Source organism: Puma concolor, chromosome A3 (assembly GCF_028749965.1).
Source record: "Puma concolor isolate L17-30 chromosome A3, mPumCon1.1.hap2, whole genome shotgun sequence".
Lineage (NCBI taxonomy): Eukaryota > Metazoa > Chordata > Mammalia > Carnivora > Felidae > Puma > Puma concolor.
The window spans coordinates 88,694,173-88,766,261 of NC_141669.1; the positions used below are offsets into that span (position 1 = coordinate 88,694,173).

General features: G+C 41.2%; 1 protein-coding gene across 1 annotated transcript; it reads left to right on the forward strand.

The window, feature by feature from the left end:
- Nucleotides 1-12,621: 12,621 nt before the first annotated feature.
- On the forward strand, nucleotides 12,622-54,897 carry LOC112868851 (sulfotransferase 1C1-like). Its single transcript, XM_025931831.2, has 8 exons — nucleotides 12,622-12,831; nucleotides 27,736-27,920; nucleotides 30,133-30,261; nucleotides 47,629-47,726; nucleotides 50,586-50,712; nucleotides 51,657-51,751; nucleotides 52,946-53,126; nucleotides 53,361-54,897. Exons 2-8 carry the CDS (start codon nucleotides 27,749-27,751, stop codon nucleotides 53,471-53,473), a joined length of 915 nt encoding a protein of 304 aa, XP_025787616.2. The 5' UTR covers nucleotides 12,622-12,831; nucleotides 27,736-27,748; the 3' UTR covers nucleotides 53,474-54,897.
- Nucleotides 54,898-72,089: the final 17,192 nt, after the last annotated feature.

Consider the following 72,089-nt stretch of genomic DNA (forward strand, 5'->3'; position numbering starts at 1 on the left):
ATCATAGGATGTTATTCAGCCACTGAAAAGAATGAGTTTGGGCTGTTTTTAATCAACAAGGTTAGCAGTATTCACATGGCAATTAAACATAGAGTAATGCATAAAATGGGATCTCATTTAAAAAAGTAAACAATAAGCATGCAGAGGTACACATTATATAAAAGTGTTTAAGCATGAAGAAAAGACACATATCAGGTTTTTAATTCATTAAGAGGTATAGTATATAATAGAATAAAGCACACACACACACACACACACACACACACACACACACACAACTGCATTTTTAAGGGGCACCTGGGTGGCTCATTCGGTTAAGCATCCGATTTCAGCTCAGGTCATGATCTCAAGGTTCATGGGTTAAAGCCTTGCATCAGGCTCTGTGCTGACAGCCCAGAGCCTGGAGTCTGCTTCACAGTCTGTGTCTCCCTCTCTCTCTCTGCCTCTCCCCACTCACACTCTGTCTCTCCCTCTCAGAAAATAAACATTAAAAAAAATTTTTAACTGCATTTTTAAAAGGATGCCTATATAAAACTTTATATCATGTATATGTAAAGAAATATATATGCATATGTAAATATAAATATGGATAGATACATTATATATATGTAATTATAGATACAGAATACTTACATTTGATTGTACATAAGGATATGGAAATGTATGAAGGTGGTGTTATTTTGAGTGATTACCATTTCTTCCTTATGTCATAATATACTACAAATTTTTGAGACAACTACAAACATATATTATTTACTTGCTCAGAAAAACAATCTATTTTTCTCCTAAAAAAAAGTATTTTTTACTTTGAATGCCTTGAGATTGTATACAGACTCTGCACTTCACAACAGGCCCTACTATATCCATTCCCCTCCCCAAATAAATTTACCACCCTGTGCTTGAAGAGCCCAAGTTTATTCTTGCTATATACTTTTGTTTATTTTTATCTATGTGATTTCCCAAATTCAGAGAAAGATGTGATCAATTCTGCCATGAAACAGAAAATTTCTTAATTTTCACTTTGTAGAATTTAATGCAATGATTTTTAATATTATAAATATTCATGACTGATGTAATTTGTATTAAATATCTCTAGACATTAAATAAGATTGAAATAATGTCTAAAGCACACCATGCTCTTGGATAGAAAGACTCAATTTTGAAATCTGTCTGTCAATTCTCCATAAATTAACCAAAAGTTTGATGCAGTTTTACAATTTTAAATATTATCGCAATTTCTTTTGGGGGGGATTCCTTTTCCTTTACATTTCCTTTTTTTTCTGAGAATTTGACCAAAAAAATATTAATAAACCTGTAAGAATATCTTGCGAAATGCTAAAACATAAAAGTGATAAGAAAGAGCTAGGTCTAATGAAATAAAATATATCATGATAATATATAAAAAAGTTTCTTCTACAATAAAGAAGAAATATACCTTTAGAATAAAAGAGAAAATTCCAAATTCATGTTGAAATTTAGATAATGATAAAGGTAGCATTTTAAACCAGTGGAGAAAAGATACATTTTTCAATAACTATATTCAAATCAGGGGCTCACCCTTGAACCAAATAAAGCTAACATCCTACCACAGTCTTCTTATTAAAGTGAACCAATTCCTAATGATTCCTAATGAGTAAATGACTTAAACATTTTTAAAAAATCAAGGAATTGAAGAGTTAATCTATTTAGAATCTCAGAATAAAGAAGATCTTGCAAAGCATGGCACACAAAACCCAGAAGCCATAAAGGAAAATATTGACAAATTTAAATATGTAAATATTTATATATTTTACTTTCAGGAGAGAAATGTCACAGCTAAAAGACAAATGACAAACTGGGGAAACAATATTGAAATTTATGTGCAGGATATTTGTTCTTTCTTGGATATAAAAGGCTTCTATTCAAATGAGGTATGTTTCTCCTCACGGATTGATAAATATCACAAAGTTAGAGAACACCAAGTGCCAGAAGGGATATGGGGAAGGAGACACATGCTCATCCTAGTCCTGTTTTGGGAGGAAATTTGTGTCTATCAAAAATTTAAATGTACATTCCCCTGCCCTACAATTTGCAGTGCAGATCTGATCATGAAAATTTTCAAAACATATATCCAAAAAAGTCCTCTATAGCCTAGGGGACTGCTTAAATAAACTATGCATCTGTGCAATGGAATAAAGAGTATTTGTGCAAAATAATGGATGGGAATAAATATTTGTAAGCACTCATATCAAGATATATGAGCTGTATTAAGTTTTTAAAAGGCAAGGCACTAAGCAGTGTTTTTAAGATGATCTTTTCTGGATAAACCAAATAAAACAGAGAAATGATAGATCATATAGAGATGACAGATGATAGAGAGATAGATGTAGACAGACTTACAGACATACATGCATAACTTTTTAATGGACAGATGCACTAGAAACCATTGACAATTGTTTACCTTCTGAGAAAAGAGCTGAGAGTAGAAACAGAAGGGAGAAAGGCTACTTTCCATCCTATATTGCCTTTGTGCTTTTAAATTTTTTCTTCCTTTTTTTTTTTTTTTTTTTTTGAACTGCAGGGAAAAGTTTATTAGAGTATGAAATTAGAAAAGAAGTAGGACACCTGGGTGGCTCAGTGGGTCCAGTGTCCCACTTAGGCTCAGGTCATGATCTCACAATTCGTGAGTTTGATCCCCACATCTGACTCACTGCTGTCAGCCTGTCAGTGCAGAGCCTGCTTCAGATCCTCTGTCCCCATTCTCTGCCCTTCCCCCCTGCTTGCACTCTCCCAAAAATAAATATTAAAAAACCAAAAGTAAGAATGGTAGGAAATCTCTCTTTACAGAGAGGGAACATTCAAAAGTGAATGCCCATTTTTTTCTTGCTTTCAATTTTCAATTAATGTTAACAAATTTACCAATGTGCCAGCCACTGTTCCAGTGACTGACACAAAGTCAGCAAGTCACAATCCAGCTCTTGAGGAGCTTATCGTCCTATTGGTGAGGGAGAGATAGATGTTCATTAGGAGACTTACAGCATGCTTCATAGATGAAATCACAAAGTGTCATGGGGGCATGGAGGAGGGAGAGATGACCCCATATCTTCCATTTGCCCAGTAAATAACAAGTTTAAATCTACTTGTCCTCTGAGAGTTGCTAAAAGTAGCTCCTTTCACTCCATTAGGTGATAAATTATACAGTCACCTGAGGAGAGAGGCACAAAACAGACTAAATCAGGAAACACAGGTCAAGGAAGACTACCAAAGAAAGGGAAGCTTCAGCTGGGTCTTAAAGAATGTCTATAGCTTTCTAGGGCTGGCATACAAAATACCATAGACTGAGTGACTCAAACAACAGAAATTTATTGTCCCACAGTTCTAGAGCTTAGAAATTCAAGATCAAGTTGTCACCAGGTTTGGTTTCTCCTGAGGCCTCTCTCCTTGGCTTGCAGATGGCCTCCATCTTGCTGTGTCCTCACATGGTTTTTCCTCTGTGTGTGCCTCCACCCTAATCTCCTCTTCTTTAAGGACACAAGTCAGATTGGAGTAGAGTCTACCCTAATGACTTCATTTTAACTAAAGGCCCCATTTCCAAATACAGTCACATTCTGAAGTACTGAAAGTTAGGACTTCAACATGTGAATTTAGGGGGGCACAATTCAACCCATAACAAGATCCTGGCCAGAAACCAAGTTGGGGGTGGTCCGGACAGATGCAACAGTATCTTGCTAAAGATTGCAATAGAAGCATTGTTTTCTCTTCACCTTTAACAAATGTGTCTGAATTTATTTCTATACTCTCTTTTGAGCTGACTGGTTCTCAGATGCGCACACCAAGAGCTGAAGGCCAGGCACTTCTAAGCCACCCAGGAGAGACATTGAGCTCATTTGCCTGCCTGGTTAGGAGAGAGTCCTAACTATAGCATTCCTGGGAAATGTCTCCATGTTGCAACTATGAGTGTCTAACCAGCCAAGGCCATTTTGGTTCCAGTTCAACTCTGGAGCCATATCCAGGTGCTTTTGCCCAACCCAGCCTCTGAACTTGGCAATCATGAGTCCCCCCTTGAAGGGAAATGAACCTTTTCTAAAATCCCAAGTTTCCTTTAGAACACTTCTAGGATCCACCTCTGCTAACTCCCTCTCTTATACACTGTCCTATAACCTCCTCTCCAAACTAGAACAAATAATAGGTACTGGGGAAGTGTAGATGGGACATAGCCCTGATCTCAGAAGTTCAGTAATTACAGAAGAATCTATTTAGGAAATCCAAGTTGGGGTAACAAGTTTCCTGGGAATGCAACTCCATCTCTCAGAAAAGTTTACTTTTCTCCTCTAGAAAGTTTTTTGGTTTGTTTTGTTTTGTTTTCAAATACAAACTTACTAAAATTATAGTCCTCTCCCTTTCTGAGAGATGAGTTTTACTCAACTATGTTTTTCCTCTTTACCACTAAGGAAAAATAAAGTCAGCAGGCAGCCCCTGCAGCCCACTCCCTATAGCCTGTGTATCTGTTCACAGGCTCACTTCCACATGCCCTCTACTTCTTCATGATCAGGTAAACAATTTTTTAATCCTTTTGTGGTCGCACACAATTGAGTTTATTTTCACCAATGATGAAATCGTGTGAAGTCCCGCACGTGTAACCGAGTAGTGAGTCTGGCTTTCCTTGAAAATACTTCTATTGTGGAGAGAAAGAAATGATCCCTGCAGGTATCCAAATGGTAAGTCAATACTCCCAACAGGTGTATCCACTGAAAAGGGGCCAACAGGTAAGGCAGCTGGGATCTGTGACTGGTTCACTCCCCCATGGACAACACAGGTCTGTAACAGCATTAGCCAGAGTACATTGTTGAACCTTGGACTCTAGAACAAGTCTATAAAACTAATGCCTTTGTAGCATTACTCCAAGGCTGAACAAATTCCAGTAATTATTTGACTGCAGAACAGTTTCTGAGATGCTCTTGCTGTTGGCGTGCCTGTCCCCTACCAACTATTTTCCAACAGCAGCCAGGGTAAATCAAAGCCTGTCTGGTGTAAATCAGAGCCCTGATTTTAAGCAGGGGAGTCAAGCCCTTCAAAAGGCCATCTTAATTTAGAATAAAACCCATACTCACTTTAGGTCTCAAAGCCTTCTTAAGCTGATCCCACCTACCTTTCTGATCTTGCTCCTGGTCAACACACTTGGAGGCTCAGGCCTTCTATTGGCTCCAAGGGCAGATAAAGCCCTGAGTCTTAGAACCCACAGTTCTGTCTGTCTGGCATTCCCCTGTCAAGGTTTTTCACTGACTTGACCCCTTCAGGCCTGAATTCCAACTCAGAGAGCATCTGTTATAACTCTTGGCTTCTTGGCCATGACCTCTTTGCTTTCCATCACTAACTCTCCTTATTTCTTCATAGCATACCACCTGCTACAATTTTATTCATCATGTTGCTATTATGTGTCTCCCTGCACCAGATGAGAAGCTTCATCCCACCACACCAACACTCAGGAAGTGCCTGGCACACGGAAGGTGCTCCGTAACTATCTGCTGGACGATGGATGGATGCATGCATGGACAAATAAAGATCATCTATCTACCTATAGAGTTCAGAAAAAAAACTCCATAGTACCCCCCTCTCTCTCTGCCCCTCCCCTACTCACACTCTCTCTCTCAAAAATAAACATTAAAAAAAAGTTATGTTTACTACTCTAATTTCATAATCTAAAGTCATTCTTTCAAAATGTGGAGAATTGGGGTTGCCTGGGTGCATCATTCGGTTAAGCATTTGACTCTTAATTTTGGCTCAGTAATGATCATAGGGTAATGAGATCAAGCCCCAAGTTGGGCTCTGAGCTGGGTGTGGAGCCTGCTTGAGATTCTCTTTCCCTCTCCTTCTGCCCCACCCCCACTTGCTTGCTCACTCGTGTGCAGGTGTGTGCATGTGCACATTCTCTCTCTCTCTCTCTCTTTTTCTCTCTCTCTCTCCCTCAAAATAAAAATAAAAATAAAAACAAAAGTATGGGGAATCCAATAGATATAATATATCTGTTTCTGTCTATTCAAAGTGAGTATTCTGGCACTGAACTACATTAATCTCCTTTAGAGCTGCAACCTCTCTTTCCTCTGTGGAAAGAACGGTATTGTGGGGGCGCCTGGGTGGCGCAGTCGGTTAAGCGTCCGACTTCAGCCAGGTCACGATCTCGCGGTCCGTGAGTTCGAGCCCCGCGTCGGGCTCTGGGCTGATGGCTCGGAGCCTGGAGCCTGTTTCCGATTCTGTGTCTCCCTCTCTCTCTGCCCCTCCCCCGTTCATGCTCTGTCTCTCTCTGTCCCAAAAATAAATAAACGTTGAAAAAAAAAATTTTTTAAATAAAAATAAAAAAAAAAAAAAAAAAAGAACGGTATTGTGGTTAAGAGGCTTCCAACCTTGGCTGACAGGAAATCCCTGACCAACAATGTGACTTTGGGAGGTTATTTAAGCTGTCTAGGACTTAGATTCCTTGTGGGTTCAGCTTTTGTCTTTGACCAGCAAAGCTGAGGATGGCAGAAAGGATTACTCAAGACTCCATTCAAGACAAGAGAGGTGAGAGGGAGGCTAAGGGAAGTTTCCCCAAGCTTCTCTCAAGCTCCCATATTCATTAAGCATACATTTAGGGAAACAATAAGTCAGTGGTCTATGTGCAAATAAGAACATATTGAAAACGTGCAGAAAAAAAGTTAAAACAAGATAAAATATTCCATGTGATAACATGGTCTAAGGAATTTATGAGCATAGGCAGGACCTAAATCCTCAATATACATTAACTAGAGAAGTGAAGCATGGCCACTGTTTTCAGCAAGGCCAGAAAGCAGTGTTCTGCTTTGCAATGTGTTCCCTATAATCTCCTAACCCAGGACATAGCTCTTTGATTTCCCACATATCCCCCTTTTTTGGTTGAAGAATATTCTTGTTCATGGGAGCTGAGGAGGGCAATAAGTTGTTGTTGATGACATCTTAAGGAGGCCACTACAGTGTAGATCATTCAAAGGGCTATGAGAAATTTTAAAAAAGATTAACAAGCAGAGAGCTCCAAAAATCCAAATACATAAATTGAGGCCATGGAACCAGTTGGTTGGATTCAACCATTCCACATTTTCAGATAACTCCTGTTCAACTTGTATCTGTGCTTTCTGTTGAATATCTAATAGTTGTTGGTGCAGCTGGGAAGACAGAGCATTCATCTCAGACTGTAAATTGGTGGAAAAAGATCCTTGTAGGTGCTTTTTTTTTTTACTAAATCCCAGGAGTATAAGACGTATTATATTATAAGGAAGTGACACAAATTTTGTTGTGTTGCTGGTCACATTGTATATTTTGATCAACAAGTGTCTGTTGGTGGTCCCCCATCCGCTCGAGTGCTGTTCTTGCAGCTTGCAGTTTCTGCATGATACTGTTATCAATCTGTGTTTGAGTAATCATTGCTTTGGTGATATTAGTCATTAGTGATTGACTACTTTAGCAGTATGGATAGACTGTCAGGGAGACCACTGCAACAGAGGCTGTGGCTAAGATGACAACCAATGAGATAAGGAAGGCAATGAGCCATCCAACAAATCTTTTAGGTCTCCACTTAGAAATGGGTTGGGCTAATTCAGTGAAGCCATTGGAAACTTCCCGGGGCCTTGTTAAATTTACTGGCAGCCAAATTTGAGGATGTCTTATTAAGATACACATATGTGAGACAGGAAGTTTGGTATTATAATGGTTGATACAGGCTGTGTACCAAGCCAGAGGAGGTATTTCAAAAACATAATATGGGTTGGCAAATGTTATATTAACAAGCTTAGTGGAAATTATGAAAACATAGGGATGAGATATACAGATCATGACGCTGTCTGAGACATTCTGTGTGAAATTCATATAATAGGTACTGTTATTATTAGCATAATGCCTATGGGAGAGATTGTATTAAAAAAGCGGGGGGGGAGGCTAAGACACCATAAGTTGTCTTATGCATTGGGCTATGTGAAACTTTGTTTTCAATTCTTAATATTGGCCTTAAAGTCTGCCATCAGTCCAAAGGCTGGAAGATTTGCTAGGTTCTGAAAACCTAATAGGTTTGCCTGCTGAGGTTAAGTGTCCTTTAGGACCCCAGTTAATGAGAGTAAGATTTTGAAAAAATTCCTTTTTATTGGCAAGGGAGGTCTGGCAGGGGCTGCCAGATAAGTGAAGAACTACTAGGGGACCATATCTTGTTTATCTGGCAATGATCAATGGGGGGTGGGCAGGTGGATAAGAATCATTGGTGGAGGTGTATGTAGCAAAAGAAGCTACTGAAATGAATGTCAAATTTGTTTTATAGTTTTTGTTTAGGCATGTAGTGAAGATATATCTGTGCTGTGATTTTTAAACATTCAGAAGTGTTCATAGTGGTTACACAAATAGGAGGGAAAGGTGACACAAAAGGAACAGAAGTATTCAGCTTTAAGCAATCTCTCCATTCAGTGAGAGGGCCTTTTGGTGGAAGCCAGATGTCTCCAGTCCAAAAAGAATCATTAATGGTTAGTGGTGGGACGCAGAGCCACAACTAACCAGTAATGTAACCAACTTAAAGAAAGGGGGGGGGGTCTATGATATTAGCCCAATGAAATGATGAAAAAGCAATAGAGGTCTGGATAAAGAGAAACATTAAGAAAAACATTACCTTAGCCAAGTTTTGAGAAACCACAGCTAAATATGCTAAAAACCTGTTTTCTGGGGTTGGTGGTGCTTCAACATGGTGCATGACTTCAGTGGCATTTTGATCAAGCTTCTTAAGTTGTCCCCAGGTGACATCATTTGCCTTGGTCGTTCGAAGGCATGGTCTCCTCTATTGTCCTTGTAAGGATAAATTAGCCATTGGAGAAAGAGAGGTGAAGGGCTGATCCTTCCAACTCATGATATGGTTATAATCAGATGGGCAGGCACCCTGTGTGGTCCTGATGGGAGAAGAACATGTGCATATTGCCTTTCCCGTGTTATCAGTTCATAAGGTTCTTTCCAAGAATTATTGCCTTGTATGTCTTTGAGTAAAACCTTGGTTCATGGAGTCGAGCCAGGAGATGGTCTAAAATGCTGTTTGGCAGCTGTGAGTCCTTGGAAAACACAATTCTAAAAAATTAGAGTGTATAAGGCTTTACGTAGTGAATTCCAAGGGGAGGAATTATGTGGGTTTCCCCTTTTTTGTTTATGAAGCATTTCTTTTAAACTGGCATGTGTACATTCTATAATAGCTTGTCCAGTAAGGTCATTTAGTTGTTAGCAAAATTTAGCTCCTTCAACACTGAGAAGTTTTAAATAAGTCATCAAAGACCTGAAAAACACAAAACATAAGCTTTGGCTTTCCTGGCAGACAAAAAAAGGAAAAAAGAAAACACCTTGTTTACATTTTCTTATTAAGAGCAGATCACAGTCCAAGAAAACTTTGTAATTTGAATAGAGGGGAAAACAGAATTCCAATTTTATACCAGTGTACTTTTAAAATTCATTCATTCCAACCTTGGTCCATCCTGACCACACATAAAATTTATTTTCAAAGATTTCCTTTCATGAACCTTCTATAACTTTCCTTGCATTCAGATTTTGCCCCATGTCATTTCTCTCCAAACAACCAGTCTCATTTAGGACAAAATTACATTCTTTTACCTTTAGTAAAAAATGTATTTCATTCCTTATATCTTTCTTACATACCTCCTACTTTCCTACATATAGAGTTGCTTTCCTTATTTCCATCAGTCTTAAGTACACTTAGCAGAATTTTAACTCTTAGAGACCTTAGCCTCCAATGAAAACTTAGTAACCAATTGAGGACCCTTACAACAGTTTTTAGATGGTAAATTTATCAAGTAAGCACAAAGAAGGTTTTCCATAGTAAAATCTTAAAAAAGCATGAAGCATGTTTACCAGACCCAAATAGACTTGGTTGTTCTGCAATAAGCACAAACCTACATCTACTAATCAGTGCCTTAGCTTTTTATCTTATTAGATATCCAAAGAATTCAATCCCATTTATGGTGCAAATAAAACTTTAAAGTTTCAGGTTACCAAAGACTTTGAAAGCTATCTCAATTACCCATGAAAAATTTGAGACAGAATTAACTATTATTCTAAGTCATCCTTTTGCTAACAAATTACAACAGAGTTAACATGAGATTATTTGGCCTTTAGCAAACCAAGATAGAATAAAAAGTTTTTTATTTAATGCTGATAAACAGGTCTGTATCAAACCAACAAACTTAGATTAGCTTAAACATCCAATACATTCTGTATCCACTAAAAAGTTAATTTGTTAGGGGCACCTGGGTGGCTCAGTTGGTTAAGCATCTGACTTCAGCCTAGGTCATGATCTCATCAGTCCCAAGTTTGAGCCCTGTGTTGGGCTATGTGCTGACAGCTCAGAGCCTGAAGCCTGCTTCAGATTATGTGCCTCTCTCTCTTTGCTCTTCCCCCACTCACACTCTGTCTCTTTCTCTCAAAAATAAAATAACACATTAAAAGATAATTTGTTGTTCCCATTGTAAGTTTTTACCTGGGACACCAGTGGGGGAATCTGAAGTAGGTGGTCCAAGGGGGTGCTCTTTGCTTCATGACATTGAGGATAGGAGGAGGAACATATGGTGCCTGAGGCACTGAGGAGCCAGTATGCAGGGAGCACCCCAGGTGGTACAGAAACAGGAGGAGGGGGAGGGGAAGGCAGAAGATGTGAGGTGCTAATAGAAGGCAGAGAAAGAGGACTCCTGGTTCTAAACCTTGTAAGCTCAGACAGAGGAGCAGGCACCAGGTTTTTGTTTTGTTTGTTTTCCACCAACTAGTGGAATTAGGCAGTCCATGTCAGGCTAGAGAAGACAGGGAATTTCCTGAAACAAAGGGAGTTTCAGCAGCTGCTTGGGAATATTCTTTAAAGTTGCCATCCTGAGGTAGACTAACCACAGTTGGCTCCAATTATCATAGCCATTAACCTGGGAAATGAATGAGGGACAGGCCCTCACCTTTATTAAAAACAGTAGGAGAAAGTCAGCATCCCCTTCATTATGGATGGCCTGTGTTTCCTCCAGCAACTGGGTTCTATTAGGAGGTGGCATATTTAGATAATTATTATCCAATATATCAGGAGGGCGTTTACTGGCCTTGTTCCTAACCAAACACACTCTGCAAGAGGCCCATGGGTCCAGGTCCTGATTTAGAGCCATGAAGGCCTAGACCTAGGGTACCTCTGTCCATTTGCCCTGTTTAATAAGGTCATGTAGTGTTACAGGAGATCATTTCCTTCCCAAATTTTTCAGTCTGAATTGTTTCCAGTGGGTTAAAAAGGCATCCCAAGGGAGAGTCCTTGGAGACTGAAGACAAGCTTCCATATTCCTCCTCGAGAGAGGCCTTGCTGAGAAGGCCAAGAAGAAACTGCCATTTCAACCCATGGAAAACACTGGAAAAGCTTTGCAAGGGGGAATTACCCAATTTTGTAATGTAGGTAGTTGGTAGGGAACATTGATAGAAAACAATAAAGACAGAAATCCATCATGATCTAAGTGACATTCCAACACATATAGAAAAGTGAGGTGAGAGCCCCTTGGATATACATTAACTAGGTAAGGAAAGCATGGTCTGCTGTTTTCAGCAAGGCCAGAAAGCAGTGTTCTGCTTTGCAATGTGTTCCCTATGGTTTCCTAACCCAGGACATAGCTATTTGATTCCCCAAAATTCCTTATCTGTAATATAGGAAAAAAATGATACTATCTCTCTGGCATGGTTATGGTAAGAGCTTTAAAATTATAGTAACACAAGTAAAGCACTTAGAAATTGAGCCCAATATATTTGAGCCTTTAATAAGTGTTAGCTGCTTATTGTTTGACTTAATTCATTTGGGGGCCCATGGTTTTCCTTGCATGGCAATTTCCATAAGAGGGCAAATATTAACATGTAAGCCTTGAAAATATCAGAGAAAGAAAAAATGCAGTTTAAACTGTGAGTAGCAGTGCTCGCTTCGGCAGCACATATACTAAACTGTGAGTAGCATAAACTCATAAGCAAATGTAGCTATCACTTTGTGAAATAAATTAAAACAAACAGATTTTGAAAATGTGCAAGATAACCATGTGTAAGGACATTTTATGATAATAGAATTGTGTAAGGCACCCAGGTAGTTCAATTAAACAAACAAAACAAAACAAAAAATGTTTACTTTGCAATTACCAATAAATGGAATCCTAAACAAATTTTAAAGATCCATTGCATTTTTAACCTTTGACTTATATTCTATCAGAGCATTATGAACAACATAAACCAGGAATGGCAAAAGGTTTCATCTTTTAGCCAACTATTATCAATTGGAACTCTTTGAAAAATGTTAAGAAGGATTCTGAGAACACATTTCGGTTCATTGGAAAGAGTTTCCTGATCAATTATTAGCACACACTACAGATATACAGGGAAAGTGATGCTGCACATGCCATAGAATTACTCTTCCTTGTAATTCCAAATTTGTAATTCCAAAATAGTTTACCAGTGCCAGAAAATAGACAGCCATATAGCAAACAGTTTGGAACCAAAGGTCTGTCTGTGTTGTCAGTGAGATCTGCTGGAGATAATGACCAGGGCTTTCATTGGCTACTTCTTTCACCTCCTCTTTCCATTGTTAAGCACTTAGATGTAGGCTGATGCTCGACTTACCTTAGCGGGTCCTATATCAAGGGAACCGAGGGACAGGATCAGTGTACATCCTGTCCTTGTTTGTGGCACACATCTGAGGCTTCATAATCACAAAGAATCCTGCAAGAAAAGCCTAAAATAAGCAGAGTCATCGAGTGTCAACAAATAGAAAGCAACGATCAAGGTCTCATAAAACCACTTGCCTGGAATCTTGTGAGTATTACCCAAAAGTCCTTATATGGAATCACCAGATTAGTTTCCTTCAAGGAGAATATAAAGCAAGGTCAGGAAGATGGAATGAAAGCCGATTACTTTCTACAGCTCATAAAGGAGAAATCTGTTTTTCAAAGATCTGAAGGAGAAAAAAAGATACTTTTCTGCCCCTAGTCCCAAATTTCCCAAGGCCTCTGTCCATTGGTCCTGTGGTGGCCTTACTGGATTAAAAGTATAACTCTTTCCTCAAAATTAACTTAAATTCTCTCTGAGCACACTATTGTCAGGTCTTTCCCCTCCCTGCAGGTGGGAGATACTGGTGGTCTACCTCCACAGAGTAAGGCTCCCAATCTGTGTCTGTCAAATAATGGAGACCATCCTAAAACAGGGTTCAGACGAACCAAGACACTTAGGTCTCAGGTTCTCTGCCAAGGGTGTCATGACTGAGCCAGAATTCCCTGCCTGTTCAATGGACGTTGTTTTGAAAAAGTTGAAGGGCACAGTGGCAGCAGATTCAGGAGCCCAGGCAAGCAGCCTACAGGGATGACCATAGGCCTTCTTTGCCTTTCTGTGGCTACAGAAAGAATTCTCTCCTCCTAACTTACTATCTTCAGAAAAGGTTCAGGCTAGGCAACATTTAGTTCTGGGAGTGGAAGGACAATGTGCAGGCTCTCTGGAGCCTCAGGCCAGGGAGCTGTGACATTGAGTTGTGACATTCCAAAGCCACAGGAGAAACAGGAGCCTGAGGTAGTGCAGGGCATCTTGCATAACCCATATCTTGCATAAGTGAGGCTCAGAGGTTCTCTGAAACCCCCACCCCTTCCCGAGTAACTCCCGTTACTGAAACCCCCACCCCTTCCCGAGATGCCAGAACTTGGGTGGTGGAGACAGTCCCTGTGTGGCCAGCATGATCAAGTGAGTGAACTGCATCAGGTCAATTCTGTGACATTCCAGAGCTGAAGTTCTCCCCTCAGGTGGGCACTAGTAGTGTTAACTACTACCCCCAGTAACCTCCTGAAAGCTGCTCTACAGGGCAGTGTGGGCTCCTAGGCCCTTCACCTTGCCTTGGAGCCCAACAAAGTTGTGTCAGAATGCAGTAAATAGGTGGATGGGGAAGCAAGATACATCCCTGGCCCAAAGGGACACATTCGCATTCCACCAAGACAGGGGACTGGAACTAGGGGCCTGCAGGGGGGCACTCATGGGCTAGTGTCCGGGGCAAGTCCTATCTCATGCATGCCTCCACTGGCTTAGCTGTGATTGAGGTTGGACCCAGAGGGCTTGAAATCAGGAGGAGACTCCCACCTTCACAGTGCACAGGAGAGCTGACCACATGCCAATTCCATTTTCCCACAACGAAATACACAGGCTGGGGCTTTGTCTGTAAGTAGTAGCAATGACGATATGCTGTTGGGGTTAAGGTCGCACAGAAGGCAAGCTGTGATTCAGGAAGAAAAAGATGTGTCTTCCTATTTGATGGGTAGATAAGCACATTTAAAGTCAGTTAATGACAATAACAAAAATCAGGATCCCACTCTGTGCCAGTTATCAGACCAGCACTGTGGAGGCCCTGAGATAAATGGAATGTGGTTCCTGAGATCAAGAAGCTGAAACTAGTTTGTTTATAGATTTCCAGGGCACCACTATTTTCCTGTGTCATGGAAATTGTTTTCACCAAACTTATTATGTTTAGATGATCTTTTAAGAAAGAATTTGGTTTTTAAATAAATGTTATTTAATTTTTCAATCAATGTAAGAAGTTTTAAAAGTTTAAAACCCAGGGGAGTCCTTTCTGCTGGTGTACAGAATAATAGTTTCTTCACTTAAGCCAAAAATAATAGATTAATGAACTGGTTCCAATAACAAAACAAACAAAATTGCTTGAAAATCCTGACAATGCAAAGAAATTCTATTACATACAACAAGCATACTTTTGGGCCAGGGATGTATCTTGCTTCCCCATCCACCTAAATGTGAAGCTGAGCATGGAGGAAGAAAAAAGGACATTTAAAGCTACCCAGGGGAAAAAAGGCTTGGTGTAGCAGGGCACCGACCACTGCTGGGTGTGGTGGGGAAAATGCCCACCTCCTCGCCTGTGAAGGTCAGAAGCGGGGACCTGAGGGAACTGAAGATAAACAGACCTGTCGTGAACTTGGATTCCTTAAAATATTCTGAAAAAAAAAGTGTTCTGAAGAAAACGTGTCTCTCTGTACCAGGAGACAGTGAGGAAGCTTGACTATGTTTTCGTGGGTTATGTATGGAAAAAAGTGTCCCCTAAAGATTTGTAAGCTTGAGTCTGTGCTACAGATCAAATTCTACAACCCACTGGGCCCAGCAACCCCAAAACAATAAATTAACATAAAAATAAGTCACAAATTAGAAATAGCTCTGGTCCACCTCACAGGGGCACATCCAAACCTCGGACAGACAAGCCTGCAACCAGACCACATAGGACTCTGACATGTGTCCCCACAGAAAACAAACTCACAACTCCAAAATTAAAACCTCATTTATAAAGAACCAGCAGAAAGGGCAAACAGCATATGAAGACTTCTTAGAACTTTTGGTAATATGACTATGAAGCCATCAATATTTTAAAGTTTATATTAGGCATAGCCAGAGACAGAATTGTATGTTTAGAGAAGCAAATACCCTGAACAAGCCGATAGTTATAGAACGTCCTTTTAAAAAACTAGACAAAATATTTTTCAAATATATCTTGTATTTGATGTGGTACTGGAACCCATGCGAGGCTGGAACCCACCAGCCTTGAGATCACAACCTGAGCCAAAATCAAGGGTCGGATGCTCAACCAACTGAACAACCCAGGTGCCCCTACATGAATTTTTGTTTAAATAGTGTGAAGAACACCTATAAACATTCTCCTAGATTCAACAAGGAATAAGATTTTGCTGCACCTATTCCCCACCCTTTCCCTCTATTTACAAATAAATGTATAATATTTTAAAGGAACATCAGAATGTAAATTGAGGTCACTGTGACACTTCACCTCCTACATACTGCAGTTGATATTTCCTAAAAGTAAGGACATTCTCTTCTCTTATTAGAACACCACTAGGCAGGCAATCTATGTTCAGACTTCCCCAACTTGCCCAATAATGTCCTGTAAAGCTGCTTTTTTTCCTGTTAAGAACTCAGTAAACATCCTTGTGTTGCCTTTTGTTATGTCTCTTTTGTCTCTTATAAATCTGGATCAGTACCCCTGGCCCAAACCATTTTGTTCTCTTTTGTTGTCTATTTCCCTGATATTGATTCTTTTGAAAAATTCAAGCCAGTTATTTCACAGAACAGTCCACATTCTGGTTGCATCCAATTAGTTCTTGATGATGAAATTCAGGTTAGACATTGTCACTAGAAAATGCCCCAGGTGATGCCTCTGATATCTGGCTGCATCGCAGCTGGCACACAATCCAGGTCATTCTGCTATCAGGAATGCTAATTTACACTTGGTGGAGGTCATCGCCCCCCCATCTCTTCATTAGAAAGTACATTTTCCCCTCTATAATCTGCTGTGAGTGGATACTTTGTGTGAATATCCTATTTCTCTCAACACTGTATCTAATGGTAGTTAGCATCCACTGGTGCTGTTTTTATATCTACCGTTCCTTTTACATTTATTAGCTGTATTCATCCACAAAGAAGACCAGCTGAAATGTTTTAAAAGCAGTCACAGAGCCCAGCAGAGCAAACAAAAATGTTGTCTGGAGGATCCTACCTTCAAAATAGAACTAAAGAAGTTCCACATATCAAGTGTTCCTGACCATAAATTGTGCTGAGAAGCCAGAGCAAATGTGCTGAAGTATGAATATGCAGGACTGACCTGCTGAATGAAGAGGCACGAGCTCAGGGGCAACAGGTAGCTCTCTCAACATCTGACCTCCCAGTCTGGGGCCATGAAAACCCTGGAGTCATTTTGATTGAAGATGCAATTTCAGTATACCCACATAAACGAAGCACAGCCACAAGATTTATTATTTAGACATCCCAGAAGGGAGGTGATGCAATGAGCCCAGGGAAGGGCTGTCTTCAGTCCTAGGTCACCAGCAAGCAGGAGATCAAGAGCGGGGTAGCAAGCATCTCTTACAAGGTGATCAGGATGGTCGTCACTGACTTTTTGCGGGCCTAACCCTAAGTGGTTATTTTAGAAGGTGCCCTGGTAAAAGTCAAGCAGGAACTTATGGTGGGCATCCTAAAATGAATTTCAGACCCTGGGTGTGAGCAAGTTGTCATACCGTGAAATCCCTGGGCAGCAACTCAAAATAGCTGTTTTCACATCACAAGTGACCCCTCAATGCCTAGACTTTAGTCTTTAGGGAAACTCATGGGCACTGTCCAGACATCAGAGATAATGAAAGCTGCTGACATGGATTGGTCACCCAGCATGTGAAACATATGAGCAAAGCATAAATGCCAAACAACAATATAATTCAATGATCAACAGTTCGAAATCCTGTCAAATCTTTCCCCTCATTTGTTGCAGTCCAGCCAAGAAAATAAATCAAAGCCCTTGGATAAGATAGTTGTACCTGTTGGGCTGTCTGAACTTGTCCAGAATTATTAATACATATGCATCAGGGGGTGGCCTTTATAGGACATACACCTCCTTGCTGGGCCAATAAGTAATCTAAAGCCACATGGTTATCTAAAACCATCTGTATTAAGAAATCACTAAGAAATGCACTAACAAACAAGACTATTAGAGGGCTTAACAGGGAGATTATGGAACCCTGAGCAGTGACTATGGGGAAGGGTGGTGTGGGAAGGTGACCCTGCGGCTTTGTTCTTGAAGTGGGGAGTGCTATGCCAGGTGCACCTCCAGCCAGGGAAGGGTCCTCTCAACAGAAATTAAAATCACTAACTCCTAGTAGGATGCATGATATGGACCAATCTAACAGGTGTGATGACAGCAAGCAATTGAGTGATGTGTTAAAAGGGCCCCACAAAGTGGTAACACTGGACACATACCTTGGCTTCCCAAAGCTTAAAGGCACAGCAGAGAGCAGCCTGCCTCACAGTCAAGTAGCAAGCAAGGGGGCCTGGGATAAACATAGCTAATTATGTCAAATGGGGATCAACAGCAGGGGATTCTGATAAATAAATTCTGTTCAGTTCACAACCAAGTCCCGAGGAGTATTCACCATCATCAACTGCCATGTGTTCCTGGATGTCATCTCTGCTACAGGAGGTCACAGAGATAGCATTCAGGATGAGGCTGTGTCCTGGGGTGTCATGGGCTAGGGTTCTATCATGTCCAGAATCCTCAAGTCCCATACTGTTGGTATGGTCATGTCTCAGATTTCATGCCATTGTGGACATGGGCATTGCCATCTCCAGCATAGCCACAGTCAAAGGGAGCCATGCTATAGTAGAGTGGCTCTCCCAGGGAGCCACTTAGGAGGGGGACTGAGGGGCCAAGAGGTCTAACAGGGTCTCATGGATTTAAAACGCCCTGATTAAGGTTTGCTTGCCCTGCCAGGAGAATTTATCACAAATTCTCAATAAATTTTGGGGGTCCTCAGAGATGCACCTCACAAATGATTGGGTGGTGCTCTCCTCCAAGGCATGAGCCTCCATCATTGAACAGAACAGCTGGAGGCACACGTATAGCCGTGGTTTTAAGAAAATTTAGTGATATGCGCTTGGCAGTTTGATGTTTGGCCTTGTCTTGCCAGAGATTGGTGTGAACTGCATACACCTATAAGCCAATTAGCATTGAAATTAGGGCAGTGTAATGGCCTGTTCCCAGAGGTGAGGATGCTGGTGATCATTTGGGCAGGGCTGGTGGCCTTTAAGCATTTGTGCCATTGGTCCCATTTAAGAGAGAGGGCTTGAATTGCCGGCTAGTATCCACATGTGGCATCCTTTCAGGTGTAGCCCCTCCAGAACTGACTTCCAACACTAGCCTTTCCCTGACTCTGGGTGCAATTGCAGGCGAGTGGCCAGGCAGTTTCAGCAACTCTCTAGTGTTGCCTCTCTGGGATCCAGGCGAAGCCCCATGACCCAGATGGCATGGCACACGAGGCACAGAGTAAGACCAGCAGCAGCAAACATCTGTATGCTATAATTTCATGCCTGTGCACTGACTGCTCCTCGTAGTGATTTACTATGGGACCATTGTGGGTCAGCTGCTTGCTGGTAACCTCCTCCAAAGTGGGATAGGACAAAGTGTTGTGACTGTCACAACACACCATCATCTAACATTTCTGGTGTCAGGCATCCTGAGCTCCTTATCGGCTTTTAGGGTCTCACTTCTTGTGGGGAGGTGTGGTTAGGAAAAATGAGCTATCCACTGAAGCCACTAAACTTCAGAATTTCAGCTGGAATTTGCATATCAAGTGGGTAAGTGTGGCCCAGCAGCAGTAGAGGGGGTCTTTGTTTTTCTAATGGGCCAGGACTACCTACAACCAGGGGATCATCACTAACCACCTGTCCCCCATTGGGTCACCGGTGAATATTGGAAAGCAAGATGGTTGACATTTGAAATCGGGAAGGGGACTCAAAAATGTCAGAAAACATGTAAATAATATCTCCCATAAGGTGAAGGCATTAGATTCGTGTGATAAGAATCAGTCAGCAGGGCCAGACAAGCCCATTGGTGTGAGGAGAGTGGTGGCCATATGGCCAAGAGTTTAAAGTGTCCCTGCAGCAATGAAGTTCATTTAGGAGTCTGTGTGTTGCCCTGTCACTTAAGGAGCAAAGACTTTAAAAGATCACTGTGACATTCAATAATGCCAGAGGACTGTGGTGGTATGGGATGTGAAATTTCCATTGGATGTCCTGCAGGAGGGCCCAGGGCAGTAAAATGAGATCCTTGAACTGAGTCAGTGGTATCAAGAGGGCTGAATGGGGGCAGGACATACTTAGAAAAGAAATATTATCTGCTCTATGAAAATGTTCCTTGTGGGTGTAGCAAGCAGTAGGCTGGTAAAAGTATCCACACAGGTAATAGTGAAGTGGGTAGTGCCCACTAACAGAGGAAGTGGTCCTATGAAATCAAACTGCCAGTGGCTGAAAAGGCAGTCCCCTCCCTGAACTGAAGCATGACCTGAAAATGTCCAGTGTTTGGCTTGAGAGTATAGTTTGCAATTCAGAACAATGCATTTTGCAAGGGCTGTCAACTGCCCTACAGTGGGTCCAGACCAGTGTGGCAGCAGCTCCCCCACGACCTGAAGAGACACGGGAAGAGTAAGTAGTGAGGGAGAGGTAACTAAGAAAGGCCAAAATGGTGGAGGTGAGACCTAGAGAATGACGGGGGCGTGGGGGTGGGAGCTTTGGTTTTATGATGGAAAGTGGAGCCTGTAGAGTTGTTGGTAGAGTCAAAAGTTGAAAGCCCCAAATGGTTGGTGACCTGTATTAGGGGAGAGGCATCCACCTTGTGGTTAAGTACAGCCTCTGGTATGGTCATTTGTATGTGCTGAAATGGTAGTAATCTTAACTGTGACTGGTTCAGAAAATGGAAATAAGTCCAGTATGGGTACAGCACAGGCATGGTGGAGAGGAAGATGATAGTAGATGAAAAGGGATTTCCATCAGGGACCAGATTCTCTCTTCCTTGAAGCTGTCTTTGGAATCACTGGTAGAATCATATTTCTCTACATTTGGAAAAAATGCCATTTTTTAAATATCTCATACTTCTACCCAAACCTAGAACAATTTCTAAAAGAACACAGGCAAAACATACATCCCATTTAGGAAGAAGAGGTAGCACCAACAGGTATGGTGGGCAACACCTGCCAAAGTTGGCTTCACTGGCCTGTCAGGATTTTCTACCATTAGAGTCACTTCTTAAAGTTATGACTATGTCTCCATGGCCCTATTAAAGCCATCCTGCCAGACTGGTAACCTGTTAATTTTGTTTTTAAATAGCATCTACGAATCTACAAATGCTAAAGAAAATATGTGTAGTGGCTCTGGGTGTGCATGAAACAGACTACATATCTCTGAAGCATCAAGTTTACTTGAACATTCCGGGTGGAGACAATGTTATATGAAACATTAATAGATATATCACAAGGAAGAATGGAAAACTCATTTTAATTTTTTATAAGAATTTATTTTCTTTTTTTTTTTTAAATTTTTTTTCAACGTTTTTTATTTATTTTTGGGACAGAGAGAGACAGAGCATGAACGGGGGAGGGGCAGAGAGAGAGGGAGACACAGAATCGGAAACAGGCTCCAGGCTCTGAGCCATCAGCCCAGAGCCCGACGCGGGCTCGAACTCCCGGACCGCGAGATCGTGACCTGGCTGAAGTCGGACGCTTAACCGACTGAGCCACCCAGGTGCCCCAAGAATTTATTTTCTAAAGTGATTTTACGTTCACAGAAAAATCGAGAGGATGGTATAGAGATTCTTCGTATATCCCCTCCCAATGTATTCCTAGCTTCCCCATCATGGATATTTCCCACCAAAGACTGAATTCCAGTTCAAGATTACGATGTAGGAAGATCCTGAACTCAACCTCCTCTCACAAACTCATTAAGTCTATAGCCACATATGGAACAATTTCCTGAATAAAAAACCTAAAGGCTGACTGAGCAACAGCTATGGATTGGGCAAATGGGAAGACCACACTGAAGTAGGTAGAGAGACTGGGACAAAATCTCACCAAAAATCCTACCTTTGGTGCTGCAACTCACAGCTGGGAGGAAAATCAAAACCCACAGTTTCTCCCTGAAGAGCCCACATCGAGCACCCCAACTTTTAAGGCATACACCTGAGAAATGGGTCTCTAAAACATCTAACTTTGAAAACCAAGGAAGCTCATGTCCCAAGACCCATAAGACTATATATAGCAAACTGAGAAACAGCTCTTAAGGGGCTCATGTGCTCAGACTCCCCCACCCCAGGGCTCAACACAGAGGCAGCTGACCACTCCCAGACTTAAAGTGAAGGAGGCTCACCTGTTTAATGATACCAAATGGCAAGTGATGGTGAGGATTGTGCACTGTTGATGGGAAGGTAAATTGGTGCAGCCATTATGAAAACAGTATGGAAATTTCTCACAATATTAAAAATCCACCTACTATATGATCCAACAATTCTACTTTTGTGTATTTAATGAAGAACATGAAAACACTAATTAAAAAAAAAATACATGCACCCCCATGTTCACTGCAGCATTATTTACAATAGCCAAGATATGGAAACAACTTAAGTGTTCCTCAATGAATAAATTGACAAGGGATTTGTGGTGTACATATACAATGGAATATTATTCAGCCATTAAAAAAAAGGGGGGGGTGCCTGGGCAGCTCAGTAGGTTTAACGTCTGACTTTGGCTCAGGTCAAGATCTAATGGTTCATGAGTTCGAGTCCCACATCGGGCTCACTGCTGTCAGTGTGGAGCCTGCTTCAGATCCTATGTCCCCCCTCTCTGCCCCTCCCCCTCACACACACATGTGCCCACACATATGTGTTGTCTCTCTCTTTCCCTCTGTGTCAAAAATAATAAACATTAAAAACAAAACATAAACAAAAAAAGAATAAAGGGCACCTGTCTGGCTCAGTTGGTAGAGCATGTGACTCTTGATCACGAGGTTAGGAGTTCAAGCCCCACATTGGGTGTAGAGATTACTTAAAAAAATGAAATATTGCCATTTGCAACCATATGGATGGACCTCAAAGGCATTATTCTAACTGAAATAAATCTGACAGAGAAAGACAAATACTGTATGATCTCTCTTCTATGTGAAATCCAGAAGAAAATATACATGTATTTTTTAAAGTAAGCTCATAGGTACAGAAAACAGATTGGTGGTTGTCAGAGGTGAGGAGAGGTGAGGAGAAAGTGTTATGAGAAATGAATGAACTGTTTTGGTTACATAAAATAAATTTTTAAAAAATATCCTCCCCCCAAAAAGAAATAAAATAAAACAGCTATTTTAAAAATACTCCATATCTTCAAAAAGGTAGAGGAAAGTGTGATCATGGTGGCAGAGATATGTAAGATATATAAAAGACCCAATTAAACTTTCAGAGATGAAAAAAAGAAACAACATCAAATATGGACAACACTATGAACAGGATAAGCAACAGACTGGACAGTGCTAAAGAAAAGATTAGTAAACTTGGAGGTGTAACAAAATAGAAATTATTCAGAATGAAACACAGAAGATTAGGGAAAAAATAGAATGAAGCATCATTAAACTATGGGTCATTGTGGGGGTGCCTGAGTGGCTCAGTCGGTTAAGCATATGACTTCGGCTCAGGTCATGATCTCACAGCTCATGAGTTCAAGCCCTGCATCAGACTCTGTGCTGACAGCACAGAGCCTGGAGCCTTTTTCAGATTCTGTGTCTCCCTACCTCTCTGCCCTTCCCCCACTCACACTCTGTCTCTCCTTCAAAAATAAATAAACATTTAAAAATAAAAATTAAAAAACTGTGGGACATTGTGCAGTCTAACAAATGTGTAGTGTGAGTCTCAAAATGGGAGGAGAAAGATGAGGAATGGAATAAACTTGAAGTAATGACCAAAATTTTCATAATTGGATGAAAAGTATAAACTCACAGATCCAAGAAGCCCAAATAAATCTCAAGCAAAAGAAACATGAGATAAAACACATGAATGCACAATAAAATGAAATTGTTGAGGGCCAGAAACAAAAAGAACATATTAAGAGCCATCCAAGAAACAAGATGCAGTACAGAGAAACAGAGATGAGCCAGAGTACATGAAACAACATCCTGAAAGTACTGAAAGACAAAAACATGCACCTACAATTCCAGACCCAGCAAAAAGCTTCCAAAAATGAAGTCAAAATAAAAACACTTGTTGACATAGAAAAGCTGAGAGAATTACCAGCAGACCAGTCGAAGAAATGGAGAAACAGAAAAGGAAGTTCTTCTGGTAAACGATAACCGGTCAGAAATGTAGGTCTATACAAAGAATGAGGAGCACTAGAAATGGTAAATATGTGGGTAAATATAAAAGGCATTTCTCATAATTTAAAAAATATTTAAAATAAAGATGTCTGTTGAAAGCAAAAGATAACAACAAGGTATTGTAGAGTCTATAATGTACGTGGAGGTAAATATGAATGGCAACCAAGCACAAAGGTTGAGTGGAAACAAAAGGAAGTATGCTATTACCATCTTTATACTATATATGAATTAGTATAATGTTACATAGGGTAGAATGTGATGAATTAAAACATGTATACTGTGAACTCCAGAGCAATCATTTAAAAACAAAAACAACTATATATCACTAATAAGCAGATAAAGAAGATAAAATAAAATTATAAAAAGTATTCTAATTAATCCAAAAGAGGGTAAGACAAGAAAAACAGCAAAGAACAGATGAGACAAATAGAAAACACATAGAAAAGTGGTATATTTAAACTCAACCATATCAATAATCACAGCAAATGAAAATGATCTAAACACACAATTTAAAGGCATAAATAGTCAAAGGCAAGCATTAACCTAACACCAAAACCAGATGAAGACATTTCAATTAAAGAATAACAACTACAGTCTACACACCAATATTCCTTGCAAACATGGATTCAAAAATTCTACCAAATCCAACCCAATTGACAAAAATGGTAATATGTCATGACCAAGTAGGGTTTATCCCAAGGATGCAAAGTTGGTTTAACATTTGAAAATCAAACAATGTAGTTCACAATTTTTATAGACTTAAAAAGAAAAATTTGTGTAATGGTCTCAGTAAATGCAGAATAATAATTTGACAAAATTCTATATCCATTTATGCTAAAACTCTCATCAAACTAGTAATAGAAGGGAACTTCATTTTACTAATAAAGGGCATTACAGAAAACCTATAGCTAATGTCATACTTGAAGATGAAAGATGGAATGCTTTACTCCCAAAATTGGGAACAAGACCAGGAAGTTTGTTTTTAACCACTTCTGTTCAACATTTTACTGGAAGTCATAGCTAATGCAATAAGGCAATGGGAAGAAAGGAAGTAATATTGTTTTTCTGAAGGAACCAATAAGTAACCTTGTAGAACTAATTAAGTGAATTTAGCAGGATTGCAGAATACAGATCAATACACAAAAATCAGTTGTATTTCTATATACCAGAAATTGAATTTTTTAAAATACCACTCATGAATAACACTAAAAAATTTTTTTGAAAAATCCTCCACCAGAGTGTCACATTTGTTACTATTGATGAACCTGCATCAGTACGTCATAATCATCCCAAATTCATAGTTTACATTAGGTTTCTCTCTTGGTGCCATCTGATCTATGGGTTTGGACAAATGTATAATGACATGTGTCCATAATTATAGTATTATACAGAGTATCTAAAGACAGTCTCTGCTGCACTTATTCTTCCCTCCCTCCCCCCAACCCCTGGCAACCACTGATCTTTTTGCTGTCTCCATGGTTTTACCTTTTCCAGAATGGCAGGTGGTTGTAATCATACAGTAATAAAGTCTTTTCAGATTGACTTCTTTCACTTAGTAGTATGCACTTAAGTTTCTGCCATGTCTTTTCATGGCTTAATAGCTCACATCTTTTTAGTTCTGAACAATATTCCACTGCAACTCATTTAATCATTAAGAGAAAAGAAAGTTCTCCAAAATTGTTTCATTTGCTTCAGTATGCTTTAGGGTACACTTCCACCTGTCTCTTCTCCTCCACCCCCAATATTCATCTCCTCTGACTTTAGGGACATTAATTCCTGGAAAAGTACTGTAATTGCTGCTTTAGAAGTGGAGAGCAGTGTCCTAAAAAGGTGGTTGTCACACTTGTTCTAGGCATCCCAGAGCCCTTTCTTCAAAACAAAATGTATCTGGAAACCCAAAATAGAAGATAGGTAAATGCAAATCTGCCCCATCCAAATGGAAGAACAAGACCCAGAGCCCATCTGCTGGAGAACCACAAGCTCCCAAGCCTCCCCTGCAGTCACAGAGGCATCCCAAGTGATCCAGAAGCATCTATTGCTGCCTGAAAATAGCTAGGAGAGAGATGGAGGAGGGACAGACCAGTTGGAATGACAGACCTGGATGTGGTGTGCCATGCCTGCATGAAGACCCCCAAGGTGGAGGACAGGTGAAGGGAAATGCCACAGTCAAACTCTGTCAAGAGCGCAATTGCATATTCTGCTTGATCGCTTTAAATTTTAGGATTGAGGGAAGAGATCTCAGGAAGCAAAAACCTCCTTGTGAATGGAGTGGTCATGATTTTATCTGACTTTCAGCTAAAGAAAATGTTAAATTAGATATGGAGTTAAGTCAGAGGCAACTTGGAGTTATAGCCTGATCCCCTCATGCTACAGATAAGAAAGCAAAACTGAGAATTAAGATTAAAACAGTAGATCACAGAATTTCAAGGGCATATGTGTAAATGTTTTCCACTTACAAAGGCTTCTTCAACCTAGTTAATAAGATTCCACTAAATATTTTAAATTACATTTATTCTTTTTAAGTTCTTTGGTTGTCTGACAATAACAAAATAGGAAGAAATCCTAATTACTTCATTAAATCTCACAAATCTAGCAAAATTAAGCTTTGAATTGACTCTTAAATTCTCTTAAACATTTCTCATAAACAAAGTAAAATTGCCTAAACTTTCAGCCTAAAATCCCAAGTCTAAACATTAAAATAATAACATATTAACTTCTTTTTTTAATTTTTTTAACATTTTATTTATTTGTGAGAGAGAGAAAGAGTGCAAGCAGAGAGACAGGAAGACACAGAATCCAAAGCAGGCTCAAGGCTCTGAGCTGTCAGCACAGAGCCCAACACGGGGCTCGAACTCACAAACTGTGAGATCATGACCCGAGCCGAAGCTGAACACTTAACCGACTGAGCCACCCAGGCACCCCAATAACATTTTAACTTCTAATTGCAAGGCTTATCTGTTGGATATTCCAGTATGTCAAAGTTTCTTCTACATAATAAGTACTTACTAAGTGTGCCAAGATTATTCTTAAACTTAAAACTAGTAATGCTGTGGTTTGATTTAGTGTGCTACATTTCTATAATAGATGTAGGATTTCAAGAAACTGAAATAAGTTATCTGCAAAGGGAACAGCTGTGACATCCCAAGCCAGTGGGGGTTACTCCCCCAAGCAAACTGAGGTTACCTTCTCAGCTGGCAAATGTTGCTCTTCAGCCAGAGATTTGGGGCAGGGTGTGATACCTGGAGCTGTAGACCCGCAGGGAGACTTTCGTGTAATGCAGACCTGACACACTGAGATCCCTTTCTGCCCCACCCACTCTATGACTCTGGTCAGATCTAGAGCTGTCTAGGTCATACGTGATTTCACCGACCCAATTAGCCCAAGTGCTGATTCTGTTCTTGCCCTCTCTTGTTGCTCAAACTTGACAAGGGCCTGTGAACCCAGTGGCCTTCTGCCCTGGTCCCCTCTTGTCACTCAGGCCTCAGACAAGCCATCTCTGATGAGCTCCTTGAAACCCATGCAATCTAGCTGATTTCCCAGTGTGCTTTCCTCTGAAATATGTTCCTGTCTTCACCATCCTGATGCTCTAAAACAAAGCTATTGAAAATGCTTTCTGGCTCCACCATGACTTCTCTTACTTAAGTTAACATTAAGCATAGTAATGAATGCTCACCATGTCTCTCCTTTCTTTCTTTCTTTTTTTTTACGTTTATTTTACTTTTGAGATAGAGAGAGAGAGAGTACAAGTGGGTAGGGGCAGAGAGACAGGGAGACACAGAATCTGAAGCAGGCTCCAGGCTCTGAGCTGTCAGCACAGAGCCCGATGGGGGCTCAAACTCACAGACCGAGAGGTTATGAACTGAGCCAAAGTCAGACCCTTAACTGACTGAGGCACCCAAGTGCCCTTCTTCTAACTTTCTCAGAGAATATTTTCTTGACAGGAATGACTGTTCTAAGCTGACACAAGCACACTTTTCTTTTATGCATCTGTCTCATAAGTCTATGTAGAAAGATGTCCCTGGAGGAAATGAAAGATCTTCAGCTGGTGGGAAAACACATACAACCAGAAACCAAGGAAGTGAATGGAATCCTTGTGACCAAGATGATGAGTGAAAATTGGGACAACATCTGGAATTTCCAAGCAAGACCTGATGATCTCCTCATTGCATCCTATGCCAAGGCAGGTAGGTTTGCGAAACTGGAAGTGGGGAGGCCAGCTATAGAGGAGCAGGGGCCTCCTGATTTTAAAAAATGCAGATTTTCTCCAGTCCTGGCCCCAGGAAAAATGAAACCAGACTTGTTTCTGGGCTCCAATCCCCTAGGATCCAAGGTTCTCCTGTTTTCTTAGGTCTCTGATGGAGAAAGAGATTGCCAGAATCCCAAATCTTCAAAGGACTGAATGAATTATTTAAAAGCAGAGTCTGAGAAATTGCGCAGAAGTTATCACAGTCATCTTGCCAACCCAGCCACTCCTGGTTCCCATCCACGAGGAAGTCCTGGAGTGACAGCACCCCTTGCCCATAAAAAACATCTCTTAGTGGGGGACACTGATGTGGAAATGAGGGCTTTCACCCCAATATGAAATGTTCTGATAGTACTGGGTCCAAACCCCAAGCACAGTGGGAAGAATCTGGAGGAGGGGAGATGATACTTACCAGGACCTCATAAAATGAAGAGGAGGTTTGACAAAAGTGAAAGTCTGAAAAGGCAAGGGTTCCCAGGCTTGTACAGGGTTGGGAGAATCCTAACTGGGGAAGCTCCAGGAATGATTGATGATCCCCCTGCATTACCTGTGCTTATAATGTCAAGTGACTGAGTGAGGCATGGAAGTTGAAGCTGTAGCCAGTTTGGGAAAGTCCCAGTGACCATTTGACTCACCAAGAGGGACTCTAGGTATTCATAACCAGAAAGAACTCAGAAAATAGTCTGGTCACTACAGTTCTTCAAACCTTCATTAGACTGTTCCTGTCCTCTCTGGCTGGGAATTCCCTCCTTAACCTCACTCTGTTCTCATGATTCAGCATTACTTAAACTAGAGAAGGGTCTTCCTGTCATCAGGGTTCAGTTGTTTCAAGAATCTCCTTCTCTGTCTGATTTGCACAGGACATTTCTCCTGCCCAGAACTGAATTTGAATTTGCATTGCACCTCAGAGCAGAAATGTTTTTCAGCTCACCTTTGAAATTATGCAGTCAGTCCCAAAGCCCCTCATAAGACAGTCCCCAAGTCTCCAGCCTTATTCTCTCACCTTCCCTACCACCTCCTACCCACTGTGAGCCTGCTTTTACTTCCCAGTGAGGAAATGTGACTCTTTATCCTCAGGAGGATATCCTCCCTTCCTGGGATGCCCTGGCTTCTTAATGTGAATGCACATTCAGTCCTGCTTGACTCTACACTCCAAAGCCATCTCAGCTGAGCCTTACTGACCTCTTCCACAGCAAGTTGGATCTCCTCCTCTGTAGACCAGTCCTCTAGCCCTTTGCACATCCTTTCTGGCTTTTACTATATACCGTTCATCTTCTAGTTATCTGTGTATATGTCATATGTATCAGTAAGGAGCAGGTTTTGCTAAAAGCCAGAAAGACACAAATACTTCTGATGTAAAGAGGAAAACGGGTATCTGATGGACAATGAGCACAGTCTACCTCTTTGCCTATCTATATGTCTATGTCCATTCCTCTTCTGTGTCTGTTTGGATTCAATTTGGCCAGAAGTGTCAAAAACCCAAAATAACACAAAAGAAAAAGCAGTCTGGAGAATGAGTAGTCAGTTATGAAATGGTGGCTGCCTTGATCATCAAAGACCTGGGCTTTTTCTAACTTTCTGCTGCACCATCTCCAGGTGTAGCTTTTGGTTTTATTGTCCAATCTGACTCCTGGAGCTCTAGCTATCACATGCACATTCCAAAAAGCAGCAAGAAGGTAGGAAGGGAGGAGTAAGTTCATGTCCCTTCCCTTTAAAGACAACTTCCCAAAATGACATGGCCACATCATGCAAGAAAAATATTACCTTTGAGGCAAGTAGCTATATGCCCAGCTAAAAATTAAGGATCTATTAACTTGAGAAAGAAAGGAAGAATGGATATAATCTAGGCAAAAATCAGTCACTGTCCTATCTTATCTCCTCCAAAAAGATTGTAAATGTCATAGGACAGGGAGGGTGGCTAATTCATCTCTGTATGTCCCTACATTCACTTGATTCAGTATTCATTCACTCAGACTACATTTACCAGTTGCAAAGCCCTATGCAAGGCACTGGGAATTAAAGAGAATAAGGTAAGTAAGCTGATTCTGTTTAACACTCAGCAAATGTAAATTTTACTGAATACATAAATAATCAAGGAAATGAATTGAACTGTGCAGTGAGTGGATGGAATTGACAATCAGTATTGCCTCTAGGCACCACCTGGACACAGGAGATTGTGGACATGATCCAAAATGACGGAGATGTGCAGAAGTGCCAACGGGCTAACACCTTTGACCGGCATCCTTTCATTGAGTGGACTCTACCCCCACCCTTCAACTCAGGTAAGTGCCCAAATAAGGCCTATGATGTTGTAGCTAAGACCCATGACTACTGTGTTAGGTGAGTTTGCATCTGAGAATAGAATTATTTCTACAATCAACCTTCTGGAAAATATTTCAAGGTTACTGGGGAAAACGTTACGATCAAAGTACTCACTTCAACTGGGAAATAATACTCTTAAATTCTTCTTCTAAAATATATGATTGGGGAGGAGCCAAGATGGCAGAACAGCATGGAAGTTTTATTTTGCACCTCATGTCCATGAAATACAGCCAGATCAACACTAAACCATCCTGAACACCTAGAAAACTTATTTGAGAATTAACACAACAATCTGCACAACCTGAACCAGAGAACTCAGCAGGTATATGGTGTGGAGAGGTGAACTGGGGAGAGAGAAGCCATGGAGAGCAGGGAGCTGTTTTTGCTTGAGGAGAGAGGACAGAAATGGGGGGAGAGTACAGGAAAGGCAACCCCCCAAGCAGCTGGAGAGAAAGTGGGAAAGTGGAAACAGCTGCAGGAACTGAACTAAAAAGGGAGAAAGGAGAAAGGAGAGGGTTTAAATTCCATTGAGACTCTATAAACAGGGGGAGTGCAGGGTCTGAAACTCTGCAGCTCAATACCTGGCAGTGCTTTGGTGGGAAGGGCAAATTCCCAGGAGCAGAGTGAGGTCTGGGGATCCTCAGGCCACATGAGGAAAAGTGGTTCCCCTGCTGGAAATCATTTGGTAGAGGCTGTGTGGCCACCTGGTCCCAGCAGACCCTAGAGAACAACCACATTTGCTGCTGCTGGAACAAGGTCATTAAGGGTGAAGCCTGGTGCCAGATGTGTGTTGTGACTTTCCATAATCCCTGAAATGCTGCTGCTACATGATCATGTGAACTTTTTCTGGGGAAGGCTGACACCCAGTCCCAGTCTCTGGGCACTGGCAGCAGCTCGGTCCCACAAAGCTGCCATTGCAGCAGCTCGGTCCCTCGTTCCTGGGTGCAGCCAGCACCCGGCCATTGCTTGGTGAGACCCTCCTCCAGAGGGTCAAAGCTGCAGTCCCTCAGAAGCGAGGGGTCAGGAAACACAGCCACATCTGAGATAGAACTCAGGAGAGAGGTGCCACATGGCAACCTGATGGCGTGGTCACAGACAGTGTAAAAGCAGGCAGTAGATGGAAGCCAGAGACAAAGGATGGGTGCACAATTGCTGATTGGGGAGAACAGAGTACTGATACTAGAGACTAGGTAACTGGGTGGCATCATTTTCACCCCTCCTGTGCATGCGTGTACACAACTACAAGTGCCACAACAATCTACCCCAGTAAGCTAAGCAGCACCACCTACTGGAGAATGGAGCCATTACACTAAGCCTAGCCCAATTGGGCCAATCTTGCTCTTCAGGAACACCACAACTCTCTCTGCCTGCTTAGTTTACGGACTATAAAGTGCTTCATAGTTTGACATCTAGGAGAAAATGATGTAATTTCAGTCGTATTTCAGTCGTTCACTGGTCCATCTATTCAATTTTCTTTTTTTTTCCTTTTTCCTTTCTTTTCTTTTTCTTGTAAACAGAAAGAGAAAAAAATTATTTTTATTTTCCATTTTTATTAAAAATATTTTTCTTTAACTTTTTTCTACTATATATTTTTATTTTTTTGTAAAATTTTTCAAATTCTATTCCATCATTTCATTTTATTTCATTCTACTCATTTTTTCAAATTTTCAAATGTTTTTCTTTTTTTTTCCCCCTCTCTTTTCTCTAATCTATCAAGCTTCTTTCAACAACCAGACCAAAACACACCTAGGGCCTAACATCATTTATTTGATTTGTGTGTGTGTGTGTGTGTGTGTGTGTGTGTGTGTGTTGTTTTTAATTTTTTTAACTAAAAAAATTTTTACCTTATTAATTCCTTTTCTTCCTTCAAAACGATGAAACGAGGGAATTCACCCCAAAAGAAAGAGCAGGAAGAAATGACAGCCAGGAACTTAATCAACACAGATACAAGCAAGATGTCTGAACCAGAATTTAGAATCATGATAATAAGAATACTAGCTGGGGTAAAAAATAGATTAGAATCCCTTTCTGTGGAGATAAAAGAAGTAAAAGCTAGTCAAGATGAAATAAAATGCTATAACTGAGCTGCAATATCAAATGGATGCCACGGTGGCAAGAATGGGTAAGGCAGAACAGTGAATCAGTGATATAGAGGACAAACATGGAGAATAATGAAGCAGAAAAAAAGAGGGAGACTAAGGCAAAAGGTCACGATTTAAGAATTAGAGAAATCAGTGACTCATTAAAAAGGAAAAACATCAGAATCATAGTCCCAGAAGATGAAGAGACAGAAAAAGGGGTATAAGGGTTATGTGAGCAAATCATAGCAAAAAAAACTTTTCAAAAAAAAAGAAAAACTTTCCTAACCCGGGAAAGACACAGACATCAAAATCCAGGAAGCGCAGAGGACTCCCATAAGATTCAAAAAGAATGAAATCCATTTGCAACTAAATGGATGGAACTAGAGGGTATAATGCTAAGCAAAATTAGTCAGTCAGAGAAAGATAAAGATCATATGACTTCACTAATGTGAGGACTTTAAGATACAAAACAGATAAACATAAGGGAAGGGAAGCAAAAATAATATAAAAACAGGGAGGGGGACAAAACATAAGAGACTCTTAAATGTGGAGAACAAACAGAGGGTTACCAGATGGGAGGGGGATTGGGCTAAATGGGTAAAGGGCATTAAAGAATCTACTCCTGAGATCATTGATGCACTATATGCTAACTAACTTGTATGTAAATTTTTAAAAAGAAATTTAAAAAAAAGAAATTTTGTTAACAGAAAATCTGAAAATAAAATAAAATAAAATAAAATAAAATAAAATAAAATAAAATAAAATATGCAATTGGGTAACATCAGACAGCTTACTTCCTACTGGTGATTGGGAATTCGAGAGTGATCATTAATGTATAACACAGAGAAGGCAGGGTGAGGACTCCTAGCATCCAGTGATTAAGAACCATATTCCTCTGTGATTGTGCTCCTTTGGCATAGAGGATTATCGTCAAATATATTTCATCTATAACCAGTCAACCACAGAATCCAACAAAATTATATATAGCATCATTATCATTAACAAACAATTACACTTCACACCAAAGATACTAAGAAACAGCACACATACACAGATATCAAATGTAGGATTTAAGAAACAAAACAGATGAACATAGGGGAAGGGAAAAAAAGAAAGGGAAACAAACCATATGAGACTCAACCATAGAGAATAAACTGAGGGTTGATGGAGGTGAGGTGGGTGGGAGATTGGCTAAATGGGTGATGGATATTAAAGAGGGCACTTGCTGTGTTGAGCACTGGGTGTTATATGTAAGTGATAAATCACTAAATTCCACTCCCGAAACCATTATTACTCTATATGTTAACTAACTAGAATGTAAGTAAAAGTTTGAAAAAAAAAAAACCACAAAATTAAACTTAAAAATTAAAAAAAAAAAAAAAAGGAAACAGCACACAGTCACAGACAGCACCCTTGAAGAGCTTGAAATCAGTTAAGAATAAAGGACATGTTTTTATAAAGTAAATAGTGGCAAATACTAGCTTTTGTAATAGATGACAACCCAATGATGAAAAGCCATAGACTTTGGAATCAAATAATCCAGCTTCAAATGTTTATCTGGGTGACATTGAGCAAATTATTAACTCTCAAGCCCAAGTTATTTTTTTATTTTTAAAATAATACCTATTGAAAACCCATTATTGATTGGGTCAACTATTCTAGCACCATTAGTTGAAAAAAATATATCTTTTTTTCCCATTGAATAACCTTGGCCTCTTTTCCAAAATCAACTAACCATATATGTATAGGTATATTCTAGATTTTCTATTCTGTTCCTCTCCATTTTGTGTCTATCTCTATGCCAACACTACACCTTCTGCTTGCTGTAGCTTTATAAGCTTTGAAATTAGGTATTATAAATTCAGATTTCTTCTTTTTCAAAGTTGCTTTAGCTATTTTAGGATCTTTGTAAATTCTAGAATCAGGCTGTTAGTTTCTAGGAAAAAAATATATTCCAATATTTGGTTGGGATTGCATTGAATCTATTGATCTGTTTGGGAAGAAGTATTACCCTAACAAAATCAGGATTTCTGATCTGGGAATGTGGTTCATCTCAATTATTTAGGCTTTGTTTAATTTCCCTTGCTAGTGTCTGGTACCTTCTATCACTTAGGTCTGGCACATCTTCAATCAAATTTAACCCTAAAAATGTTTATTTAATGCTATTATAAATGGCATTTTTCTATTTTAATCTTTATTTGTTGCTGGTATACTGAAATATAATTGCTATTTGTATTGGACCTTGTATCCTGCATCCTAGCTTATTGACTCTAGTAACTTTTTTGTATATTCTATTGGGTTTTCTACATGAACCATCACGTGTTCTGTGAATAATGAGTATTTTTCTTCTTCCTTTCCAGTCTGGATATCTGTTATTTTCTTGTCCTTGCTTTACTGCATTCCCTGGAGCCTCCAGTGCAATGTCAAACAGAAATCATGAAAACAAACATCCTTGTCTTCTTCCTGATCTTAAGGGAAAAGCATCCAGGTCTTACCATCAAGTATGATGCTAGCTAAAGCTTTTTTGTAGATATTCTTTATCAGGGCCAAGAAGCTCCCTTCAATTCTTTATTTTCTCAGAGTCTTTAATCATAAATCACTGTTGAATTTTGTCAGTGTTCTTTGAGCTGGGGATTTAATCCATTCATTTTCAGCCATTCTCTGTTTATGACTATACATTTTTCTCGATTGCTATTTTAAATATATTTGGTTTTGATATGTAGTGTTTTCTTTACATTTCATTTTACCACATTTGTCAGAATTCCTGTAATTTTACACCAGAGACATTTAGTAGATGTTTTTAATTTCCAGATGGAAGGGTGTTTTTTTTGGGGGGGGAGGGTGCTTTGTATTTAATTACTAGTTTTATTGCACTTGTGATCAAAGAGTGTTGTTTGTAGTATTCCACCTTTTTGAAAATTATTCACCTGTACTATATTATCAATTTTTATGAATATTCTGTGTGCACTTGAGAAAATACATTCTCTATTATCCAGATCTAATATATTCTGTATGTTACTTAAATCTTATATATGCTTTTTCTTTTTGTCCACTTGACTTGTCATGTACTAAGAATTAAACATCCTTTTATTAGTGTATTTCTATTTTTCCTTACATCTACTGTGGTTTCTGTTTTATATAAGTGGTTATTCTGTTATTTGGTACATAAATATTCATGATTTTTCTATTGTATTATTATAATGGAGACTTTAGCATTATAAAGTTCTTTTTTTTTAAGTTTATTTATCTATGCTGAGACAGAGAGAGAGCACACACAAGTACATGCACAAGGAAGGGCAGAGAGAGAGGGACAGAGAGAATCCCAAGGAGGCTCTGCACTGTTAACACAGAGCTTGATGCAGGGCTCAATCCCATGAACCATGAGATCATGACCTAAGCCAAAATTAAGAGTCAGACCCTTAACTGACCAAGCCACCCAGGCACCTCTAGAGTTCCTTTCTTCTCTTATATAATGCTTTTGGGGTTGAATACTACTTTATCTGATAATGTCATAATCCTTGCTTTTTTGTAGTTTCCATTTGCATTTTGTATATCTATCTACCCTTTTATTTTTACTCTTTCTTGTGTTTTAGGTGTGTCTTCTATGCTGCATATGATTGGGTTTTCTCTTATGAGCCAATTTGAACCTATTTTTATTCACTTAAGTAATCTCTATATCCAACATGGGGCTCAAACTCACAACCCCAAGATCAAGAGTCATGTGCTGTTCCAACTGAGCCAGCCAAGCACCCCTTGAATCATCTATTTATAATAGATGATTTAATCCCACTCACATTTATTGATATGACTGATATGTTTGTTCACAATTATGTCATATATCATATGTCATATGTCAAACTAACATGAGTTTACTCCTTAGTGAGTCACAGATAAAAACTACACCAGGTAGAGCTGTCACACAAAGGAAACTTTATTTGCAGCAAATAAGGAGATCATGGGGATAATTTCCAAAGCCATGACTCTCACAACAAGGGTAAATGGGTTCATTTTATTTAGGGTTAGGATAAATATTCAGAAAGGGGAGTTTTGTCATGTATGTTAAGGGGGAGGCATAACGTCATGCATGCGCCTTAAGGAAACATGCCTATACATACATTGCATGTTATGTTAATGAGGCCTGTGCTCCTCCTTGGGTGGAGATTTTAATATTATAATGAAGTAAAGGTAACTGTTGGTCACTCCACAGGTCACTCCATGGTCCATCTGCACAGATGTGAGTTGAATGTTGAGCTCAAACTGGTCTGGGTGGTCTGGGCCAGTTGGAGCTCATCATCAGGGCAGTCGTTATTGCTTGAGGGATAGTTTTGGTTTCCATCACAGGATGCCATGACCATTGGGTCTTTTGCCCGAGTTAAGAGATAAGCTGAAAAGAAGAGCTTGACGGAAAATGTGAGACAAATGGTGGTGGTTACAAGCAGGTGGGTAAGATCAGGTCTTGGTGTCTAGCTAGTGACAATATTGTCATGTGCAATAAGAAATATTTAGTTTCTTTCCCTATTTGTTATATCCTTTTTGCTTTTCTTTTTTTTTTTTAAATGTGTGGGAGTTTTTATTTTTTTAAGTTTTTTATTTTAATTCCAATTATAGTAAACATACAGTGCTATATTAGTTCAGGTATACAATACAGTGATTCAACAATTCTATATGTTACTCTGTGCTCATCACAATAAGTGTATTTATAATCTCTTTCACCTATTTGACCCATCTCCTCATCTAGTTCCCCTCTGGTAACCATCCGTTTGTTCTCCATAGTTAAGAGTCTTTTCTTGATTTGTCTCTCTCTTTTTTTTTTTTAATTTTTCTTCTGTTCATCTGTTTTGTTTCCTAAATTCCACATATGAGTGAAATTATATGGTATTTGTCTTTCTCTGACTGACTTATTTCACTTAGCATAATACACTCTAGCTCCATCCATGTCATTACCTCATTGCAAATGGCAAGAGTTCATTATTTTCTATGGCTCAGTAATACTGCATCTTCTTTATCCATTCATCTATTGATGGACACTTGGCTTCTTCCATATTTTGGCTATTGTAAATAATGATGTAATAAATATAGGGGTCAATATATCCTTTCGAATTAATGTTTTTATATTCTTTGGGTAAATGCCCAGTACTGTGATTACTATATTGTAGAGTAGTTCTGTTTTGAATTTTTTGAGGAAGCTCTATAGTGTTTTCCACAGTGATTGTACCAGTTTGTATTCCCACCAACAGTCCAAAAGGGTTCCTTTTTCTCCACATCCTCACCAACACTTGTTATTTCTTGTGTTTTTGATTTTAGCTATTCTGACAGGTGTGAGGTGATATCTCATATTTTTTTAAATATATACATATATTTTTTAAGTTTATTTTTGAGAGAGAGAGAGAAAGAGACAGGGAGAGCATGAAAAGGGGGCAGAGAGAGATTGGGAGACACAGAATACAAAGCAGGCTCCAGGCTCTGAGCTATGAAGGTTTAAAGCCCATGAACAGCAAGATCATGACCTGAGCCAAAGTCCAACACTCAATCGACTGAGCCGCTCAGGCACCCATTATTGTAGTTTTGATTTGCATTTCCCTGATGATGAGTGATGTTGAACATCTTTTCATGTGTCTGTTGGCCATCTGTAAGTCTTCCTGGAGAAATGTCTATTCATGTCTTCTGGCCACTTTAGTGGCAAAACTGCCCACTTTAGTGGCAAGTGCCCTTGGTTTTTGTGGCATTGAATTATATATGTTCTTTATATATTTTAGATACTAACCCTTTATCAGATATATAATTTGCAAATATCTTCTCCCATTAAGTAAGGTGTCTTTTTAGTTTTGCTAATTGTTTCCTTTTCTGAGCAGAAGATTTTTATTTTGATGTGGTTCCAATAGTTTATTTTTGCTTTTATTTCATTTGTTTCAGGAGTAATGTCTAGAAAAATGTTGCTATGGCCAATGTCAGAGAAATTACTGCCTGTTCTCTCTTCTAGGATGTTTATGGTTTCAGGTCTCACATTTAGGTCTTTCACCCATTTTTTAAGTTTTATTTATTTTTGAGAAAGAGAACACAAACAGGGGAGGAACAGAGAGAGAGGAGGACAGAGGATCTGAAGGAGCTGACAGCAGCGAGCCTGATGTGGAGCTCAAACTCACAAACTGCAAGATCATAAACTAAGCTGAAGTCAAATGCTCAACTGACTGAGTCACCCAGGTGCCTTTTTCATCCAGTTTGAAGTGATATTTGTGTATGGTGTAAGAAAGTGATCCAGCTTCATTCTTCTGCATGTAGCTGTCCAAATTTCCCAACACTACTTGTTGAAGAATGAGTCTTTTTCCCATTGGATATTCTTTCCTGCTTGTTGAAGATTAATTGATCACATAATTTTGGGTTTGTTCCTGGGCTTTCTATCCTGGTCTATCGCTCTATGTGTCTATGTTTGTGTCAGTACCATAGTGTTTTGATTGCTACAACTTTGTAGTATAACTTGAAGTCCAGAATTGTGATACCTCCAGCTTTGTTTTTCTTCTTCAAGATTGTTCTATTTGGGGTCTTTTGTGGTTTTATACAAATTTTAGGATTATTTGTTGAGAATAAGTGCTGTTGGTATTTTGATAGGGATTGCATTAAATGTGTAGATTACTTTGGGTAGTATGAACATTTTAACAATATTTGTTCTTCCAATCCATGAGCATGGAATGTCTTTCCATTTTTTGTGTGTCATCTTCAATTTATGTCATCAATGTTTTATAGTTTTCAGAGTACAGATCTTTCACTTCCTTGGATAACTGTATTCCTAGGTATACTATTATTTTTGATGCAATTATAAATGGGGTCACTTTCTCAATTCCTCTTTCTGGTGCTTAGTTATTATTGTATACAAATGCAATAGATTTCTGTACATTAATTTTGTATCCTGTGACTCTGATGAATTTATTTATCAGTTCTAATAGTTTCTTGGTGGAGTTTTTAGGGGTTTTTTATATATAGTATCATGTCAGCTGCAAATAGTTAAAGGTTTACTTCTTCCTTATCAATTTGGATGGCTTTGTGTGGGAGTTTTTCATTTTTTTTTCTTTAGGAAATTCTTAAGTTTTTTCTAGCAATTGGTTGTTTATGTATTATTATCACCTTTTATAAGTACTTAATCCTCTTTTTTCTTACTTAGGCTTTTACTACCTGATCTGCCAGTTTCAAAGGAATTTTTTATTCCCCCTGTTACTTATACAACCACCAGTAATCCTACTCTAAATTTTAAGTTGCATTCTTTCTACTTTATTACAGCCTATAAGGTTTACATATTGTTATTCCACCTATCCCTTCATCCCTTTTAAGTTTTAGTTCTAGTATTAAATAATGTGAAATTCTCACTATCAATCCTTGTACTAATGTTTTCCTTTTGGTTAAATCAAACTTACCCTAGTGAATTGTTCAGGAAAATACATATATATTGTATTCTGTGTGTGTTCTTGAATGTTTTAAACTGTTTTCTATAGTGTTGATACTTGAAGCACAGCTTGCCTGGATATATCTTTCATTCACACTTTCTTTCCTTAAGTTTCTTGAAAATGTTCTACTGTTTACTTGTTTTGTATGCTGTTTTTGATAAGTCTGATGCCAGTTTAATTCTCTTGACTTTATGAATCATTTCATCTTTTACCTGGAGTAAGAATTTTTTTCTTTATCTTAAAATATAATAATTTTAGTTTGGTATGTTTCAGAGTTGATCAATAATAATCAACTTTTTATGATATGCATGGTTAAGAAAGTTTTGCAAAGAAGTGTTATATTTTGGCTAGCGTGGTTAAGAATACATTGTTTGGCTTGCCACAAAGGTAAAATGATGTCTACCACCACCAGGCAGTCAACAGAGGTTTTGCAATTGTTTTGATGGAGGCAAGTTTCTCCAGAGAAGCAGATAGCTCTTTCAGAAAAGTAGAATCTATGAGGTCTTCAGGTTCCATCAAGTGGAGGCATTTTTACAAATGGAGGCCTCTGTGCTGACAGTTACCACAGTCATTTCCTTCCTGGGGCAGAGGTGATCTCAAGGTGGGAATCCCAAGGTCAAGTAAGGTTGAAGTACATTGTCTCTCATCTTTCCCTTGGGTTGTGGCATTGCTGTCTGTAAGGCAGTCACAACTCTAATGGCAGCAAGAGCTCTTGGGCTGGGGCAGTGTCATCTGAGGCATTGCTGTGCTTGGGGATGGTGAGGCCAGGAGAGGGTGGTTTCCCAGGTGAAGATCCATGAAGGGTAGAAGTGGCTGCTGGTGTTAAATACCAAATACATGTCCTAGAGGCCTGTCTCAGGGTGAGACTACAAGTGTGGACTCTACTACTAGATGGGCAGACCTCATTGGGCTCCATTAGATCATTAGGGTGCACTTCGCAAAGGAGCATGCAATATCCATGACTGAACTTTATGGGGACCACATCCATAATGCATATAGATTCTGGATACATTGATAGGCTCACAGTAGGGATATTTTGTGGATGGCAGATGTACAATCCAGAGATAACCCCATGAAAACTATGATAGGGTGGTTAGAGCACAAACCTGCCAGCCAAGATGGGTCTGATTTGGTTGACAGTAGGGCCATTTGGCCTGGGGTAAATATAATTTGAGGCATGGTGTAAGGATGGAATGACTCTTTTAAGCATCACTTCCATTGGCACCATTTAATGTAGAAGAGATGAACTCTGGGTCAGAATTTGTGCCTGCTGAATTGACCCCTGCTACATAGAGCCTGCAACACTTGGTGCTCAGCCATCGTTCAGTACAGTTGTATACCTGGCTAATTTTGTTCCAGCTCATCTCCTGAGATAGAGTTAGGCTGGAGGGATCTACCAACAACCCTATTATCCAAGGTAGCCACAGTAAAAGAGAGCATTTGCATTTGACTAGCTTGTGGGGTGTCCTTCAGGGAAAGCAATCTGGATAGCAACAAAAGGAGGAGCATGTTTGCTTAGGAGCAAGAGATCATTTACCTCTTCATTTAAGGTGGGGTAGAGACCTGGCCTGCATCCACTGAGAGCCACCATTGGATTCTATGGTTCTTTTGGGGCTTCATTTCTTAATGTGACTGGCATCCACTGGGCAGAATACCTTTTTCTTCTCTCTGAGATCCACAATCCCACTAGTTGACCCTGAAGCCATAATTTCAATCTCCCACAAAACTTTCTATGAATTTGCTTTAATTAACCTGCTTTAAAACCAGAATATTGAGCAAGGCCAGTGTCCTTACCTTTGTGGCTAATACTGGACCATCATCCATGCCAAAGAAATTGGGATAATCATGATCTCTAAGCAATTTGGTAGGGTTTGTTCCATTGAGCTCTCTATTAGAAGAGGGTCATATTGTACAATCCACCCCTGATGAGGTTGCCAGCATATGGAAGACAGTGAGGCAATGGAAAGATCACAATGGTGAGGGAAGCATTCATCCAGTGAACAGAAGTGAATGACATCCTCCTTGATGTCAGAGGAGTCAGGGTTCCCTGTCAGTACCAGAAGGGGGTTTTTGGAGAAGATGTATTTGGTGTGGGGGTAGGAAGAGAGCCAGGAATCAAGCAGTATTAGAGCCATGAGGAAAATTTCTGTCCACTTGGGGCCTCCCTTCTGTTTAAAATTTGAGAAGCATGTCTCTGAAGGCCATTGTTCCTCTCCATACGTCCACCTGCTTGGGGCCAGTGAGCTAGGCAGAAATTCCACAAGATTCCATGTTCCAGAGCCCATTATTGAACTGCTTGGGAGGTGGAAGGCTATCTTGATCTGAATCTGTAATGTCTGGTGGGTGTAAGGGGACAAGCACATATCTGGTTAAGGAGGATATTGAGCAATAGGAAGCAGTGTTTCTGGAGAGAACAGCCTGTAGGCATCCTGAGAAGGTATTGATGATGGTGTTTACATACCCACTAGCTCCAGCAGAAGGCAGCAGCCTGATACAACAAATTTGCCATCACAAGTTGTCACACTGACCTGATAATCTTCCAGAGTTTTGTTTGGGGACAAGGAAGCAATCAATTATCTACCACCAGTTTGGATAGAGCAAGGGTGAAAAGGATTCCACGCCTGTTTCCCCAATCAGTGAGTGTTGTTGCTCCCCTTTGGCCTGAAATAGGGGTCTGCTCTTCTGGTGGGCATGGCATCTCTGGAGGAATAGTTATATGGAGGTTATGTCTGGAATGTTATTGGAATGTTGGAACAAGGAGTCTGCAATGTTATTAGAATGTGCTTCTGGTGTTTGTTGGCATTTGTACGCAGACATGAGTGACTATAATTGGCAGAAGTGAATTGGCTGTCCTTCTCCAAATGGAGACACCCAGAGACATTGAATTATCCTTTTGCCATTATCCAGACCAGACTGAGAACCCACTGGCTAAGAGCTCAGGAGTCAGTAAAAATATATGCCCTTGGGAGTCTCACTTTGTGGTCTGTTGTGGAACCAAGCACACTGCCACCAACCCTGCCATCTGGGCCAAGCCAGGAGCGGCCTTCTTGACTAGGGATGACCACTGCAGCCTGCTGGTGGGCAGCATTGTGTATGATGGCAGCACTGCTGTATGTGAAGAACACTCACTCCCTTTCCATGCCAGACAACTGGTCCCAGGGAGCTTCTCAAAATGCTATAGGGGCCAACATTGGGGGTGCCACCAGTTGCCTTCATTAATAGTAAGCAAGAGGCTGAGCTTTGAGGAGCCACACCCTCCTGTAATCTGGAAAGGCCCTTGACATCAGATTGAGCTTTTTTAAAGGTACCATTTTCACTGTAACAATGAGGTCTCAGGACCATGCTGAACCTTTGCTGGGTTGAATTGCTAACCCAATGAAGGATGGGGACTTTTTGCAAATCAGGGTGGGCTATGAATGCCTTTTTTCCCAAAAGGGTCCAGTGGACTGCCAAAATTTCATGCTCAAGTGGCATGTGCTAAGCTGCTGTCTGGGGCAGATCTTTGATCCAGGTCCCATGGACAGTCAGATAAAGCCATGCTTAGTCCCAAGACTCCACAAGGCCTAATCAAATATCTCCACTTATTCAATTCAAAAGCCTGAGCCCAGAGAGACTAAGGACAGGACCTGCTGTATGGCTTGCTGGGCCAGATGCAAGACAGTTTGGTGAGATTCTCCCAAATGGAAAGAAGCTGGATTGCATCTAACAGCACAAATAGGTTTTAGTAAAATGGTAAATGTAGAATGTGTTGCCCCCCAAAAGTGAAGACACCTGATAAGTGTTTTGCCTGCTATAATGTAACAGGAGGCTTAATTATAAGGAGTTGGTGTTTTATAGTGAGAGAAACTTCACAGTCCTCAGCTGCCACATTATGTCTAGAAACTTGAAAGAAGTGGCTGGTCCTTGGATCTTATGCAAGGTAATGGCCCATCCTCTCTGCTATAAATACATTACTAAGTGTAAGTCTCCTGGATGGCATCCTCAAAAGGTTCCAAAGGGAGAATGTCACTTATATAATATCAAAGGCTACAGTGGGTTAATTGGAGTGAATTGAAATCTTGTCTGCATTGGTTATATGCAAAAGCAGGGTGCTTAAATGTTTAAATAACCCATGGGCACCCAAGTAAACGTTCAAAATGCCCTTGAAACGGAAAGCAAATTGAAGTTGTGAGTCTTCCATTATCAGGATCAAGTGAAACACCGTTGGCTAGATCTAGGACATCAAAGTAAGGACCGCATGCTTTTTGGATGTCATCTACCATGTCTATAATACTGGGAATGGGAAACTTAATGATAGAAACCTGTGCATTTAAGTTTTGATAGTCAATTGTGTTTTTTTAAGTATTTCTTTTTTTTTTAAGTTTATTAATTTTGAGAGAGAAGGGGAGAGGTGAACGGGGGTCGGGGGGACAGAGATACAGGGAGAAAGAGATTCCCAAGCAGGCTCCACACAGCACAGAGCCCAACGTGGGGCTCAGTCTTACAAACTATGAGATAATGACATGAGCTGAAATGAAGAGTCAGACACTTAACTGATTGAGCCACCCAGACACCCCCCCCCCTCCAATAATAGTCAATAGTTAATTCCATTAACTGGTAGCCAGTTTTCACACTGACCAGACCGGGCTATTAAAGTGTGAGATGGGGGGCCTATTGACCCCAATTCAAGTATATCTCTAATGACAGACCTTAGGTCCTGTATACTCAGTCAATAATGTGGTGTATTTAGTTTTTTTCCTGGAGGAGGCAATTGGGCAGGTTACTGTCTGGCACCTTTTATGAGAAATCCAGGAATTTGGGTTTATTCTACTAGGCATGTCATGAAGTAAGTGCATGCAAACCTATAATAGGGAAAAAGAGAGCCAGGGAGGCCACCACCACTGGCAACTGGTTTGGAAAGCCATAGCCAGCTTTCCTTGTACTCCCTTTGTGGTTTTATTGGCTTTGACTTGTAGGCTGTAGGAGATTATTTGAGAAATTTAGAAGGATTACCTGGGATTACTATGACTTGGGCTATGGTGTTTGACAAAGAAAAGAATATCAGGTTACTGCCTTAGTCCCTGTGGACTACTGAGTCATGAATAGGCAATTATCCCCAGGGGGTGACAAGTTCCATGAGCCATTCAGTTCTAGGGTAATGCTCTGGGGCTTTGTCAGGCCCACAGGTCAGTGATGTTGTTTGGGGCAGAGGGAGCTTTGAAACCCCCTAAAGTCATCTGGGCCATTGAGATTGGGATCTTTTTCAAAATGAACATGAGTTTTTGAGAGGAGCTTGCACCATAACTGTCCAGATATGAGATCTGGACCCCCAGCTGGCAGAGTGTCTCCCTCATGAAGGAAGAACTGTCAAGTCTATTCCCAGCATGGCCTCCAGAATATTATGGGAGGTCCTCTTAAAATGAAGTTTGGTCCTGTCATTTGGTGGAGGCTCCCGCAAGAAGAATTCTCTGGATTCATAATCAATTGGGACTTCCTCAGATTGGAGATGAAATCCAGGTCATCTGGATAGGTTGCTATATTCAAAGGAGTGATATACCCACAGGACCATATCAATCATGCAGGAAAGGAGTTGGGCCTCATTGAATATCTTCCACTGGCTTTGAATCTTTGCAGTAATAACTATGATAAAAGGGTAGACTTCACAACAAACCTTGAAAATCCAAGTAAGCAGAGAGTGGGATTTGCCCTCTATATCTTTGGGGCTTGTGCCTTTGGGTTTGGATTCTCCCTTGTTATTAGAAATCCCAGTTAGGACATGGAGACAATCTGTGGCTGCAGTTTTTGCTTTAATTCTGGTTGAATTAGTCCTGGGGTAGTCTCTTGTGGGTTGGAGGTTGGGTCATCTGTGTCTGTCCAGAATTTGGACTTTTAAAAAGTTATCCATTTGGGGCTTCTTGTAAATACTGACTAGTTGACTCATGTCTGTGAGTTGAGTAATAATAGCTCAGAGTCAGTATTAAACACTCTCAACAGCCAGTCAGCCCCTTTTCCTTCCTCCTGCTCTACAGTCCTTTCAGATATTTTTAATCTTGAGGTGTGTAAAGCTTCAAATTTCAGTTTCTAATTCTCTATTACCCACCACTGATTTGACTTTCTGAATCCTCACTGGAAAAATCTGTGGTAGACGTCCCCAGTGGCCAATACCTGCTGCTTCCCTCTCCAGGGTGTCCCAATTGACTTCACTGGGTTTAGTGTTAGTCTCCATCAGACCAGCAGTGGCAGAATCATTAGGGCTGGCCCCAGGTCCCTAGAGTATAGAACCAGTCCCTTGGTCTGTTGGTACACCACAACACTGAGCAGTGCCCACAGCACCTCTATGAGTGTTTTCCATTTAGTACAGAGCTTGCTAATTTCCTCAGACAGTTTTAGTTGATGCAGGCACCAGGTGCTCAAGTCATTTGTACTTGGCTATTAGATTTTGTGCCCCTATACACCAGGAGTGGGACCCCTGATACCTCATAGGGCCAGGGGACAAACTGCCACAGCAGCAAGGTATGCAGTGACAGAGGGACCGTGGGACCCAGCCACTCTTGCCTTTTTGAGGGGCCATTACCTCCCCAGTGAGGACATCCCTATCATCCAACTTATAACTTAGAGTCCTAGTACATCCCATAAGCACCGCCAATCAGAGACAGGGAGTGTCCCTCTCCTCTTAGGGGCACTGCACATTTATGTGGCCCTATATGTGAGCCGGGTGTGCAACTCACATATTCCCTTCTGTTAACTAAGGGCAACAGGATATTGCTAAAATCTTAGCCAGTTGCCCCTAACAGTCAGCATCTGGGTCTGTACTACAAGCCGAGAAACATGCTCAAAGTCTAACAGCCACTGAGAGTAACCTTGGGCATTAATAAGTGGGAAATACATCCATGGCCCCTCAAACCAGCTCTGATTAGCAATACTCTCAAGGTTTGGGAGAATTATCATTGCTTTTTTTGTAACTTGCACTTTTGGGATGGAAACTTGGGGCAGCTCTCTGAAAAGGCAGTATGCAGTAGGGCAAAGCAGTGCAACCAAACTCCAGTAGGCAGTGGATTCCTTCCCCATTGAATTATGCACATGATAAAGCCCGTCAGTAAGCCATTGAAACTAAAATGCATTTCTTATTATCAAAAGCAAGCTGATTTAGTCCATCCTACTTGTGAACCTAATTGTGACTTTGTTAAATTAACATTTGGTGGTCTGGTGAGCCTCAGTTCAAGGAAAGACCATAAGGAATTGAAATAGCACTGTCCACTACTCCTTGGTCCTGGAGGAAATACAGGGCATGCCTTGAGTGACCAAATGAGGGGTCAAGGCAGGATGCTGGTAGAGAGATGGGACCTGGGGCACATGCCCTTATTAAGGTCCATAAGTGGAATAAAGCAGCTGGAGAAGAGCTGGCCAGTAATTCACCTACATCAAGAGGGACACCAGCTCTTCTCCAGCTGCTTTATTCTACTCTCCATTGCAGTAATAGAAAACCCCAAAGGACAAAATATCCAAGTGCTTGTTGGGGTCATAGTTATCACCATCCTCAGACCTCCCAAAGCATCTTCATCTTCCCACACAAGTACAACCAATCCATCAAATAAGAAGAGTAATGTTGCCTCCCTTGGTGGTTTCCGGTATCTCATCAGTGATTTCCTCTACCTGAATGGATGGTAGAGGTGTCACCAGGAGGGAAGCATTTAAACATGTAAAACCATAATTTTAGGCAAAGACAACTATTTGGTAAATCTCATTCTAGATATTTAACAAACAATAATATTGAATTCAGGGGGCTGATGATGAAAAATGTTCAAGCAAATGGTGTGGCCTTCTTTCCCAGGTCTAGATCTGGCCGAAAAAATGCCTTCTCCTAGAACTATGAAGACTCACCTTCCTGTTCAGTTGCTGCCACCTTCCTTCTGGAAAGAAAATTCAAAGGTAGGAAAATCCAACTCTTCAAGCCCAATTTTGATCATATGGACAAACACTATCTCTGTCTAAGTGGAAAAAATCAAAGATGTTGAAAGATAAATAACCAATGAAGGTATACAGCAGATGGTGTCCTTACCTCTACATTCCCACATACTCCATCCTGGATCCAACTTTCTTTCAAAATATTATTTCTGGGTATATACTAGGAAGTTTTCATACAAAATCATTCTGATTAGCTGCCAGTGAACCCACATCCAAAGACAACAAGTTGTGAAACAAAGCACATATTTCCTGAAGAAGGCTTTTATCTTAGTTTGAATCATCTAAGAAGCAAAAGCCAAGGTATAAAAGTGATTTATTTAAGGAAAACTTGTGAAGGGAAAGGTAGAGCAATACAAAGAAAGATGAACAACCATAATACCATGATACTACATTGACCACCCTTACAGAATATCTTGTGGAGCAAGCTCCCAGGAACTGTTATAACACTATGTCCTCCGTTTTCAAAAATTTTCATTTATTTTGACCTTCCAAATTCAGGATCAATGTGTAATGTAAAGCAAAATGCTAGTGTTGCTTTTCGATATATGCTTCATCAGTGAGTCTTAAAGTCAATGAAATATGGAATATAAGCAAAATACGGACTTATCAATTTGCAGTGAAAAGTGTAGCCATCCAGCAGAATCAAAATGTTTTTATCAACTAGACCAGAAGATCTTCTCCTTGCAGGCAAGCTACTTTAGAAACCCAGACTGAACCCTTACCAAGAAAACCATAAGGGTCAAGTCTATTTAGTCAAGACAATTTCCCCTATGTGTGGTGCTCAGATACACAGGGCAAGTGATTGCTTTTGACTCTTTTTTTTTTTTTCTGGGCTTCCATGAGTCACCAGATCTTCATCTTGCCCATCTCCCATCTCCAAACAAGGTACAATACAATTGAATAAGATTCCACATTCCAATATGTTATCCCATTCATTACCTGCTTCTCTGAGATTACACCCAGGTCATTTTGATTTGTGAAAACTTCCTGCTTTGTTCCCACAGGTAGATAACTCATGTGACTCTTGATGCTCAATAAGCAATATTATTTCCAAATGGTATTATAGATTCAATGTGAGAAGAAATAATAGCATTTTGTTAGTCATCATACTAGCACCTTCTTTTTATAAAAATCAGCCTTCTAAAAATGTAAAAATCTCAATGATGGCACCTCCTTTTATCTGTTTAGAATTGTGGATTATTTGAGCAGGAAGTGACATTAGAGAGTTTAGGCCAAGATTTTCATTTTATGATGCAGTGGTAAGCTAAATAGCCATCCCATAAAGATATCCATGTCCTAATCAACAGAACCTGTGAATGCTACCTTATATGGTAAAATGAGATTTGCAGATTTGATTAAGTTGGGGATCTTGAGATGAGAAGATTATCCTAGATTAATAGGTGGGCCCTAAATATCATCAAAAGGATTCTTAGAAGAGGGAGACAAGAAGATCAAAGTAAAAAATAGGAGCTGTGAAAAGTGAAGCCAGGGATTGGGTCAAGAGCCAAGGAATGCAAGTGGCCTTTGGGGGCTAGCAACAGCAAGTGAAGGGATTCTCCCTTACTGCCACCAAAGGGACCAGCCCTGCCAACAGCTTGACCTGAACCCAGTGAAATCTAGCCTCTAGAACCATAAGAGAATAAATCTCTTATTGTTTAAGCCAGTACATTTGTTACAGCAGCCATGAGGGATTCACACAGATAAGTCAGCAGGCTCTCAGAAAATGTCCTGGACATTAGGTCATATCCAGTCATCAGACTCCTGCCACAAGCACACTGGATATGTTCCCCGTCTAGCACAGACTGCCCCTTCACAATTACTCAAGTTTACAAAAAGGCAGTAACCAACACCAGCATTAAGAAATGTATTTACATTATAAGATGGTGCAGCTGTGTCACACTTTTTGGTTCCCTACATGTTTTCACAAATATCAGAGAAAAATCAAGCAGTAGGAAAAGAGGCAGAGAAACATGTTGGGTCTGTGCTCCTCTAAGACAGCAGTGGGGGAAAGGCAGCTGGGAAAGCAAGAGCCTGGGGAGATTGGCTGAGAGAGAAATACCACTGGGTGAATGGTTGTGTTGGACACAGAAATTCTGTTCAGTAAGTGAGACATGGGAAAATGCTTGTGACACCATTAATGTGCTCCTCCTCTCCAGCTCTGCTGAGAATGCACACAGCAGCACAGGTGGGCATTAGAGCCTGGACAGTGAGTGGGAAAAAGGGAACCACAGGACACAAAGCAAAGAGGTGACATCTCCCCGGCCAGACCACACCCCTGCTTTTCCAATGAAAAGAATCATCACAAGCAGCTCCAAAGGGAGACTTAGCACTGCCGTCAAAAGTCCTGCAATCTTACCACAAATGAAAAGTAGGAGTGATATCATTAATCTATAAAGCTGCGGTTCATCATGTGCAGATGAGACCAAATGGCTGACTGCATTAGCTACCCCCATAAAATAACCTAGAGTCCTCACTTAGTGCAAGCCAAGGAGGACCTACCTTACACACTGGAAAAAAACACAGGGGCCTCTTTAGCCTCCAGGAATATCATAGTTAGGGTGACCATAGTATTTATCAGGCAAACCAGGGTACTTTTAAGAAAAGGAGGGATGCTCCTAATCATTATCTGAAACCACAGATATATGTTGGAACTCTGGACAAACTGGAAAATGTGGTCATCCCGATCACAGAAAAGGCACACACGTTCAGATACTCAAATGGGATAGTCTAAGATTCTTCTAATACTAAGGTCCTCTGCATTGAGCAATAATATTTCTGTGTTTTGTTTTCTCTCTGTCTCAATCACTTGCTGGCTGATTTCAGATTATCTATGTGGCTAGAAATGCAAAAGACACTGTGGTGTCCTACTACCATTTCTCAAGAATGGCTGCACTACTACCTAACCCTGGTACATGGGAGGAGTTTGTTGAGGCATTCAAAGCTGGTAAAGGTAAGTGAAAGGAAATTGTGGGTGCATGTGTCCTTATTCATTCATGTTTCCTTGTTCACTACTGACTTCAGAAAGGATGGGTTTTCAGTGAATGATTGTAGTCATCAAGGTCATGGGAGGGTGTGATGGCACATTCAAACTGGATCATTTGGGGAGAATTTAAACAAGAGACTATTTAGAAAGCTACGGGCAGAGTTTAAAGAAACAAACAGGTGATAATACAGTGTTCTTGGGTGAGTACGAGCAGGGAGCCATTGCCCCCTGGAAAAAGGACAGGGCCCCTTAACAGGAGCTGAAGGCTTCATTAAGGGAAACAGACCACAACAGTGACCCAACAGGAAGAGCATCAGGGAAATAAACATACCTTCCCTACTCTCCTTTACCCCCAAAAGCCTCTGAGTACCTTTTCCTGGCAAAGCCCAGGTGGAAGTCTGAGCACAAAGGAGGCATCGACGCAGTCCCTAGAGGTCAACCTCACAGGGTGGAGGAGGGTTCAGAGTGGATTTGGCAGGGCCAACAGAAGACACCCAGTGCACCTCTCTTCCTCTCATTCACCATTACAGAGAGTAAAAGTGCCCAAATATCTGGTAATTATAGATTTTCCAGAATGAAAATCAGCCTACTAGGATACAATGTTTATTGTGTAACACTAATCTAGGCATCATGTAGTGATGCAAAAGAAAGAAAGATTATGACTCCTGGCAACTACACAGTATCTAATGTGCTATTAAGTTCCAGAGAAGAAATATAAAATCAAGGAATACAGAATACTTCTTATCATCTCCCTAAATATTAAAAAAACTGTCTTCTGCAAATAAGAATTCTGTCCAGAGTCTTTGTCTTCTTTGCCTTTTTCCCTTTTATTTGAGACATCCATGCTCATTGTATAAGTTTCAAGTTGATATTGATGCCCCCCCCCCACACTTCTCTCTTGTTCCCTCCAGTGCTATGGGGCTCCTGGTATGACCATGTGAAGGGATGGTGGGATGCAAAAGACCAGCACCGTATTCTCTACATCTTCTATGAGGACATGAAGGAGGTGAGGGGCAGTGCAGTCTACCATATTCTCCAGGGCAGCAAACCACAGTCGTGGTCCTGTTTGTGGGCTTGCCCACAGGAGAGCCTTCAGTGCAAGTCCTTTCTCTCCATGACACTCTTCTTGACTCAGTTTTACCCTTGAAAGTTCTAACTACTTTTCTGCTCTTCTCAATTTTCTTTGTTTCAGTTCAAAGTTTCTGAAAGATCCTTCCTCCTCAGGAAATATCACATGTCTTTATAGTTGAATTAATTCTGACACTCATGAACCATGTCTTCACCTACAAAGTGGGTATCATCTCATTTTTTATCTCATGAAATTATTATAAGGATTTATAAGATCACATATGCAAAGTGCCTAGTTGTGTTCAGTGAACGTGCAGGGACAGTTTCCTTCTCCCTCTTCCACACCCCAGGCCCACATCACAAACTGAAGTTTAATCATTGGCAGGATTGGTCTCACATATTGGGACAGAGGACGGATTTTTCCATTTCAAATCATTGTGTATGAGAGGCATGACAAAATCACTCTCAGGACCCCAAGGTTAGTGTCCTAGAATTAAACTACTTCTTGTGCCAATGGTGAGAAATCTAATCAAAAGCTATAGCTCCTTTTCTGCAACTCTTTGATCAAAGAACCAGTGCACAAGAACTCACATTTCTGTATCAACTTGAGATTCCTTTGTATTAATCCCTTTACTGACCTTCTATTAAATTCACAGACTTTTTGTCATCTTTTATAGCTCAAATACTAAATTTGGTCATACCATGACTCACCTGCAACATTTTTTCTCCTTTATACAACTTTTCCTTATCTCTACCAGGAAACATAATTGCTGCTTTCAACAAATCTCATGGATCTCTCTCTCAATCTCAATCTCTCTCTCTCTCTCTCTCTCTCTCTCTCTCTGTATGTGTGTGTGTGTGTGGACAGCATGTTTTCTGGGCCAGTTCTTACAGTTAGTTATGTCTACATTCATCTCCCTATTGCAGCATGAGCCTCCTGAGGGCAGGAACAGCTCTCATTTTTGTGTCTTGGCAGCACCTTTGCACATAGTCGTCACTTGAGGGATGTTTATTGAATATATTTGAACTGATCCCTTAACTCATTTCTCCCCAAACACTGTTTGTCCACACAGAATGTCATCCTTAATGGAAAACTCAAATTATTTGCTTTGTATAACTATTCTACATACAGGACCCAAAGCGGGAAATTCAGAAGATTTTGAAGTTCTTGGAGAAAGAAATACCAGAGGAAATTCTGAATAAAATCATCTATCACACCTCCTTTGATGTAATGAAGCACAACCCAATGGCCAACTACACCACTTTGCCTATCGGCTTCCTGGACCACTCTATCTCCCCTTTTATGAGGAAAGGTACGTTAAGATTCATATTCTCAGATGCCAGATTGGACTCTGTGGTCCCCATGCTCTGCTTAGATTTTCCAGTAATGTTTCTTGCCCCATTATACATTCTTGTCAGTGACACTACATAATTTTTCAGAGGGAAACTTCCTTTTTTTTCCCCACTCTTATCCTGGTTCCAAGGGTGTGTGCTCACTCCACCCTGTACTCTTGTGTGGTAATCACTGAGACTTTGCTCCATTTCAGGCATGCCTGGGGACTGGAAGAGCCATTTCACTGTGACCCAGAATGAAGAATTTGACAAGGACTACCAGAAGAAGATGGCAGGGAGCACCCTGACCTTCCGCACAGAGATCTGAGGGCAACAGGGGAGCCCATCAGTCAAGGACCTCCTTCCTAGATTTTAGACACTTGAGCCTCATAATCAAGAATACTTAAACTTTAATCCTGAGCTTTCCTACACTCTCAGAAATTCTATGCCACTGTGATATACTTCATCCAAATGCAACCAAATCTTGGGTAGAAATTTAAAATTAAATTACATGATCATTCACATAGACACCCACCACATGATGGTGTGCTTATCTGCAAACCCATGATATAACCCAATCACTATCTCACAATAGCCTGGCTTCCTGGATGCAAAATTCATTAAAAGAGAGAAATAGAGAAGAGTAGAACTTCAACATAAGATAAAGTGAGTGAGAAGCAGAGAAGGAGAAGGTGAACACTATGGAGAATGTGAAAAGGGAACCAGGTTTTATCCTTAACCATCAACAATGAGACACAGAGGATGGCCCAGCTCTTGGAAGTATTAGGTTATGAGGTGCAGAAGGTAAAAAGAAGGGAAGCCAGTGAACTGTGCCTGACTCAGGAGGTCTCAAGCTGGACATGAAGAAAGGCCAGAAAGGAATGGGTGATAAGCAGCACAAGAAACAGAAACAGATGCAGTTCACTTTTGAGACCAACACAAGGCAGACAGGCAGAAAACAATATATATTTCAGATGGGCTTTTAGAGAGAAATGGAGGAAAAATCTTCAAGTTAGCCCCCCTCCCTCAAAGAAAATAAGATACCAGCACCACATGCACTTTAAGAAAATCTTGAGTATCACATCTCTGGAAGGATCATCTTTCATGCTTCTTAAAAAGAGGCTGTAAGCAAAATGGTCAATATTGATAAATTATTCAGCTACACATGTAATTATGTTCTGCCTCTTTTTTTCATTAAAACCTGTCTCAAGAAAGTGTCTAGCATCATTTACACAAGTAGTGTGACTATCAATGTATTATTTTAAAAGGATGTCAGGAAGGTACAGTTTGTGGGAGTACTGCATTCCTATGCCACTAAATCATAATATACAGAATATTATCAACTCTGTGCAGGAACAAAAGAAGCCCCATTTGCATTCTTTCATCGTCATACTTTCTAAGCATGAAAATCATTAACCACATGGCAAATAATCCAGTACAGTATTTGTGCAGTGCCAAGCTGCTCTGAGGAAATACATGGTGAAGTGAACCAGCATGATTGAATAGTAAATACATTTTTTATCAGTGAACACCCACACCACATTCCCAGCTCACATTCTAAGAGCTATCTAAAAATATAGACAGCAGACTACTAAAACTCCCTTTTTGTACACAGTATGACCTGGGCAAATAAAGGGAATATCTGTAATGCGTCTGGAGTTCACAAATTGGGAAAATGTGCAGCTATTCTTTTATGAATTGTAAGATTCTTTTTACTTTTATTATAAAAATAAATTCCATTCTTGTATTCTCCATCAGTTTCAGTTGCAGAGTATTCATGGATTTCTCTCTCACAACGTTCTGATATATGCTTTAAAACAATACTTGGAGTACTAACAAGAAGTAATGGCTTCATTCAATTTTAGTTAGCTACCTGGTTAGTTATTTTGAGAGGGGGGCAGGGAGGGCAGAGAGAGAGGGAGAGATAGAATCCGAAGCAGGCTCCATGCTGTCAGCAGAGCCCAAAGTGGGGCTCTATCTCATGAATCACATCTGAAATCAAGAGTCTGAGGCTTGACTGAGCCACTCAGGTGTCCCAGGCTTCATTCAATTTTAAGTCTTTAGTCCCAGCTCTATAAAATCATGATGATGGAGAAAGTGACTATCCACGTATCCAGGGCAATATAATATCTTTCTAATCACATATTACATATTTACACACACACACACACACACACACACACACACACATTACTCTATATACTGTGGTCGTGTAAGATGATATTGTAAATATTCATGGTTAAGGGATTTGGAGCCATGCAATTAGAAGGAGAGAAAAACAGAGTAATGGGAAATGGAACTGAGCTTGGAATCCTGAAACCAGAATAAGAAGTTGAGGAATCAGGTCACACTGCCCAAAGACTTCATTGGTGATGAGAGGACTAAGAATCAACAGGTGGGACCCAGCAGAGCTAAGTGAACTCATGCCCCTGCTCCCGGCCAGGCCCATTTTTTAGCACACTCCTGGAGCTGGAGCATATTGCCTGTACCTCCTCCAGGCTGTAATTCGGTTCATCTGGGCACTCAGAACACTGTCATCACAACCTGGGGTTCCGGGGATCCTTTCTGATTATCTAACAAATACCAAAACCTTCCTAACTGGCATGTTTAGAAAAAGAAAACCAAGGCTTAGTGGAAATATGGTTAGAAAGGCAGTTTTTCCCTAGTAGAACGCTGGGATCAGAGTGTCTTTGTCATGGAAAAGTCTGTGAGTGTGAGGTAGCCCTGAGCAGAAGCTCCCCTTTCCCAAAATAGTGTAGCCTTCTTGGTCCCTCCATCCTTCCAAGCCATCTGTTGTCCCAGGCTCCTGGGCCCTTCTTTTGCTCTTTGGTATTCTATGGGCTTCCCATCCTAACATACCCAAGCCCATTGCCTACCCTTGGGGAAGAGGATCTCATTCCCCACCCTGCATCCACCAGTCTTCTGTCCCTTACCCATCTCACTCATAATAAACCTGTGTGGGGTTTGCTGGTAATGAAACTTCAAAACATCCATCTGTGTCAAACTTAGTCCACATAATCTGGAATATTCTGAATTCAAGTATGTGAAATGGTAATAACAAATGATGGAGAGGGGTACCTGGGTGGCTCAATCTGTTAAGTGTCTGACTCTTCATACCAGCTCAGGTCAGGACCTCATGGTTTATGAGTTCAAGCCCTGCACTGACAGTGTGGAGCCTCCTTGGGATTCTTTCTCTCACCCTCTCTCTCTGCCCTTCCTCTGTACTCTCTCTCTCCCTTTCTCAAAATAAATAAATAAACTTTAAAAAATGATGGAGAAAGGAAGGCAAGGCATGGGAATAAAAACTCTTAAATCTTTCTAGGTATCCACTCTTTTTCTTTCTTTCTTTCTTTTTTTTTTTTTTTTTTTTTGGCTTGAAGAAATTAGAGTTTATACTAGTGAAATCTGATGACCAGCTTTCTTCTGAGTTTACTTTTCAGTGCCAAACCATCCACCCTCCTTCATCATCACTGCCCTGCCCTTCTCTCTCCCTACTCTGTTGTTGGTCTAGGGGTCACAAGGGCTGGAAAACTATGGCTCCTGGGCCAAATTCATTTCATTTGGTATGCATGGGAGCTAAGAGGATTTTTCTATTTTAAAAAGGTTGTTGCAAAAACACCAGAAACAAAGAAGAAGGGATCCTTAAAGCCTGAAATATCATCTACTATCCTGTCTCAGACCTGAGTTTCTGGATCTGCTTTATCTGGGCCAGGACTTGGTGTGAATGAGTCTAGAGGCATCCTGAAGGTCCATATTTGTAAAGACTCAGATCCCACATTTGGAATGCAAGAGCAGAAGTCCTGGATGGGATCAAACTGAAGCCCCATAAATCTAGATCTTGCCAGAGCTTCTCCCTCTGCTTCCCAAAGAACAGTGCGGGCACCTCCAGCAACAAAAGTATGAGTACCTAGGAGAGGCCTGCCTCCTTCTGAGGCTTGTGGGGGCAGTACTTCCAGCCAAGTAGGCCCAGACAGGGCCCAGGGCAGCAGAGATGCCCAGCTCCTAAGGTGGGGTCTGCCCCACCACCCTCATCTGGATGCAACTCTGAGAAGCAGCACACATATTTTGGGTTCTAGGAGCAAGCAGGTGAGCATATCCAGGACCCATGGTGGGTGTGGACCAGGCTAGCAGGGATTATAAAGTAAGTACAGGGTGTGGCTATCATGCAGTAGTGGGAACAAGGTCCCCAGCCAGGAGAAGATGAGGACCAGGAAGGGCTGCAAGTGGCTAATGGACATCTCTCTGTGTATTAGGTCACCCCGGTGAACCCCTGTATTGCCAAGGTCTGTGGGTAATCAGTCTCCCAGGAGCAGTCATTGGTGGAGTCAGGCTCAAGTCTAAAGTTTGGCAGGAAAAGCAGGACTGAATGGCTAGGGCTTGGTCCACACTATGCTTAAAATTCCACAGTCCATCATAGCCTTAACCAGAAGACCACTGACTGCCTCCCTGAGTTCCCGGGAGCTGGAGAACATCCCCGACCACTACCAGGATCAGCAATGTGGAGTAGGGAACTGTCGGGTTATGCAGAGAGGCAGGCCAAGCAAGCTTCCTACATGAGGCTCTTTTTACAGAGTTGGCTGTGACACCCAAATATAAGCTCAGCTATCCTTGCCAGCACCATGTGCTCTGAACACAGAACACTAGCACAGAGCATGTCCCAGCTCTGCCCCCTCAGGTCCTAGGGAGATGGGATTTGGTGGAATGGCAGGTCACTACCCTGCTTCTAGAAGCAGCAGGAAGCTGCAATTGGCCACAGGTTGCCCCCAAAGCAGAGAGTTCTCAGGGCTCTCCAGAAGCCCGTGGCATCCCCTGTTTGCGATTGGTTTCCAGAAACAGACCTTGGAATGAAGATTCCAAGTAACTTATTTTATTTTATTGTTTTTTAATGTTTATTTATTTTCGAGAAAGAGAGGGAGAGAGACACAGTGTGAGTAGGGGAGGGGCAGAAAGAAAGGGAGGCACAGAATCCAAAGCAGGCTCCAGACTCTGAGCTGTGAGCACAGAGCCCAATGCAGGGGCTCGAACTCACGAGCCATGAAGTCATGACCTGAGCTGAAGTCGGACGTTCAACCTACTGAGCCACTCAGACACCTCTGCAAGTAACCTATTTTAAAAGTGTTCCCATGAGAACCTTCTTGCACTGTTGGTGGGAATGCAAACTGGTGCAGCCACTCTGGAAAGCAGTGTGGAGGTTCCTCAGAAAATTAAAGATAGACCTACCCTATGACCCAGCAATAGCACTGCTAGGAATTTACCCAAGGGATACAGGAGTACTGATGCATAGGGGCACTTGTACCCCAATGTTTATAGCAGCACTCTCAACAATAGCCAAATTATGGAAAGAGCCTAAATGTCCATCAACTGATGAATGGATAAAGAAATGGTGGTTTATATACACAATGGAGTACTACATGGCAATGAGAAAGAGCGAAATATGGCCCTTTGTAGCAACGTGGATGGAACTGGAGAGTGTGATACTAAGTGAAATAAGCCATACAGAGAAAGACAGATACCATATGTTTTCACTCTTATGTGGATCCTGAGAAACTTAACAGAAACCCATGGAGGAGGGGAAGGAAAAAAAAAAAGAGGTTAGAGTGGGAGAGAGCCAAAGCATAAGAGACTCTTAAAAACTGAGAACAGGGGCGCCTGGGTGGCGCAGTCGGTTAAGCGTCCGACTTCAGCCAGGTCACGATCTCGCGGTCCATGAGTTCGAGCCCCGCGTCAGGCTCTGGGCTGATGGCTCGGAGCCTGGAGCCTGTTTCCGATTCTGTGTCTCCCTCTCTCTCTGCCCCTCCCCCGTTCATGCTCTGTCTCTCTCTGTCCCAAAAATAAATAAACGTTAAAAACAAAAACAAAAACAAAAAAAAACTGAGAACAAACTGAGGATTGATGGGGGGTGGGAGGGAGGGGAGGGTGGGTGATGGGTATTGAGGAGGGCACCTTTTGGGATGAGCACTGGGTGTTGTATGGAAACCAATTTGACAATAAATTTCATATATTGAAAAAATAAAAATAAATAAAATAAAATAAAAAATAAAAGTGTTCCCATGAGAGAATAATCAGAGAATGGGAAACAGGAAGGGGAGGGATTCTGCACAGTCCCAGCCTCAGTCTCATTCTCTAGGGAGTCCCTCATTCCTGGGAGAGTCCTTCCTACAGGCAGGGCAGGGAGCTGCGCTTTCCTTTCCTGCCCTCAGTCCCTCCATGTGGCTGCCCCAGGGGGATGTCAGCTCCCAGATTCCTGTGCTGTCAGAGCTTCTGGGCAAAGCCATTCAGTGCCAAAGGGCAGACTTCCTTCTCTGAAGGAAGCAGGCCAGGGCCTGTAAGAAGGAAGCACATTCCTGGGGCATGAGATGGAGGCTGGGGGTGCCAATCCACGGGAATCTGGGCAGGGCACCAGTAGTGCTGCCCCATTCCAGAGCTTTTAAAATTTTTTTTTTTTCAACGTTTATTTATTTTATTTTTGGGACAGAGAGAGACAGAGCATGAACGGGGGAGGGGCAGAGAGAGAGGGAGACACAGAATCGGAAACAGGCTCCAGGCTCTGAGCCATCAGCCCAGAGCCCGACGCGGGGCTCGAACTCCCAGACCGCGAGATCGTGACCTGGCTGAAGTCGGACGCTCAACCGACTGCGCCACCCAGGCGCCCCTGGAGCTTTTAAAGAGGAACCCAACCCTGAGTCCCATGTGAAAAGCACACCGCTGTGGTAGTGTCACCAAGAACCATGAGTTCTGCATAATTAGAATGCTTTATTCTGAGGCCAGGCCCTGTGTAGTCAGACCACAGGGTGAGGATGGGGACTGGCAAGGGAGAGGAATGGCAGTGTGGGCGCACGTGGGATAGGCCTGCCAGCTCAAGTCCCCCTTCTTATCCCACCACACCCTGTTCCCTGACACATGGTGTGTAGCCACTCAGGTGGGAACCACCTGAAACCTTAAACGCATACCCTAATCCCCTCCCATGGAGCAGAAAGTAGGAGGTCCCAGCCAGCAGGGGTGCCAGAGAGCATGTCCCCTGTCACACAAGTCCTACTGTGATCAAGAGAGCAGAGTCAAGAATTAAGTCTGAAATGGGGGACTGAGAGACAAGGTGGCCAGAGAAGATGGCCTGGAGAGGGCCTGAGCGTGTGTCAGGACTGAGACACAAAGCTGAAGGAGAAAGGGATGGGAAAGAGGACAAGATGGGTGGGGAAAGTGAGCATCAGAAAGGATTTGGGGGTAAATACTGGACCCTTGAAGTCAGATGATGGCAAAATTCCTAACCAGGTGAGCACCACTTCACTAAAAGGGACAAAATACTGCCTTATTTTCTGGATATAAATATTTATTAAATACTTAATTTCTGAGAGAAAGTTGAAAATTTGAAAACTTTTATACTTTCCAGCTTGACATTGAATTTTACAACAAAATCTCTTATTAAGATACATACATAGATAGATGATAGACCTAGAGAAAAAAAATTGAAGCTGTTTCAAAGTGCATTTGATTTTGTGCACATGTCTTAATGCCTGGCACAATAATGTTTGCCTGGCACATCAACCCCAGCAAGATGAAAGATTTGTCTTTTCAGACAGTCTTTAGGAATTCAAGCTGGTATTGTATTACGTCAAAGAAGATCTAGGGGCACCTGGGTGACTCAGTTGGTTAAGCATCCAGCTTCAGCTCAGGTCATGGTATCTCATGGCTCATGAGTTTGAGCCCCACATCGGACTTGTTGCTGTCAGCACAGAGCCCACTTAGGACCTTCTGTCCCCTTCTCTCTGCCCCTTCCCTGCTTGCACTCTCTCTCAAAAATAAATAAATCTAAAAAAATAAAAGATCTAAAGCTGAAAAAAATACTTTGAAATCATAAAGCAATCTGCATACAAAGCTTCATACAGCAAGCCTGTCAAGGTGAGTGATAAAAGACCTTGGAGTTCAGCTTCTTTCTGGAATGTTGTGAAAAATGTAAGTCGTTCATCAACAGAAGTGGAAGTCCTCCATTCCTCAGGAACCTGACTCATCTTCTCACTCAAATAGGAAAGCATGCTTGCACCTCTGTCAACTAATCCAAGGGCATTTCATAGTACATATATTTCTTATTAGGAGATTGGGGGTTCATTGTAAGAAAGAGACTGAAGACTACATGCTTCCCTCTAGGTTGGAGGTGGAAACAAGAGAATCATCTAAGTTTCCTTTAAGTCTAGCATCTATGAATTTGAAATTCAGATCTGAATATATTCTGCCCCCTTCAAAAACTCCAAATGGTGCTTCTGTGTAATTCACTCGCACATTGAAATATCCAGTCTCAAACCCTCCCCACAATTGTTATATTTTCAACTGCCTCATAGATATTCCCACCTACAGTACCTGTGGCACTTCAGTCTCAGAAATGTTTAAAACCTAACTCATTCTCCTTCTCTTCCCCTGTTCCCTCTCCCTCATAAACAATTGCTCCTGATTTCCAGTTGCTATTTATAGGAGCACTATTTTCTTGGGAATTTTTCTCCTTGACGTCCTACAGCTTAAATACTATGATGTTATGAAGTAAATACTTAAATAACATGACGTAAAGTCAGTACATAAACACAAACGTATTCATAACAAAATAAGGAGGAAATTCTCATGGTAGTTACTGTTCTCATTAATGTAACTGGTAATGTGGTCATAGCTGGTATTCATAATTAGCTTCTTCTATTCCATATTCCCTTTGCCTTCAGTAAGCACCTCAGCAGGTTGTGGCTCTTTACCTGGTGGGGGTACCCAAATATTCATTCCTGAAGCATCTGGACCATTAGTATCCTGCCTGGATTGGGTTGTTGTAGTTTTTCAATGATCTTAATCACAGGGCATGGTAATACTAAATGATGCCCTACAGGATTTCCTGTATTCCAGACATACTCTTCCTCACCTCCATTGTGGAGTATAGTCCCCTTGGTAGCAAACAACTACTTTCTTTACCTGTTGATTCAGAGGCATGAGGAGCCCAAAATGGCCTGGCAGCAATCTTAATTTCCAGTTCAATGAGTCTCCTGCTGGAATCATCCTGCCTTTTGGAACTAAGGCCTTTAGATCAGTAGAGCAGAAGCTTACAGGAACAGGAAGCAAAACTTTTGCTGGTGGGTCTCTGGGTGTTGATAGCAATTGGTGCCATTATTCCTATTTCCACACCCTCATTCCTGGACTCATGAATCCTGGCTATGGGAGAAACAACACCATACATTGAATGTTGATTCAGAGACTATAGAGCCTCCTAATATATCTTACCACCCCACCTGCACTGTAACTGAGTCTTCAAAAGGACATTCCACAGTTCTATCAAGCCAGCTGTTTTAGGACAGTGGGAATGGTAAGACCAGTGAACTGATTCTGTGAGCACAAGCCCCTTGGCTCACTTCACTTACCATGAAATGATTCCTTGATCAGAAACAAGGCTGTTTACGATACCTTGGTGCTGGATAAAGCATTCTGTAAGACCGTGGATAATAGTTTTGGTAGAAGCATTGCATCCAAGGAAGGCAAATTGTATTGTAACAGCACTCCAACAGGTCTTAAATGTTAACTTGCTTCAAGGTAGGCACTCTTTGCTTGCTGACCTAAACCCCATAGTTTATAGCAGAATTAACCTACTTCCCTTCAGAGCCTGCAGACCCCTGGCCTTGAGGAAGGAAGGACTAGACTTTCTGGAAGATAAGGCCTTACCGCACTCGAAAACAGCCACCACTGACCATGGTATCCTCAGTAGGAGACAACCTGGGTGTCTTGATTCCTAGTACAGGCAGTGGGAATCTGGACTTCCTTGCCAGGACATGGTTTGCTGGCTGCAGGGGCATCCTTTACTGAGAGACACCTGGGAGCCTTGATTACTGGCAGAACAGAGGATTCTGGAGGCCTTGCAAGGACAAATGATTAACCCCTGAGCATCAGTTTTTCCTGCATGTAACCCCCTCCCCCATTTTCTCTCTTTTCCACTGGTTCCTCTGGATAGGGAAGACAGTCTTGGGACATGAGTCCACCATCTTCCCAGGTTGCCAGCTTCCTGAATAAAGCAACTTTTCCTTTCTCATCATCACCTGTCTCTTGAGTATTGACTTTGGAGCAGCAAGCAGGCCAAACTTGATTTCAGAACCGGTCCTTTGTCCTGCAACAATATCCTGAGTGTCTGTTCCAGTGGGAACAAAATGCTGCCCCTTTCATGGTGGAAGTGGCCTAATGCAATTAACCTATACCTGATTCATCACCCTGGGGAATGGTGCAGATCTAGGACTCTGGGCTGGTCTCTGCTGCTGGCAGATAGGACACTCAGCAGTGGCCATAGCCAGACTTGGGGAATGAAAGCCCATATTGGTGATCCCACACATAACCTCCACCCTGCTACCATGGCCACTTTGTTCACAAACCTACTGGGTAATGACAAGGGTGGCTGGGGAGAGAGGCTGACTGACATCCACAGAACAAGTCATCCTACTCACTTGATTATCACTGAGGTCACTGAACATTCTCACAAGATACAAATATCTTCACATTATTTGCCCACTGAGAAAGGCCTATCCACATATACCATGCCCAAATTTCTTTGTCACCAATTTTCCAACATATTCCTTCCAAGTCCTTGACCATCAGCCAAACCATTGGCCATAGCCTACAAATCAGTATATAATTACACATCTGGTCATTTCTGCATCAAAGTGAACAATGAGGTTCATTGCTTGAAGTCATACTTCAAAGATGCCCCATAAAGGGGCTATAGCATGCAACTGTCTATGTTCACGTGGACCCTGCATATCCTGCAGAAGCATCTATAAAGCAGGCCTGAGTCTTCTCTTCCTCTGTTGACTGATCGTAGAAACTCCCTATGAGGCCACAGGTGTAGGCTGGGAGAGAGAAGGCCATGTAGCAGGAGCCAGACCATGGGTATTGGTGCCACTTCATGTAACTTACTTGTGCCTAAGGGCCTGCTTGGGCCTGATCATGTATATACCACCTCCATCTGATTATGGAGTGCTGCTGTGCATACCCAGCTTTATAATTTGGTGAGTCAGGTAACACCCAATTCCTGATGGGCAGCTCAGGCCACAGGACAACTTGGCGGCTCAGGGTTAAGTGTTCAGTCTCTACTAAGACCCAGTAATAGGCCAAGAGTTGTTTCTTAAGATGAGTAGTTATTTGAAGAGCTTGGCAAGGCTTTACTCCAAAATCCTAAGGGCTGTATTTCACCTGTAGGAGCCCATCAGATGCTCTGAACAGCATCCTTCTCTGCCACTGCCATTCCAAGCACTGTTGGATCTACTGGGTCACATGGCCCAAGTGGCAGAGCACCTTGCACAGTAGTCTGGACCTGCTGCAGAGCCTTCTCTTGTTCTGGGCCCCACTCAAAACTAGCATATTTGTCGGGTCGCTCAGTAAACGGGTCGGAGTAGCACACCCAAATGGGGAATATGCTGCCAACAAATCCAAAGAGGCATCCTAGGCACTGGGACTTTTGGTTGTGGGAAGGGCTAGGTGCAACAACTTATTCTTCACCTTAGAATGGTTTCTCAACATGCCCTGCACCACTGGGCCCCTAGGAATTTCACTGAGGTAGGAGGCCACTGAATTTTTGTTGGATTTATGTCACACCCTGTGACATGCCAATATGTCTAGTGTCCAATAAGCCTAGTGCTCAATAGTTCCAATCAGCATAATATCAACAATGTAATTGATCAGCGTGATATCTTGTGGAACAGAAAGGTGATCAATTATGACATAGAGCTGGAGAGCTGATGTACCCCAGAGGTTGGACAGTGAAGGTGTATTGCCAGCCTTGCCCACTGAAAGCAAAAGTGCTGGTGGTCTCTATGAACAGATATGGAGAAAAAAGCATTGGCATGGTCAATAGCTGCATACCAGGTACCAGCAATGCATTAATTTGCTCAAGCAAGGAGACCACATCTGGTACAGAGGCTGCAATTAGAGTTAATACCTGGTTGAACTTACAATAATCCGCATCATTCTCCAAGTTCTATCTGTCTTCAGCACAACCCAAATAGGAGAGTTGAATGGGGATGTAGTGGGACTGCATCCCTCCAGTCCTTGATGGTGACATTAATCTCTACAGTGTCTCCAGGAATGTGGTATTGTTTTAGGTTTACTATTTTCCTGGGTGGAGGCAGTTTCCAGTGGCTTCCACTCAGCCTTTCCCATCACCATAGCCCTCACTCTACAGGTCAGGAACAACCATGAGGATGGATTCTGCCAGCTGCTGAATATGTGTATTTCTATTATGCACTCCAGAGCTGGGTAAATAACCACAGGATAGGTTTGAGGACCCACTGGACTCACTACAAGACAGACTTGAGCTAAAACTCCATTGATCACCTGACCTACTGATCACCTAAGCCCCTACTCTGACTAAGGGACCATGGTGATATTTGGGGTCTCCTGGAGCCAGTGTCCATTCAGAGCCAGTGTCCAGTAGTCCTTAACAGGTCTGATTATCTCCCTTTCCCAAGTGTACAGTTATCCTGGTAAATAGCTGTAGGTTCCTTTGGGGAGGGAGAGAGAAAGATTAACAGTATGTTTTTGATAGTTTACCAGGGTCTCTCCTCAAGGGGACCTGGCCTTCCTTCAACCTATGAGATTCTAGGTCTGTAAACTGACTCCTGTCTCAGAATTGAGTGAGGAGCCTTAACGATCTGTTTTGATGAGTGAGGTTAGACTTTGTTCACTTGACCTAGAACTTTTCTGCTTATACAGATCAAGAATTTAGCAGGCTTCCTATATCACACCACAATCAATGAGGCAATGCCGTAGGTCTGTACACATCAGAGTACTTGAGCACTGGTTTGACTCAGCTGTCCTTTACAGCGACCTCTTGCTCAACTATAGACCCCAACAGTTAAAACCAGAAATAGACAATACCGCTTAACTAAGGCTCTAACAGAAACACGTTGTGCTTATTCCTTATCTCACTTTCTTGAGACAGTGACAAGGATATTTTACAATGACTGGATCAGAAAAGCCCTGACAGCAACAGAATGCCTAGAAGACAACATCTGGCACGTGATCACATGCTTAACACACACTGACCCCCACTGGTGACCACGTACTCTCTGCCTACCCTCTTGCACACACCCATCCCCTACCCCCAGCCTCTCCTTATAAAACTCTAGATGCCCATCTTGCAGGTGGAGAGGTCAGTTGTTAAGGCTTGAGCCTGCCACCTCCCTCAACTGCTGGCACTTGAAATAAATTTTTCCCTTCCTCTTTTCCAAACCCTCGCTTTCTGAGTTATTGGCTTCTCTTGCTACAAGTTTATCCATGTTTGTTCAGCAACAGTGTTGGCAAACTCAGTCAGGTGCTATGCTTCCCATTTGTCCAGCCCCATTGGGATTCAAGCAGTTGGCCATGGCAGCATGCCAAGACTCACCTGTTTGTTTCCTGAATTAGTGGCTGTGATAGATGGATTGGTAAAAACCATACCCACTTTGTCTCTGGTGGTTGAGTGCCATCCCTTGGCCCTGCCACCCCAGAATCTACTCTCCTTGCATTAGGCTACACAGTTCACAGACTGCAGGCCCCACAGTGAGGTGGGGACTTACAGTCACCAAACTCCACAAGGATGCCAGGCTTCCCTCATAAATTTATTCCTCACAGCCGTGGTGGAAAGGATGCCTTCTGGACCCTCCCAGTGTGGCTGAATAGGTCCTAAATGACAAATCCACTCTAATATTCTTGTCTCCCTAAGCCTTTGAATGTCTTCCTCTACATTAAACCAATTCAGGCACAGTATTTCTCATTGGCTCAAAGTGGGCCACCTCTTGGGCCATGCTTCAGGCAACCACCCACACAGTGCAATGCTCCCTAACCCCCAGAGTTGCAACAGTAAATGCAGAATCTCTGCTTAGTGGGCCCTCATGCATGAATTTGGCTTAATTAAATTTTATATTCCTTCCACCATTACTCCTCACCCTTATATACATTCCTACACATAGTCCCAGGATTTGGTTTTATAAATTAAAAAACTCAAGTAGTTCTTTGGAGTGCAATGCACCTTCTTATGAGTCACACTGTACCTCACCTTTAGGGATCTTCTGGGACTTGAGTCTAGGTATTGGTCTAGAATCAAAGAAGGTGCTAGAGTGAGTCCTGAGAAGAATCAGCAGTTTCTTACAAGGCAGTTGTCTCAGGAGAAGCCAGTACAGTCTCCTCAGGCAATGCAGGGTCAATCCCCACCAATGGAAGTGGAGAGGCCATTCTACTGGCACTGAATTCAGGGGGCACTGAATACCCAGCTCCACAATGGTTTCTATACACACACCCATTCTAACTTTCAGTATCTCACTCCTCCCAGTCAATAACCTCACTTTAACAGTAGATACCCAATGAGCTGGGTATTCTATTTGTGTTCTAATAATTGCATTGTATTGTAATCCAGCCACTTGCAGGATAGCTTCTGGATTTGGTTTTTGACATCTCAGCCCTGCAGATGTAAGAGATGAGGATCTCTTTCAGGCAAGACATAGAGGGTTTCAGATCACTTATGTGGCATTTTAGCAGGGAATTCAAGCTCCTGAGCTTGTCATTTTCATTCCTCATTTTGTCCAGCAATATCTGTGTCCAGTGATGTTGCAAGCAACCAGCCAATCTAATTACACTCACTAGTTTATAATGACAAATGTTTGAACATATCACATGCATGATAACCCAGATCTTTGCTTCTCCCAAGTGCTTGATTAGGAGTATCCAATGGTGATATTTCACATATCTCTACTGCTAAATCACGCCAAAGGATATCAATGTTCTTTTTACTACCGGAAATAGTATCATTTAAATAAGTCTTTAAATCTTATCAGATTAGAGAACCAATTCCAGGAACTCCCAGAACCAATTTGGAAAATTCATCCTTAAGATTCTATTCCTCCAGAACCACTCTTTGTACCAAAATCTTGTTAGAATTCTCCAGAGAAACAGAACCAGTATATGTATTAAAGAATTGGCTCATACAATTATGGAGACTTGCAGAGCCAATGTCCCAGTTCCAAGCCCCTCAGGCAGGAGAATTCTTTCTTAATCAAGGGAAGTCAGTCTTTTGTTCTATTCAGGCCTTCAACTGAGTGGATGAGGCCCACTCACATGGTGGATGGCAATCCGCTGTACTCAGTCTACCAACTTAAATGTTAATCTCATCACAAAAACACAGAAAATAATATTTGACTGAACATCTGAGCACTTTATGGTTCAGTCAAGTTGACACATAAAATTAATCATAATAAGCATCTAGGTTTAAACATTGAAGTCATGTATTCTTAACATCTCACTCTCTAGTAATCCCCATGTTAGTCATATGCTGGGTGCAGTAATGTCCACTTCTGCTGACCTTCTCTTTCCCACTCTCCCTTCTGCTTCAGTAACACATACCCCTTGCCTAGGCTCCTAGAGCAGCCTAGTAATAACCTTGTAATTTTGCTCCCAGCTTCTACTCTTGTTTCTTCAACCCATTTTATAGTCTAATTCATATGGTTCTTAAAAGGCAGCTCTGAGTATGTCATTCTACTGCTTCAGCAGTAATCCACTGACTGTCAAACTAATCACACACTCTTTGTCATGAGAAACTAAAAAAGCCACCATAGTATATCTCCATTTCTCTACCCATCTGGTCTATACCAGTGGTTCTCAGGATCCTTACACACTCTTAAAAATTTTTTGAGAATCCCAAATAGATTTTACTTATGTGGTTTATATCTAGCAATATTTTCCATATTACAAATTAAAACAGAAATTTTTAAAACACAAGAATAATTCATATTAATTCCATCATCCCATCTGTCATCAAAACAATGGCATTGTCACAGATAATATAGCTCTGGAAAACCCCACTGTACAATCCTGAGAGAATGAGTGTGTAAAAGGCAAACATCGTTTATTATTATGAAAACTTTTGACCTGAAGATCCCCTGAAAGAGTCTCAGGGGTCAACATGGATTCCCAAAGCACATGTTGGGAAATTGATGCTCACTGTTAAAGTCAAACAGGACTAGTCTCTGTTCCCCAGACAGTTCTCACACACACACCCAAGATTCTCATCTTTAATGAGGCTGTTTCCTCAGTCTGAGTCCTATCTGCCCCACTAACTCTAATCTATATAACAAGGCTTTTTCTTCTCCTTTGAAAGAGGAACTTACATGTCATCTCCTTTGTGAGATTTTTCATGATGGGCCACCACCATTTGTGTGTGTGTGTATCTGTGTGTGTGTGTAAGTTTCCTTCTTCAGACTCTTCAGAGTATTTTATTTATGTCTCTTCTATGGTACTTATAGAATTTTCCCTTTCATTATTGCTGTTTATGTATTGATTTTATTTCTTCTTGTACACATACATTGTTCTCACCTTTTCAACACTAATTCCCCCTTCCACTATTACCATCTCAGTTTTGCTTTGACAAACTTCTCCTCCCCAAATGTATACAATGTCATGGAATTAGCCATAAAGGAACCCCACCTTTTTCTGGCCAAAGTGTGAAAATATGAGCCAAACTAGGTCAGTCAGATACTTAGCCCTGGAATTTTAATTACGAGCAGACACTGAATTTATTTGGGGCTCACTCAACTTGAGAGAAGTGCCTTGAAGAGAGATTGCCCTTTGAGTACTCTTCCTAGATTCCTAGGGCTGCTTCACTTACTGCCCTGGTTCTTTCTCTTTTCTTTCAGTTTTGTAGGCTACCCTGTATCTTTCAAATAAAATATTTTTGTGTCTAACTTAAGCATGGTCAGTTGCTATTATTTGTGAAAAAATAACTCTAGTAAGTTGGCCTCTGCCTCAATACACACACACACACACACACACACACACACACACACACACACATCACAGACTTTGAGTCTGCAGTTCTCTCTTGTCCAGCAAGAGAGAGGATGAAGAATTGAATACAAGAAAGGCTAATGTCCAGGAGGAGATAAGAGCCCTGAACAGGGGTTTTGTCTTTCCCTTTTGATGACCCCTTTCCTCTATAAACTTTTGTTTCTTCTTCTTCTTCTTTTCTTCTTTCTTTCTTTCTTTCTTTCTTCTTTTTATTCCTTAGAGAGAGAGAGTGAAAAAGAACACGCATGCCCATGCAAGCATGTGTGCAGGGGAGGAGCAGAGGAAGAGGGAGAAAATCTTTTTTTTTTAATGTTTATTTATTTTGAGAGAGGAGAGTGTCATCTGGGGATGGGAAGAAAGAGAGGGATAGAGAGAATCCCAAGCAGGCTCTGCAGTATCAGCACAGAGGCCAACTCGGGGCTGGATCACATGAAACATGAGATCATGACCTGAACTGAAATCAAGTCAGACACTTGGCACTGGGCACCAATAAATTTTTATTTCTAAGAAGATATTAAAATACATTTCAAACTAAATATTTTACAGTGGCTTATATTTTTTCCCTGAAAAGACCTAATTTTGTCAAATAAGCCACTAAATATTAAGCATGGAAACCTGTCATTAGAGTAAAAGATTTAGTTTTTTGATATGCCTTAATTATGCACTTTGTGAGTTTTAATTTAAAGAAAGCCACTGATACTGAAATCTTGAGGGCAGCTACATCTATTTATAAGCCTTAGTACATTTTCTGATGTTTTAAAAGAAGAAACATTGCTTTGATTATATGAACAATTCAGAAAGTACATTCAGCTTGTAGTGGTGAATTCTCTTAAGGAAATACATGAATTTTAAAAATTACTATTATACTGTTTTTAAATACTTACCTTATTTTAATGTTTAGTATTATCCCCTCCCTACTCATATATATTTAGGTATATATCTAAAACAAATGAAAAAGATCTGTTCACATAAGAACTTGCATATGAATGTTCATAGGAGCATTATTTATAAGAGTCAAAATGTCCATCAACTGATAAATGTCCATCAACTGATAAATGAATAAAGAAGATGTGGTTTATACCTAAAATGAAATGCTATTTACAGTATGGCTGAACCTTGAAAAGACCACAAAATTGAAATTATAAGTTTAAGAATATTATGAAAGAAGTCAGCCACTAAAGGCCACATAGTGTATGATTCCATTTGTATGAAATATCCTGAATAGGCAAATTTTCAGATACATAAAGGAAATTAGTGGTTACCTAGGCTGGAGGTGGTATCTAAATGGTACAAGATCTCTTTGGGGTGATAAAAATGCTCTAAAATTGATGGTGGCACAAATCTGTGGACACTAAAGCCACTAAATTATACATTTTAAATCAGCAAATTTGTGGTACGTGAGTTATATCTAAACAAAACTGTTACATAAAGGAACCAAAAAGAACAGTGACATCACCTTGCAGGTGATAGCTGGCCGACTGTGTAGTGAAGAAGAATGGCAGCAGAGAACCCAGAGCTATAGGTAGGAGGGATTTACCAAAAGTAGCTTTTATTCTAAATTCAAGACTTTTCTCCTTATTCTATATACCAGAGTGAGCAAACTATGACGCACCACCTGTTTTTGTAAAGAAAATTTTATTGGAACACAACTATGGCCCATTGAGTATTGTCTGTAACTGCTTTCATGCTGCAATGGTGGAGCTGAGTAGTTGCAACTGACACCGTATGATTGGCAAACTCTAAAATATTCACTACTTCCTCCTTTACAGGAAAAGTTTGCTAACCCCTGATAGATATTATACAGGGTGAAGCCAGTGAGAGTTTTTTAACATTTATTTTTGAGAGACAGAGAATGAGCAGGGGAGGGACAGAGAGAGAGGGAGACACAGAATCCAAAGCAGGTTCCAGGCTGTCAGCACAGAGCCTGACGCTGGGCTTGAACCAACAAACCGTGAGATCATGACCTGAGCGGAAGTTGGACGCTCAACCAACTGAGCCACCCAGGGGCCTGGGGGAGTGAGAGTTTTTGAGAAGATAACTCTGCTTGCTGCTCAGAGAGTAGATTTGATGGAGGAGGAACAAGTAGATCCTTATTGTCCTAGACACAGACCCCCAGAATTCTG

Bases quoted from the DNA above. Each gene is read 5' to 3' on its own strand.
- LOC112868851 (XM_025931831.2), top strand. From the start codon at position 27,749: ATGTCCCTGGAGGAAATGAAAGATCTTCAGCTGGTGGGAAAACACATA. The intron at 27,921-30,132 runs GTAGGTTTGCGA...TATTGCCTCTAG, and splicing joins TGCATCCTATGCCAAGGCAG to GCACCACCTGGACACAGGAG. The intron at 53,127-53,360 runs GTACGTTAAGAT...GCTCCATTTCAG, and splicing joins CTCCCCTTTTATGAGGAAAG to GCATGCCTGGGGACTGGAAG.